Genomic DNA, 72089 nt, shown 5'->3' on the forward strand with positions numbered 1-72089 from the left:
GTGTTTAGTGTCCCTTTAAAATGAGACCTCCCATTTCAAGGAACAATACACAATGGCTTGGCTGGGGGGAGTGTTCATCTTGGTATTAGCTCTGCCCTTCTCTAAGGGTGTCCCTGCATTGCCTCACAAACACGCTACAGATGAAGTTTCTAAAGTAAAAATCTCCATCTAATTACATGTATTTTTTATTGTTTATCCAATCCTTTATTTATTTGTAATGCAAGCTTTCACTCAGCAAATCCCTTCCTAAGTGCACAATGCCCCTTTAAGAATAATGAAACTGAATTTTGAAGGAAACCATGCCACTTTTCCTAGCAAGAATAAATTAGCATTTCATTATTATTATTATTATTTATTTGTATAGCGCAACAAAATTCTGTAGCGCTGGGTACAAAGATAAGGGTATACAGTGACAAGGATTGGTAATTAGATACAAAACCACAACAGACTAAACAAATCTAGTATAGGAAGAAAACGCATTACAATTGGGTTGAGTCCCTTAAATAATAGCTAACATGCTTCAAGATGTCACATGATTACGTCAAAAATAATAATGATTTACTTTGCTAGACAGTTGCCTTAGCATTCTAGATGTGTAAATATGTATTAGACATATATTGATACCTTTTTTATTTTTGCCCCCTAACCATAATAATTTCTGTGTATGTTTTTATGTATGCTTGACTGGATCTGTCTGATATATTTTTCAAAAGAAACTTATATTAGTAAGACTTTAGTAAATCAATGTTAACCATTACATGAAATGCTAGATAAAATGATGCATTAAAAGCAAACGTTAGCTTGAATAATTTGCAGATGCAAAATTTGTGGCCAATTATTGATAATTATTAATGAGTCACTGGCAACCAATGGTTGTGTGTAACAAAGCAGTGTTAGGAATTTCAAAATTAAATTACAGAGAAAAGGGAGAAAATAAATATTGAAAGTTTCCAGCAAAGCTTATTTTCTATGCATAATTAAATCATTTATATTAAAATTGCAAAGTGTTCAACTTCCCTTTAATGTTACAATTAAAGAAACACGTTTTACAATGTTTTTTTTTCTGTACATTTTTTTTCAAATGAATTAAAAGGGATAAATATATTTAATGTTACACTATTATTATTATTATTAATAAAGGAAATACAGAATCCATCATCTATTGGTCTTTAGTTTCATTTCTGTGAAAATAAATGTTAAGAGGATTAGATATTTTTAATAAGTTTAGGTTAACTTTTTATAGAAAAGTTATTAAGCTAATTTAAATTAGCATTTAAGTAAGTTGAAACAGAATAATTTGAATACAGATGAAGCATCCGTAATATTATAGGATGAACTTTGGTTAATGATGTATTGTACAATAAATGAGTCTGTGTCTAAGACCATAGAATTGGCAATGGCCCAAATGAATGAAAAATGTATTTTCACCGTAGCACTGAGAAAGGAAAAAGAAAAACTGGATATGGAATGTGTCTTTTCTAAAACATTGTCCCCTCTTAAAAAAAAATGACTGGGCAACTTCAAAAAGAAAAAAAAAAACAACCTGATGAGAAATAAAAAGATAAAAATTCAGACAAATTCTAGAAAGATCCATTTGCATTTGATTGGTGCGGTTGTGACAGAACCTGTATTAAAGCGCCATGCTACCCAAATGTTGAAACACTTGAAAGTGATGCAGCATAGCTGTAAAAAGCTCACTAGAAAATATCACCTGAACATCTCTATGTAAAAAAGATGGATATTTTACCTCAAAAATTCCTCAGTAGCCACATCCCATTGTAAAGGACTTCTAAGCAGCAAATCAGTATGTCTGTCCCGGGACAGCAGAAGGAGCGAGCTTTCGTGCGCTCTCATTTTATTTCCCTATTCAGTTCAAGGAAGTGTACTATGAAATCTCATGAGAGTTAAGTGCAATCTCACGAGATCACAGTAAAAGAGTTCATGACCTCAGCACTGCTGATGCTGATTGGCTGCAGTTCATTTCTTTTTCTTTTTTTTTTACCTGCAGCTAAACAGCAGCTGAATTATAACTTTTTACACAGAACTTACTCTGCTGAGCTGAGGAGATTATGAGGTAAAATATCTTCCTTTTTTACATAGAGATGCTCAGGTAATATTTTCCTGTCAGCTTTTTACAGTTATACTGCATCCGTTTAAGGTGATTTAGCATATGAGTATTATGTCCCTTTAAGAAGAAGAGACCCTGACACATAAAGAGGTATACAGACTGGTTAAACATTTTAAAAATGTGAAAAAATACATATATTTATATAAGGATTCTGTGATAGAGAACCTTCACTATTGAGACCTCTTGAGTTTGTGGGGAAGGTTTAAAGCATCATAAAGTAGGCTTGGGATCTTAGAATGTTTCCAAAGTACAACAGGTAGAACTTAAAAGATCTATCACATGGGTGCACCAGTATTTTTCTTTCATATCCATACAGGTCCAGCTATGTGTATATTTTCATGCTTATTCCAAAATAAATGCAACAATAACTGTGATCCTTAACCCCTTTGTGACCAGAGCACTTTTCCATTTGTTGACCGTCTGGGACCAAGGCTATTTTTGCATTTCTGCTGTGTTTGTGTTTAGCTATAATTTTCCTCTTACTCATTTACTGTACCCACACATATTATATACCGTTTTTCTCGCCATTAAATGGACTTTCTAAAGCTACCATTATTTTCATCATATCTTATAATTTACTATAAAAAAATATATAAAATATGCTGAAAAAATAAAAAAAACACACACTTTTTCTAACTTTGACCCCCAAAATCTGTTATACATCTACAACCACTAAAAAAAAATCCTATGCTAAATAGTTTCTACATTTTGTCCTGAATGTAGAAATACCCAATGTTTACATGTTCTTTGCTTTTTTGTAAGTTATAGGACAATAAATACAAGTAGCACTTTGCTATTTCCAAACCATTTTTTTTCAAAATTAGCGATAGTTACATTGGAACACTGATATCTGTCAGGAATCCCTAAATATCCCTTAACATGAATATATTTTTTTTTAATAGACAACCAAAAGTATTGATCTAGGCCAATTTTGTTATATTTTATGCCACCATTTCACTGCTAAATGCGACCAAATAAAAAAAAAGTTCACTTTTTCACAAGCTTTAGGTTTCTCAGTGAAATTATTTACAAACAGCTTATGCAATTATGGCATAAATGGTTGTAAATGCTTCTCTGGGATCCCCTTTGTTCAGAAATAGCAGAAATATATGGCTTTGGTATTACTTTATGGTAATTAGAGGGCCGCTGTGCACCACACGTGTATTATGCCCAGCAGTGAAGGAGTTAATTAGGGACCTTGTAGGGAGCGTGTAGGGTTAATTTTAGCTTTAGTGTAGTGTAGTAGACACACCCAAGTATTGATCTAGGCCCATTTTGGTATATTTCATGCCACCATTTCACCGCCAAATGCGATCAAATAAAAAACATTGTTACATTTTTCACAATTTTAGGTTTCTCACTGAAATTATTTACAAACAGCTTGTGCAATTATGGCACAAATGGTTGTAAATGCTTCTCTGGGATCCCCTTTGTTCAGAAATAGCAGACATTAATGACTTTGGCATTGCTTTTTGGTGATTAGAAGGCCGCTAAATGCCGCTGCGCACCACACGTGTATTATGCCCAGAAGACAATGGGTTAATTAGGGATCTTGTAGGGTTAATTTTAGCTTTAGTGTAGTGTAGTAGACAACCAAAAGTATTGATCTAGGCCCCTTTTGGTATATTTCATGCCACCATTTCACCGCCAAATGCGATCAAATAAAAAAAATTGTTCACTTTTTCACAAACTTTTTCACTAACTTTTGGTTTCTCACTGAAATTATTTACAAACAGCTTGTGCAATTAATGGCCAATGGCTTTGGCGTTGCTTTTTAGCTATTAGAAGGCCGTTAAATGCTGCTGCGCACCACACTTGTATTATGCCCAGCAGTGAAGGGGTTAATTATGGAGCTTGCAGGGTTAATTTTAGCTTTAGTGTAGAGATCAGCCTCCCATCTGACACATCAGACCCCCTGATCCCTCCCAAATAGCTCTCTTCCCTCCCCCACCCCACAATTGCCCCCGCCATCTTGAGTACTGACAGAAAGTCTGCCAGTACTAAAATAGAAAGCTTTTTTTAAAATGTATTTATTTTTTTTTTATTTTTTTTTAGAAAATGATTATGTAGCTCTGATGGAACCCCCTAAGCCCCCAACCTCCCTGATCTCCCCCAAACAGCTCTCTAACTCTCCCTCCTCTACCTATGTGCCGCCATCTTGGGTACTGGCAGCTGTCTGCCAGTACCCATTTTGCCCCCCCAATTTTTTTTTTTTTTTTTTAAAAAATGTTCTGTAGTGTAGCAGCCCCCCTTCAAAAACCCTGTCCCTCTCCCCCTCCCAGATCCTATGATCCTTATTTTCCCCCCCTCCCTCTCCCTCCTTCCCATTCATTTTCATTGATGGCAATGGTTGCTGCGGATGTGCGCACACACACGCGCGCCCCCCGCAGCCCCCCCTCACGCTTCCGGCACCCGGGATGCACATTGCACATAAGAGTGGCTCTCTCTGCATCGATTTGTAAAAAATGTTATTGCAGGGTGCCTCAATATCGAGGCATCACTGCAATACCATAAAAGCGTATGGAAGCGATCAGGATTGCTTCCACCACTTTAAAGATCAGAGGACATGCCAGGAACGTCCTTAGTAGTTAAGGGTGTTTTTTTGTAGGACGTTCCTAGCAAGTCCTCGGTTGTTAAGGGGTTAAAGGAACAGTAAAGTCAAAATTGTCATTGTCAAAATTGATTCTGTTAGAGCATGCAATTTTAAGCAACATTCCAATTTACTGCTATTATCTTATCTGCTTTGTTCTCTTAGTATCCTTTGTTTAAAAAGCAACTCTAGTTAGGCTCAGGAGCAGCAATGCACAACTGGGAGCTATTTGCTTCTAGGTGGTTGATTGGTGACATTTGCCTTTTGCTCATTCGATGTATTCAGCTCACTTCTAGAAGTGCATTGCTACTCCTTTAACAGAGCAGAACAAGAAAATTAAGTAAATTTGATAACAAAAGTAAATTGAAAATTTTTATAAAATTGTATACTCTGTCTGAATCATTAAAGAAGAAGTGTGTATGTCATGTCCCTTTTAATATACAATCCCAATTCTGAAAAAGTTGGGACGGTATGGAAAATGCAAAAAACAAACAAAAAGAGTCATTTGAAAATTCAATTTACCCTGTACTATATTAAAAACATATTATCAACACATTATTTTATGTTTTACTTGGTGAATTTGATGTATTTTGAAAATAAGCACTTATTTCAAATTTGATGACTGCAACACATTCCAAAAAAGTTGGGACAGGGGCAATTTAGGACTAATAGCGATGTTGAAATAAGAATGTGATGTGAAACAGGTGAGGCAATTGTGTAATCATAGTATATAAGGTGTCTCTGAAAAAGACCTAGTCGAGGGTCGAGGCTCATCAATCTGCCAACAGATGCGTCAACGAATATTCCAACACTTTGAGGACAACATTCCCCAAAGACAAATTGGTAGGATTTTGGGCATTTCACCTTCTAGAATGCTCAATACAATTAAAAGATTCAAGGAATCCGGTCAAATCTCGGGGCATAAAGGGCAAGGCCGAAAACCACTTCTGAATGCGTGTGATCTCCAATCCCTCAGATGTCACTGTCTCAAAAACCATCATGAGTCTGTAATGGATATCCTGACATGGGCTCTGAAATACTTTGGTAAACCTTTGTCAATAAACACCATTCACCTCTGTATCCACAGGTGCAAGTAAAGGCATCGATCGTGTTGATTTCTGTCTGTGGCCTCAGAGCAGGCGGACGTTATGGAACAGCGGTCTTTAGAAACAAGGGGCATCAAGCTCCGTACGGAGCTTGATAAATATGCCCTTATAATTGGCCTTTGGGTTTTTGGATCCTAAATAAGTTTGCTCTTGGTAATATTACATTTCAGATCCCATTTATTTGCCCAGTTCTTCAGTTTTTTAATATCACTGTTCATTTGATATACCCTTCTGGAACATTAACACATTTTTGTATCATCAGCAAACAAGCAAACATTCCCCTTAAGCCCACTTCCAATATCACTGATAAACATATTAAACAAAACAAGTCCAAGAATTGACCCTTGGGGAACACCACTAGTAACTGACCCCTTATTTGAATGAACTCCATTAATTGAAACCCTCTGCCTTCTATTCTTAAGCCAGCATTCTACCCACTTAACAATCTTAGCATCTACTCCAAGGCAATACATTTTGTGAATAAGTTTGTTGTGAGGGACGGTGTCAAATGCTTTGCTAAAATCTAGATATGCAATATCTACGACTCCTCCCTGGTTTATTAATTTAGTTACATGGCCAAAGAAATCAATTAGAATAGTCTGACATGATCTTCCAGCAGTGAATCCATGCTGTCCTTTGTCTTCTAAGTTGTTTGTCTGAAGGTAAGAAACAAATCTTTCCTTTAAAAGGGTTTCCATTAATTTCCCTGCAATTGAGGTCAAACTAAATCATAAAAAGTGAGCGCTACTGAAAGCTAAATACATAAATATAAAAATAAAATGTCTGCAAATACACAATATAAACGAAGAGTGACCACTCTCAAAAACGATATCATATATCTAAAATTATATTAATCAAAAGCTCTCCCACTGGAATATATCCTTAAATAAAATTGCAGATAATTTAAGGATTTATTCCATTGGGACAACTTTTAATTAGTATCATTTTAGATATATGATATCGTTTTTGAGAGTGCGCACTGTTCGTTTATATTGTATATTTGCAGAATGAAACATTTTATGCAGTATTTATGTATTTAGCTTTTAGAAGCGCTCACTTTTTATGATTTAATTTGTTAACAACTATCTTATCATGAGATAAATAAAGTGTAGCTTGATGTTACATCCATTTAGCAATAACTTCATTATATAATGAAGGTCAAACTGACAGGCCAATAGCAGAATATTCCCTAGCACCATTTTTGTGAAGATTTTCCATTCTTTTGGAGCAACTTGTGTTAATAGTGACTGATTAAATGAATGGAGTAGCTGTCATGGATCAAAGTTCTCTTAGATTCCTTGGATGAATATTATCTGGACCCACAGACTTATTTACTTTTATTTTTGATAAAGCCCTTGAAACCTCCTCCTCTGTAAAATGAAAAGTACTACTCACATTATCATTTAAAGTAACATCCCTTAATAGACGCTTACTATCTTTACAATTTGTTGTAAAGACTGAAAAAAGTAATCATTTAGCTAGTTTGCTATTTGTTTATCTCCATCCACAACTCTATCATCAGTCTTGAGTCGTACTATCCCTTATTTCGTTTTTTTTATTTTCACTGATATTTCTAAAGATGGAGGCCTATATAAAGCCTTTATTCTAAACACATGTTCCCTTCAGTTTCTGTAGTTACCCAAACACTTTCTACATTGACATTTGTTTCTATAATTTCAGTTACTTTATTATTTTTTCTCAAGTACAGAGCCAACCCCCCCACATTTCTTTCCTACAAACAAACAAAATGTAACCAGGTATGACTGTTTCCAATTCATGAGGGTCATTATACCAGTTCTCTGTTGTATCTATCAAATCTAACTTACCTTAAATTGCAGTAAATTCAGGTAATTTATTTACTAAACTGCGAGCATTTGAGCACATTGCACGAAGAACATTTTTGCTTATATATTTCAAAGTCTGTGTTTGTTTTGGTAAACTGTTTTGTCCTGCTTTGGGGGACAAGTGAGTATGTTAACACTGCCTCCCTTCTATAGTATAAATTATATAATGAAGGTATTGCTAAATGGATGTAATGTCAAGCTACACTTTATCTATCTCATGATCAGATAGTGGTTAACAAAGTAAATCATAAAAAGTGAGCACTACTAAAAGCTAAATACATAAATACTGAATAAAATGTTTTATTCTGCAAATATACAATATAAACGAACAGTGAGCACTTTCAAGAACTATATCATATGTCTAAAATTATATTAATTAAAAGCTATCCCAATGGAATATATCCTTAAATTAGCTGCAGTAAATTCGGCTTGGCGCCCTTGGGAGACGGATTTCACGCATGCTAAATGCTAAGAGGTATAGCTGCCTTAGCAGCTAAGAGCGGCGATCGCTTGAAACAAATAAAGGAGTTTTCTACATGAAGTATCTTATACTTCATGAATTAAAGACCCCTTTATTATTTTTTTATTTTTTTTATTTTTTTTATAATAATTTTTATTGAGGTATAATCAAAGGCATACATTGATCATATAGATAGGTTCTTGCAGTGCATATCACATACAGTAAGGTTACAATGATACAAGAATGATAAGATAAAACGTAAAGGAAACGTAAAAATAACAATTTACATAGCATGCAAACATTGGATACATAGCATGCAAACATTTAGAAGCCTTCTAAATAACATCATAGGCCACTCTTGGACCATCACAAACATTAAGATGAAAGAAGGTCTTTGCAAACAAAAGCTCGCTGGTACACCTCGATTTTATATACTTTTATCACAGGCTTATATTAATAGTATGTATAGAAGGTTAAATGCCATAGGAATAATATTGAGAGGATAAAATCCTTTATTTGAAAACAAAAAGGGAGTATAGTACAAAAAAGTATAGTTAGGGTGCAACATAGAAAAGATAAGTCGCATAGTTAGCTCTCCTTAGACAGGAGGTTTATTATAAGGGGGGGGGGGGGAGGTGGTATGTAGCCTAGGAGCTAAGAGGCTCATTATGGGATAAGAAGGAGATAATTAAATAAGTGTGGTAGGCAGCAGATATTAGGTAGAAATGTTTTAACGCCCTAGGGTAATATTCTCAAATGTATAGTTACTGAAACATATTGGTTTCCCAGGGCTAAATAAAGGTGAGTTAGTTATAAAGTAAGCTAATGGTATAGTATTAAGGATATGGCTCGGCATAAAAGGGGATCTAGGAATTATATAGTCATTTAATACCAACTAGGATGGTCTGTAATATGAGTGTGTATATCAAGCTAAAATAAAATAGGGGAGATCAATTATCAGAAGGTAGAGGGTAGAACTTGATGAGGCACACTGGACTTAGGTTTATAAAATTGTATGAAGATGGGGGCTTATTAAAAAGCCAGCTAATCAGACATGGAGTGGATTGGTATGGGAAAAGGGCTGATTGCATATTGAACCGATGCAAAACTCAACAGGCTGAAGCCCATGCTATCTCGATGAATGGAGTTGACGAACGCTATACAGCTCAGTTCTGGCACTATGTGGAGGGAGACTATACAGGATGCAGGTCCAGCCTGCATTAGGAAGCATATTAGAGACTTGGATGAGAGGATACATATGGTGGTGTAAGGTGTTGGTGGTAGACATAAATCTGAAGCTATCTGTAAAATGAAACAAGCAAATATGATAGTTGAAATGAAAGAGTTGCTGTTGTGGAACTAGTTACGCTTGAGGTAGTTGCAAGATAAACCACAAGGGGACCCTAATAGGGGTGAGCTTTACAAGCGTGAAATGAGCCAGCATAGAAATCATGTGCATTTGCTGTTGTGGTGGAACAGTTAAACATACAGTATTGGCAACATGTCTGAGACTTTATCAAAAAATAAAAATACACTACTTATGTAGGGCGATTTGCAATGTAATGTAGAGCGAGAGCTAAAAGCTAGAACTGAGATTCTTCCCCAGAGCCCTGAACCTGAAAAAAAATGGGCACCCACTGCCCCGGCCGCTGGCAGTGACGTGTCCTAATCAGGGACAACTCCAAGGCTCTACAAGCATGACTAATACAATAAGGATACCCTTTACCTAGAAATGCAGTATGATGGCCCCTTTGACTCATTAATATGTGATAGTCAAACTGACTTTCAGAAGTTATGAGCCGCTAAGAGCAGCAGGAGCTCAGACTTAAAAGGTGTGATATGGTGCGAGGCATATTTTAGGGTTGGATAGGTCAAGTATCACATGCTAGGGCGTTAATCAGTATTAGGTTCAGCAAGGGAACACACTCTAGGTATTAGGTAAGCATTTCTAATTAGAACAGAGCCCTTTACAACCATAGTGAAATACATTACATGATGTATAAGACAGTGTATAATACATGTTAATCTAAATGGCACAAAACTGGAGACATCTAAAATGACTAGTCAGTAGAGTACCGTAGAAATTGGCAGAGATAAATTGGTTACACAGCTCTCATCTAAGATGCTTAGAAATTTACCCCAACAAAGCACAAAAAGCACATACATAGGTATTACCTCATTTTGAATTTAAAAGTATCTAAATCAGTATAAGATGTTTAACAAAAAACAAGCACGCTAAACCATGTTGATAGAACAGGGCAAACAGGCAGCTGGGATCGTAAACCTGGGTAATCCAGTTTGTGACTATAAGGAATATCAGTTATCTCTTTCAGTCCCATTAGTAAACCTAATAGCCATGTACTAAACCCTGCAGACAGGGTGGGGGAAAGCAATAAAGGTAACAGCCACAGTAATTAAACAACCACTTCGCTCCAGTAGTCACAAGCAGAGCCGTCAGTATAAAATATGGCTGTGTCCACGTTAGCCAGCAGAAGCCTCTCCCTGTATCTATTAGCGGTTCTCCTGTATTAATATATAATAGATGGTATGCCAGACAGAAGCTATTTTGCAGGACCAGAGGTGATAGAGAACTCCGCAAGTGCCCCTCACCAGCTTTTCATGTCTTATGTCCCATTTCAAAATGCCGCACCACCAGGGTCCCAACTAGCATGGGCAGGTACTGGAATCGGTAAGATAGAATACTCAGGAGGGCTACCTCTCGTGGCAAATTCTATAATTTCGCTGCTGTGCGTATATCCACTCGTTCCTGTACCGACTTCTTGCAGTAGAAGGAGAGCCCTCCTATCCTGACCGCAGGCTGAAAAAACTGTGCACCCCGCAGCTGCAGGTAAATGTGGGGGCAGAGGTCGGAGGACAAAGTGGTCCGGTGCCTCGCCGGTTAGCTCCAGTGCTGGGTATTTGTCCAGGTAGTCGCCCTCCTCCGCCAATGCTGGAATATATGCCGCACAGTGGGCTTTACTTCCATAACGGCAATTGGGCAATTCTCCTCGCGGTGGAGAGTCAAACAGAAAGCACGAGGTCTTGGAGGTTGGTGTTTCAGATCCATTACTCCGCTCCAAGATAGTGTCAGCACTAGGTGGGTTAGAGACAACATGAGTGGGTCTGCTTCCTTCATCACAGTTCCCAAGTAGTGCTGTCTCCATCCTAGTGAAGTGTTCATGCAAGAGCTGTGCCACATCCTCAAACCATCTGCGTAGGGCCTCCATCTCGGCCATAACTCCAAGGGACTCCGGCAGTCTAAAACATCCACTTGAACACTTATTAGGACTCTTGAGTAGTGAAGATCAATAAATCACCTTGTAGGATGAAAACATTTTTTAATCCAAGGGGTGAATAGGTAAGGTTTAAGTCTTATTGGAGCCAGGAGCTCCACTCGTGCACGTCTGGTTCCCTTGGAAGTTGGCTCCGCCCCCCCTATTTTTTATTTTTTTAAATAATTGTTATTGAGGTAGCAATGACATACAAAAACAGGTTCTTACAGTTGTCATGGCAACACACCTCTCAACATACATCGAGTCTCAAGCATCTAATACAGAAGGCATGTCCTAGAGACCGTAAACAGCATTAGATCCTAAACAATAGGGAAATATAACAAGCCATGAGTGGCACCTCTTTTTATATACAAACATTTTAGTTTGGACAACAGAAACAAATAAAAGAAAAAAAGAAATAAGTTAGCAAGTGGTGATCATACGGCCTAACTTTCGTGTAAAGATTCTAAATAGGGAAAGCAGGCCTTTATGTGTCCACAACATACATAGCAGAACATAAAACAATACAATTTAACATAAAAGAAATATTATTATTCACCTGGTTCATAATCTCCATTAGGAGGTTTAAGGAGTTCCTTTAATTACCGCAATAGCATCCAGGTGAGTATAAAGAAGTTCTGAGTAGTAAAAAAAATATATTCCGAAGCGACAGGGAGAGAGAGAGAAAAAAAAGGAAGGGATACGCGAAAGAAGGGGAAACAGTTTGGTAGCTGCGGAAAGGCTGAAGGGGCAGACCACACCTTTTGTCTGCTCTCACCCAATCTTCCCAAGCTACCCAGACCTGGCCATGTAATCCCAATTTACCTATAGCTTTTAGAGAGTATTCTTCCATTGTTCGAATATATTCAATGATGTTCCTAACCGTTCAAAATGAAATCTGGGAAGTTCCCAGCCAGCTTCTCGCTATGGCCAATTTTGTGGCTAAAAAGATAATAATACATAACGTTCTCTCTGGTTGGGTCAGTTTTCCTAGCCCTAGATGGAAGAGGGCCGTGTCTGGTGTCTGTTTGTGGATTAAACCCATTTGGTCAAGTACCGTCGCCACCTGATCCCATACCTTCCTCAATTTGCTGCAACTCCACCAAATGTGGAAGTGAGATCCCCTCTGGCCACATCCTCTCCAGCACTTATTCGACTTTTGGGGGTAACATCTTGTGTAATTGGACTGGGACCCTATGCCAGCGCAACACTAACTTGATAAACAGTTCATATAGCGTGACACAATGTATTGCTGCTCTTGTAAATTGTATGGCTTTTTGCCATTCTAATTCAGTATGCGCCCACCCCATTTCTCTCTCCCACTCCAGGACATGGAACACCCTCACAAACCCTACTGAGTCCAGTAGTATTTGATAATGAATTATCAGGGCTTTACGAAGTGGCTTGCCAGCAAACCACCATTTTTCCCACTTGGTCATTTCTCTAGGTTTGTCTTTCTGGAATCCCCACACCAAAATCATAGAGGCTAGTCGAAAATATTCAAAATGGTGCTTCTTAGGGATATCTACAGTTGACAGACTGGAGGCCTGTGTTGCCAAGCCGCATGGTGAGTATAGATCCTGGATGTGTTTTAAGCCCCATATGGACCACCCCCGAGGGTGCAAGTTTGGTAAGCAGAGCAATAGAGCCCTGACCGAATGAGCAGGGGATGAGTGTGGCGTGACCCGTGCTAAATTTCGGAGCTCCCTCCATGTTTTAATGCAGGCCTTAATAATAGGGTTGTCCACACCCACAAGTGCATCCACGTGCTGTGGGACCCATATGAGATAATCAAAGAGTAAGCCCGCTGGGAGTACTTTTTCAAGCTGTCCCCATCTGGTATCTTCGGGCGGTGTCCCCCAAGCCGCTATATGAGAGAGCATGGCGGCTTTATAGTAAGTACGAACATTAGGGGCTGCCAGACCTCCACTTAGGATAGGTTTTTGCAGCTGCTGCATCGCAAACCGCTGGGGTTTGCCCTGCCAGATAAGTCTGTTTATCACCGATTGGAAGTGATTCAAGGTATAGTTTGGAATGATCAGTGGGATGCACTGAAAGAGGTATGTGGCCTTAGGTAATAGCATCATTTTTACCGACTGGATTCTCCCACTCCATGAAATCTCGAATCTGGACCATTTTGCAGTAAGAGTCTCAAATGCTCTTAAAAGTGGGTCGTAATTGGCATGAATCACTTTTTTGGGTCAGGTGAGAGGATAACCCCCAAGTGTTTCAGCTGGCTTGTAGACCAACTGAATGGGTAGGACTCTTTGAGTTGGGAGAGCTGCACTGAGGGAGGATTTAAGGCCAGAGCCTCCGTTTTTGTGAAGTTAAGCTTATAATAAGATAGATTGCCGAACCTTTCAAGAATCTCGAATACCGCCGGTAAGTCTCAGGTTCTGTGACAAACAGGGTAAGATCACCTGCAAATAATGCAAGTTTCTGTAAAGTGTCATGCATCAATAATCCTTGTACTTCATTCGACTGTCTGATCATAACTGCCAAAGGCTCGATGATAAGTACAAAAAGGAGGGGGAACAGCGGGCACCCCTGTCTGGTTCCATTCATGATATCAAAGGGTTTGGAGCAGAATCCCTTACCTCTAACCCTAGCCGAGGGATTAGAGTACAGAGCCATGATGGCTCTGATAAGATGGACTGGGAACCTCAGAAGCTCTTAAGACCTCCTCCATATACTCCCACCGTACCCTGTCAAACGCTTTTTCTGCGTCTAGTGACAGGGCAACTCGTGGGAGCCCCAGGGAAGCAGATTCGGTAAGTATGTCTAGCAATCGGTGCGTGTTGTTCGAGCCTTGCCAACCATGGACGAAGCCCACCTGGTCTAGATGGACTAGAGAGGGGAGGACCCTGCTCATCCTGTTAGCCAATATTTTAGAATACATCTTAATATCCACATTTATCAGGGATATAGGCCTATAACTTTCGCAGCTACTTGGGCCTTACCCAGTTTGGGGATGGTCACTATCTCTGCCTCCAAATATTCCTTGGAGAAGTGCCCCATCTGAAAGGCTGAATAAAAAACAGAGACCAAGGTGGGACTAAGTTCTGCTGAGAGCTTCCTATAAAAAATGGAGAAGCCATCAGGCCCCGGGGCTTTATTCAGCTTCAGCTCCTTGATCCCCTAAATTACCTCTGCAATATTAATCGGGGCAGATAATAGTTACTCTGCCTCAGTGGAGACTTTAGGTAAGTTAAGATCCTGTAAGACCTTTGTTATGTCCTCCCTAGGGAGAGTCTGCCGTTGTTCCGAGAACGATATTTGGTAGAGTCTGCTGTAGTAGTCCACAAAAGCTTCTCCAATATCCCTAGGGGAGTAACATCTCCCCACCCCTTTTTGGATATAGGCTATTCTACTCATTAACATTTTCTGGCGTAGCCTATTCGCTAACAGGTGATCTGCCTTATTGCCACTATGATAGAACTTCATTTTTAAGTACTTAAGGTTCGTCTGGGCTTGTTCGATTTCTAGGATTCAAGACTTTATAGACTGCCACTCCTCAATATCTGAAAGGGAGGTACTGGCCCCGGCCCGCTCCCTAACCGAGACCAGCCTGCTGTATAGTTGTGCCAGTGTCTCACCTCTTCATTTTCTGTTCTGGGACTCCTTTTTTATAAGGATTCCTCTCATATAGGCCTTTAAAGCTGACCAAACTGTGTATATCGAAGTTTCCCCGTTTACGTTGATCCTTAGGAAATCGAGAACTTCCCTGGACCACTCGGGCATAAGGACATCTTGGATCAGATGTTCTGGCATATGCCATCCCCTGGACCCCTCTTGGGCAATCGTTGGGTCAAGACTGACAACCACCGCATCATGGTCTTACCACATGCATGGCACTATAGTAGAACCTTGAACCATCTGCATCGCCCAAGGGTCACAGAAGACATAGTCCAGCCCGTGCGGGGCTGAGTAAAAAGTATGGTCGCAAGCATCTGGGTGCAGGGTCCTCCAAATATCATGCAAATCGTATTGGGCTGTCAATTTTCTAAATCTCTGAGATATAAAATCCCTGTATTTATCCCCTGTATGCGTAGCATTCCCCCTCCTATCTCCCTTGGGGTCCGAAATCATGCTAAGACCGCCAGCTAGGAGGATGTGGCCCTGTTTTACTTTATCCACAGTCAGGAGTAGTTTCCTAAGGAAGCTAGCTTGGTTAGTATTGGGCAAATAGGCTGCAACTAGAGTATACATTACACAATTTAGGCGGCACACACATATCACATATCGGCCTGTCGAGTCACAGTCAGTATATATGGGTTCATATGCTATTTGGAAATTGTAGAAAGTGGATGAAATTGTAATTGGGTATCGTGGTGTTTTAAATCTAGAGGCTCCATCGTCAGTCCAGTGGGTCTCCGGAAGGAAAGCCAAATCAATATGTTGGGTATGGAGGTACCTTAGCAATAAGCTCCTTTTTGTCTGAGAATTGAGGCCCTTAGTGTTTAAAGTACAGAGTTTCATGGCGGGAATGTAGAATAGGATGGGTGGGAAAGAAGAGAGAAAAAAAGGGGGGGGGGAGTGGGGATTAAAATAACGGGGACTTGTTAGAGGAGACTGAGTGGGTTACAATTATGGAAAATCAAAAGACCCCGTCGCCTCGGCATGGTAGAGACTTCCTAACTCTGCCAAAAGTATGTGGAGTGCTCTGTAGTCCCCTAACCACAAGTTGTATGCTGGGGTAGGTGGAGCTAGCCATAGTCCCAACCCCCCCAAACAAAGTGAGTTCAATAGAACATAAATAGTTAGATAACATCATTAGAACATATATATGCATTTGGGAATAACTGTAAACCAAACTCAGCATCAACATACCTATTTAAATACACAGAAAGTTCAAGCCTAATCACAGTGGTAAGGTGTGAAGGCAGCTATCATATAATGTCAATCGGTGCATCCCTTCTTTGTGTCCCCACCCGCCCACAACCCGACACTCCTTTTCTCAAATGCTACGGCACCCAAACTGACACAAGGAGGCAGGTATCAAATTATTGTCACATCGTGGGCGGGTGCAAACACAACCCCCCCCCTGCAATACCTGGAAAGAAAAACAAAGTAGGGGAACCAAACCCAGTTATGATCAAAACATGCATGAGAACACTTAAACGTATTTTGTAAACACAGGTCTTAATTAGATCCCCGCCTGGCAAAGCACCTCTGGTCTCACTGCCGGTGGGGTCTGTGACCCTTGGTCCAGCCAGAAAGGCTGCTTTACCTCTAATAATACTCGATTGCCAGATGGGGGCATGTGTCCCCTCCCCACCCGCAACGGGATAAGATACAGGCAAGTTAAGTACATATGTGAAACATAATCATTGTACAAGGGGACACTTTAATCTTATTGTGAATGTGAATTCTAATTTCTGATGTCCCCCTCCGGCAATCTATCCCCTCTTTCACATTTGGCAGGGGCTGTGACTCTTATTCCAGCCAGGGAGGCCGTTCTTTCTCTGGTTGCACCCTATTGCCAGACTGGAACCCAGAATCCCTCACATAATTGTAGTGAAGGTTTAAACATTTAGGTTAAGTGCACAAATACAACTGTAAACATTTTGACTTACAGGGGGGCCATGGGACATCCAGCCCATTAGCCGTCCCATCCCCAAACCTCTTGTGGTGAACCTGATGGTATACGGCTTCTAGAGTCAGTGGATCAGGCATTTAACTGTGGGCCCCCCGGATTCCATTCTGGGGCGTTTACCCTTAAATCAGGATTCCCCCTAGGTGGGTGGGCAGGGACATTGGGATCATTAGGAGGCCTCCTTGGGGAGGCCGGGGGGACCGGATCCTGGTGGTCCAGATGCCATGTCCTCAAGGGGTGTCAGAATAGTATGTTGTGCTCCATCTTTCGTGACTATCAGTTTAGTCAGGAACCCTCATCTGCACCTGATCTGGTCGTCTCTCAGGGTTCTGGTGACCTCTGAGAAGCTCCTCCTCTGTGCCAGGGTATAAGAGGAAATGTCCGGGAACAGGGAAACATCCCTAAATTGCCCATTGAGTTGTGGAGAGCGCAGCATAGCCCTCATCAGTTTGTCCTTGTAGGTTTACTAGTGTAAGCATGCTATAGTGTCTCTGGGCTTACCAGGAGGGAGGTTCCTAGATCTTGCTGTTCTATGAATCTGGTCTATTCTGCTAGTGTCGCCAGAAGCTGGGCCCAGGATGGATTGGAATAGGTGCTGAGCATACTCTTCTAGATCTTGTGGGAGAACAGACTCGGGGATCCCCCTCAACCTTACGTTATTTCGCCTGGATCTGTCTTCCCGACCCAGTGTGTTTGCCCGACCCAGTTAGCATGGTCCACCATGAGGTCCTCCTGCTTCCTTTCTATGATGTCGGTATGTTCGCTGATAGAAGAAATATCTTATCATAGGTCTTCAAAAGATCTCTTCAGCTTATCAAATTGCCTTGTAAGGGTCTGATTTTGGTTTTCAAACATGCGTTGAATGGAGTCAAGCGGTAGAGCAGGGGCATCCCCCTTACTTCTGCCGGGAGTACTCAAGCTAGAGAGCCTACTGTCCAGGTGATCGTTAGGTAGGTCTGATGTGAGAGATTGCTCATCTTCAGATCTAGCATTATCTCTGTTCCCACGATGATAAAAATGGTCAATCACTGTCTGCCTAGGCCCGGAGATACCTCTCTGTTTTTTCCTTGCTTGTTGAGACATGTTGGTTGTCAATGCCGCTATTAGTATATCAGGTATATTGGTCAATACTTAGATGTTATCCTCTTGAAATGGAAGGGGGGGGGGGGGATATGCAGGACCCTTTAAACTGACATTAGGTTAGAAATTGAGCCTAGGGTATGCAAATTTGTAGATATCCTGTGGAGGGTCTTCCCTAGGGGAGTGTCTCACATATCTACTGTGAACTAATGTGCATTAAAGTGTACACTCCGCCTTCCTGACCCACACCTGAGAAATCACTTATCAAGTGGCCCTCTCCTGGGGAGGTTGTCACCATAGGACGATGTGGGGAAAAGGAATGGGGATATGACCCGCCAACCGTAACTCAGTGGGAAAGGGAGGAGAGAGCACCGTGCAAACCTAGGGAAGTAATGGAAAGTTAAGCAGTGTTAAATGGTAGCCCCTCAAATTCATATATACAGTAAACAAACAGGAAGTGAAAGAATGAAATTGCAACTGTACACAAAAATGACACTACACTTTGAGAAAATTGCTCAAAGATACCTCAGCTGTCGCAGCAGCTATTGCCATATATGGAATGATCCTGTAGTGGTAATATTAAGACCCTGGCAGTTATAAGTGAAAATTGATAGTGAAGCTTATTCAAAAAGAGTCACTCTTGTAGACTCCCAAAGGGACCCCGCAAAGCCCCCAGGTAGGGTTATGTATACTGAGGGACCACCCAGGCCCTGTAAATAAAGAAAGTCAATACTCCTTACAGAGCCCCAGGTCACCCAGAGGAGGGGTAGCAATTAGTCCTGCAGCAAAGGGTACACAGTTCCTGTAGTGCAGTTCTAGGTTTAGGTGGAACTGGGACAAGGACTGTAACCCAACTTTTAAATATGGGTGGGTCTCAGGCAGCCCCTCCAGCAACCCCCACTGTCACAACTATGGTTTGTATTATGCTGCTAGAACATGTAAGTAAGGACAATCAGTGTTAATAAGCCCTAAATAGGGGAACATGGGTAGCAGCATATGAGAGGTCTCACCGAAGTCCACCAGGATGTAAGCACCTCTGAATTCCACAGCCACTGCAGGCCCAAGAGATGTTCACCAGGCCGCTCTGGAAGGTGAGCTGTCACCCTGCTTTTCTGGCTGGGGAGTTAGTGCCCAGCAGTGACGATGATTCCCTAGATGCAGGGAGGCAGGCAAGGGCTCTAGACAGGAGGTAGGACCGGGATTACCCCACCGATGTTGGCCACGTGAGCCTTGGTAGCGCTATCCACACTATGTGCTATGTATAGGGGCAGATGACAGCAGTTGTCTTTATTTGTGAAGCCTCACTGATGTAAGGATGTGCGTAAATAAAGTAGCAGAGCACCCTCTGACGTCAGAGCACAAAGTTTTATATTGTACAGTTTCCACATGGTTAGCGAGTTATACTGCATCAGGGATCCTGCACTTGAGTGACTGAGTGGTAATGGAAGTGTTAGGACTCCCCTTTGAGTAGTTAATTAGTTTAAACAGAGCGTTTATATGGAGGAGCTCTATGAAATGGCAACTGGTTTGTACGGCAGTTGGCTCTGCCCCCCCTATATATTCCTATTTACGAGGACTTTCCTCCTCCACCTCTTATTACTCAGTCTGTTTGCTGGCCCCCACTGTGTTTTAAAGTTCTTTTTTTTCCTCTTTCCTCCTTCTTTTCTTTCCCTCTGTGTTTTGTGTCCTCTGTATGCAGCGTATCTTACAGCTGTGCTGCGTAGTGGGGCAGTAAGAAGGCAGATTTTCGTGCCAAAATTTATGATGAGTTGCTAAAGTGTCCCCAGTAGTAGATGGGGATGATGGAGAGATCTTACCCCCTGTAGCTCTGAATCTGTGCACCCTGTGTTCTCTGTGGGGTCTGTGGCTTGGTCGCACTGTGCTACTGCCTCCCAACCTCCGTCTGATAGTTGCGGCCTCCCAGACCTCTCCGCAGTGTGCAGTGTCCTCGCTGCCTACAGTGCTGTCTGGTAACCGGTGCCGGTGCTGTGCTTGCCTTTCTCCTCCCCTGAAGCTTTCCTCTACTCTGTATCCTCTCGGGACCCTCTCACCTGCTCTTGATGACAAAGCGGGCCTTCCTGTTTACTAATCTGCTCTCCGCAGCTTGTCACAGGGTTTGGAAATACTTGTTCCCAATATTTAGAGCTTCCAGATAGCGTTTTTATTAATTATTTGCTCGCCAGTGCTCCAGAGCTCTACGCTCCCACAACCTCTTCATCCAGCAGTTAGCTCCGCCCCCCCTTTATTTGTTTTTAATAGTCAATCCTAGCATTTAACAAACTCTAGGGTTGACTTTTACTTTAAGCAAAATGCTCTTATGGACATTTTTTTATGACATTTATGTCCATTTAGTGATTTTTATCTCACACATTCACACTACTTTTTTTTAAGGTTTAAGAATGAAGGAAAGTAAGCTTCTGCAAATGTATTACGGTCCATGTGTGCTCTCTTTTTAAGTTATTGTCATGGATGAGATGCAGATGTAATTCTGCCTTTTTTTGCAGTGAATATTGACACATCAATAAGTGTGATTTAAATTTGCCACAAATATGTTAACAATAAGATTCTGTACATGTAATTTGCTCCAGTTATATATGTAGAGGCACGAGTACTCATTTGCTATAATGAGTTCAAGATGTGGGTAACTGCGCATAAGGGTCTGTTAAACCATGCTACTTTTTTTTTGTATTAAAAAACATAAATAAAGTTAGTTATTTAAAAAAAAAAAAAAATCCTGGGTGCTACCAAAAAGAGTAGTTATGACAGGGGTCACTGGATTCAGGGGTACCTAGACCTGGAACAACAGTTCCCTCTAAGGTGTAAATGTTACAATTTATTGCTTGGGGAAGTACTACAGATCACAATTTCTTGCTTATGATAATTTACCTCACTCTTGCACTGTTTTCTTTTTAAGGAACTCTCAGCTAGATTACAAGTTGTGCATTATGACCCAAATTGTAGCGTTATGGCCCATAACACATAAATTTCCATAACGCAGCCATTACAAGTTTGAAAAAACCTTCATAGCGCAACAAAAATCCCCATCTATGCGCAAATGCATAACGCTTTCCAAGACTAGTAGTTATTGATATATTGCAACCAAAAACCTTCACTAATCACTTCAAAAATATTTACACTCATACAAACACTGTACAATAAATTATTTTTTAACAAAATATAATTTTTTTTTTATAACAGATAAAAGATACGAGATCATTTTACATTGACTCACATAGACATACATGAACATACACTAATTTAGCTATATATCTGTACAAATGTCATCACAAACACATTCAGACAAGACAAAGTCCAAGCACATCAATTCTTTGCTTGATTTTTGTAAACACCTGTGATTGGTGTGTCCACCGGAATAAATATAACACCTTAGCTCATTGGCCCTCTATACTTTAAGCAATCTTTGCTCTGTACAATAATAGGGAATCATCTGTATTGTATTATTGCAAGTCAACAGTTCGATAGAGGAAAAGATAAATTTCGTCTTACCCCCACTTTGCTGGGTCTCAATGCTGAGTGTGTGTTCTTCCCGTCTGTGAATAGAGGTCGGTCCACAGGAGCTGTATAAGCTCTGGTGCCTTGCTCCCTCCTCGATCCCTCTATTGGCGACTTGGAAACAATCAGCAATCACACTATATTTTGGTATGCATAAATGAGTGCCCCGTCTTTACATCCATATCGGCCCACAGGAACCGTTTACCTATTTGGTCTTGCTCCCTCCTCAATCTTTTATGTGACGGTTTCTGCTGCTTACACTTTGTTCTTTTCTTTTCTTTCCTCGGTCGGTTGCCGCAAATGCCTTTCGGTGTTTGCCGGTTACACACCCTTTGCTTTCCCACAGGCTCTGAATTCACAGTTAACCACTGTCTGTGCTCTCTCGAAAATGCCCCAAACTCGGTATACAAACAAAGTTCAATGAGGAGCACCAGGCAGATTTACTTGGAATAAAACTTAGCTTTTATTTGGCTCATTCGCCTGATTAAAACTGTATCGATAAATTAACATGTAAACAGATAGTTCAGCATTCCTCTTGCTTACGCGTTTCGGCAATAGCCATAGTCATAGCATGAGAAATTTACAAACACAGTACTCATTTAAAATCCCCACCATATTCTGATTGGATCTAAAACTGATATGCTGACTCTCTGATTGGATACTTATCTCTGTTCTCTCCTCCCTTCTGTCTACAGACTCAGGTGTGTTGATCGGCTTAACTGCTTGAATGTATGAGTGTTATATGAGAACACATTGCTCACAATATTTCATACATTGTATGTTCTTCCTTTTATTTTTATAATTTCTAGTAGCCTGCATTTTTGTATCTTATTTGTTGCAAAATGACCCTACACTTTTGATTATGGTCCGTAATATATTCGATAGTATTTTGCGCATAAAATAAAATATAATATATTATTTTCTTGAAAAATTTTTTATTGAATTTTTTTTTATGGACTTTGGTAATGTGTCTACTTTCCTTCTCATTCCAAAATGAACTGTATCTGCTATGATATTAATTTTAATTATTTATTATCACTGATTGCATTGCGCTCTCAAATTAGTCTTATTACTTGAGATATGTCATTTCCCAATCTCCATATGAAAAAAGCTTTGGGGAGGAAGTGCATTTATAGATATGCATACATATATGTGTGTGTATGGCTTTGCTCTTTTGACCAACATACACTTAATGGAACTTGTGTAAATATCAACATGTACATCTAGCTAATACACCCTGAATGTAATATTTTATTTTATTTTATCTTTGTTGGTAGCAATTAGTTTATTTTAGATAAATTTTATTTCTTTGTTCAATTGTGTTAGGCTTAGTATAAATCCCATGATTTGATATTTTATACTTCATTAAAAAGTTTTCTTAGTTCTGCCAAAAATTAATTAAGTCATATTCAGTGTTTAGGCCTCACGGACAGATCACAGGACAGATCTTTAACCACAGAATGTGTCTAAACTGTAGAGAGAGTAATGTGGTATACTTATTGACTTGTATTTTATGTGACCTGCAATATGTAGGGCTCACATCCAGGGAGGTACGCGAAAGAATCAGGGAACATGTCTCGAGTATATCTGCTATATACATGGGGGTCGATCCGATAAAAATCGTCCCCGCAAAAGTCGGCAACGCCAATATTTGCACGGGTTTGGTATCCTATATACGGCATAACTTAGAAGTTACGCGCGTATATTTCTGCCGTCGCCCGTAGTTTTTTGGGCCATAGGCAGGTATACCAAACCCGCGCAGTTTGGTATCCAATATACAGCGTAAGGACTTACGTGGCGAAAATGGAGAAATCTTACTCCATTTTCACCTCGCCACAAAAAGCAGCCGTAAGAAGCCTTACGCTGACTATTGGAGCCCCGTAACTCTCTAAACTAGCTGCTAAATAAACCTAACACCTAACGCATGCGTAATGTCTATCTAACTGTCAACCGCGATCTGCTAAATAAAACCTAACACCTAACGCATGCGCAATGTCTATCTAGCTGTCAACCGCGATCTGCTAAATAAAACCTAACACCTAACGCATGCGCAATGTCTATCTACCTGTCAACCGCGATCCCCCGCCGCAATAGCTAATAAAGTATTTAACCCCTAAACCGCCGCCATCTACATAAACTAACCCCCTACTGTGAGCACCTAAAACCGCCGCCATCTACCTCATCTATCCCCTAATCTGACCCCTTACACCGCCGCCAGCTATATTAATATTATTAACCCCTAATCTAATATCCATAAAGTAATAAACTCTATTACCAGCCCTTAAAAGGGCCTTTTGCGGGGCAAGTTAACAGCTCTTTTGCCCTATAACCTGCCCTCCCTACACTGCCGCACCTATATTAATGGTATTAACCCCTAATATAAGCCCCTTACACCGCCGCCATCTATATTAAAATTATTAACCCCTAATTTAATCTACCTACCCTGCCGCCAGCTATATTATCTATATTAACCCTAAGTATATTATAGTTAATATAGTTATTACATTATATATATTAACTATATTAACCCTAATTATATTAGGGTTAATATAGTTAATATAGTTACTATAGTATTTATATTAACTATATTAACTCTATCTAACCCTAACACCCCTAACTAAATTCTTATTAAATAAATCTAATTTATATTATAAACTAAAATATTCCTATTTAAATCTAAATACTTACCTATAAAATAAACCCTAAGATAGCTACAATATAATTAATAATTACATTGTAGCTATTTTAGGGTTTATATTTATTTTACAGGTAAATTGTTAATTATTTTAACTAGGTATAATAGCTATTAAATAGTTATTACCTATTTAATAGCTACCTAGTTAAAATAATTACCCAATTACCTGTAAAATAAATCCTAACCTAAGTTACAAATACACCTACACTATCAATAAATTAAATAAACTACAAATATCTATCTAAAAATACAATTAAACTAAACTAAACTAAATTACCAAAAAAAGCAAACACTAAATTACAAAAAATAAAAAAAGATTACAAGATTTTTAAGCTAATTACACCTATTCTAAGCCCCCTAATAAAATAATAAACCCCCAAAATAAAAAAAATTCCCTACCCTATTCTAAATTAAAAATAGTTCAAAGCTCTTTTACTTTACCAGCCCTTAAAATGGCCTTTTGTGGGGGCATGCCCCAAAGAAAACTGCTCTTTTGCCTGAAAAAAAACCCACAATACCACCCCCCAACATTACAACCCACCACCCACATACCCCTAATCTAACCCAAACCCCCCTTAAATAAACCTAACACTACCCCCCTGAAGATCTCACTACCTTGTATTCACCCCGACCGGGCAGAACTCTTCATCCGATCCGGGCGATGTCCAATCAAGCGGCAAAGAAGAATTCTTCATCCCAGCGATGTCTTTCTCCAAGCGGCAGCAAAGTCTTCTTCCATCGGGCAGCATCTTCAATCTTCATTCTTCGCTCCTCCAACGCGGAGCATCCATCCCGGCCGACGACTGAACGACGAATGAGGTACCTTTAAATGACGTCATCCAAGATGGCGTCCGTCGAATTCCGATTGGCTGATAGGATTCTATCAGCCAATCGGAATTAAGGTAGAAAAATCTGAACTTGAATCTGATTGGCTGATTCAATCAGCCAATCAGATTTTTCTACCTTAATTCCGATTGGCTGATAGAATCCTATCAGCCAATCAGAATTCGACGGACGCCATCTTGGATGACGTCATTTAAAGGTACCTCATTAGGTGTTCAGTCGTCGGCCGGGATGGATGCTCCGCGTTGGAGGAGCGAAGAATGAAGATTGAAGATGCCGCTTGATGGAAGATGCTGCCCGATGGAAGAAGACTTTGCTGCCGCTTGGAGAAAGACATTGCTGGGATGAAGAATTCTTCTTTGCCGCTTGATTGGACATCTCCCGGATCGGATGAAGATTTCTGCCCGGCGGGGTGAATACAAGGTAGGGAGATCTTCAGGGGGGTAGTGTTAGGTTTATTTAAGGGGGGTTTGGGTTAGATTAGGGGTATGTGGGTGGTGGGTTGTAATGTTGGGGGGTGGTATTGTGTTTTTTTTTCAGGCAAAAGAGCAGTTTTCTTTGGGGCATGCCCCCACAAAAGGCCCTCTTAAGGGCTGGTAAGGTAAAAGAGCTTTGAACTATTTTTAATTTAGAATAGGGTAGGGAATTTTTGTTGTTTTGGGGGTTTATTATTTTATTAGGGGGCTTAGAATAGGTTTAATTAGTTTAAAAATCTTGTAATCTTTTTTTTATTTTTTGTAATTTAGTGTTTGTTTTTTTGGTAATTTAGTTTAGTTTAGTTTAATTGTATTTTTAGATAGATATTTGTAGTTTATTTAATTTATTGATAGTGTAGGTGTATTTGTAACTTAGGTTAGGATTTATTTTACAGGTAATTGGGTAATTATTTTAACTAGGTAGCTATTAAATAGGTAATAACTATTTAATAGCTATTATACCTAGTTAAAATAATTAACAATTTACCTGTAAAATAAATATAAACCCTAACATAGCTACAGTGTAATTATTAATTATATTGTAGCTATCTTAGGGTTTATTTTATAGGTAAGTATTTAGATTTAAATAGGAATATTTTAATTAATAATATTAATATTAGATTTATTTTAATAAGAGTTTAGTTAGGATGTTAGAGTTAGATAAGGTTATTATACTTAATATATATATAATATAATAACGATATTAACTATATTAACCCTAATATAATTAGGGTTAATATAGTTAATATATATAATATAATAACTATATTAACTATATTAACCCTAATATAATTAGGGTTAATATAGCTGGCGGCGGTGTAGGGGGATTAGATTAGGGGTTAATACATTTATTATAGGTGGCCGCGGTGTAGGGGGATGTAGATTAGGGGTTAATGTGTTTAATATAGGTGGCGGCGGTGTAGGGGGATTAGATTAGGGGTTAATACATTTATTATAGGTAGCCGCGGTGTAGGGGGATGTAGATTGTAGGCAAAAGAGCAGTTTACTTTGTGACAAAGCCCCGCCAAAAGCCCTTTTAAGGGCTGGCAAAAGAGCTGAATTCTTTGGGGCATGCCCCGCAACAAGCCCTTTTAAGGGCTGGCAAAAGAGCTGTTACTTTGGGGCAATGCCACACAAAAAGCCCTTTTCAGGGCTATTTGTAGGGTTAGACTTAGGTTTAGTGGTAGGGATAGTTTAGTATTTTAGGGGTTAAATAATTTAATATAGATGGCGGTGGGGTAGGGGGATTAGATTAGGGGTTAATAATTTTAAAAAAGATAGCGGCAGGGTATGGGCTCACTTTAGGGGGTAGGTAAGGTATATGGCGGCGGTGTTAGATGCTCACTTTAGGGGGTTATAGATTTAATATAGCTGGCGGCGGTTTAGGGGTTAATAACTTTATTAGGTAGCGGCGGGCTCCGGGAGTGGTGGTTTAGGGGTTAATACATATTTTATTGTTAGGATAGTGAGGGGGGATAGCGGATAGAGGGTTAGACGTGTTGGGCTGTGTTAGGGAGGCGTGTTAGACAGTGCGGGTGATTTAGACTTTAGTCAGGTTTTGTAGGTGCCGGCAGTTTCTAACGTGGTGCAAGTCACTGGGAACGACAGAAATTTGTACTTGCGCAGATTTCCGGACATCGCTGGTTTATCCGACTTACGGCACGTTAGCATCTGACGGCGCCGTATATGGGATAGCTCGAGTTGCGAGCTGAAACTGCGGGCGACGCGGGTTCCCTCGCTTGCGCCGCAAACTACGATCTATATCGGATCGCGCCCATGGTGCTCCCAGGTACACCAGTGAGGAAAGTGTGGCACTGGTCTACGCCATCCAGGTGTTTTATCCGCAGCTTTATGGGGCTCGGAGGAGGATGACGACTGGGGCAGTAAAAGATGCCATCTGGGCGTTTGTTGCTCTATCAGTTAATAGGGTGTCAGACATTCTGAGTACACCCTTGCAAATGTGTAGGAGATTCGGAGATATGAGGTTCCATCTGCGGAAGAAAGTCCACCTCATGAGGGATTGGACTCGTGCCCATCGGAGAGGTGAGGATCCGGGCCCACCCCCAAAGAAACTAGTCCTTCTTGAACATGAGGAGACTTTATGCATGCTCCCCAATCTCAGTTTCCCCTCCGCATTTGCAAGCACGCGGTCCTTGCTCCCCTCCCAGCCCCCAGCTGATGCCATGAGACTCCCGACCCAGAGGCCAGTGCCCCTCAAATCGGTGACCTGGGAGCAAGCAGGACAGAGGCTGAACCAGGTAAAGATCAGAATTCATATAATATTTTAATATTTGAGTATACATTTAAGCAATGTGTATACATTCATATATCAAACATATCTCACATATACAACAGACGTTAACTAAGATGATATACATATAAATTTAGATTTGTCAAACATCATATAGGAAGAAGAGAGTAAAACGGTAGTGCGCATCCATGAACTCCCTATCCTTCGCCATTTTATCAATTGCATATCGATTACTACATAACTTTAAAATATTATTTAGCATCATTAAATATTCAAAACAATTATATTAGAAAATCGTTATAAACACAATTGATAAGATATTAAAAACAGATCTAAAATATAATCATCACACTATTAGATCCAAAGAAATTAATAATCACGGATACGCAATTACGCTTTCAATTATTGCGCAATGCTCATCGATAAATTAATTGCGCAGATATGTGAACATAAGTTTGCTGTTACAGTGGCATTACTTTAGACATGTTGGTCAAATGTATACATTAATTTGTATAAATGTTAAAAATACAGTATCATGAGTTTCAAGAGTTAAAAATACAATTACCTATACTATGAATCTAAAGTTAAAAAATGACAGATAAATGTTTAACAATTTATATCAATGCAAGAATACATAAAATGACTCAAAGACAGTCAACAACAGAAATTATTTTTTAATTAAATAAACATTATCCTTTTATTTTTAAATCCAGTTTGATTGATAAAATAACATTTATATAAAATAATTTTAAACTCTGATTAGCTTGTATCTAAGCCATTGCAGACTGACCCCTCATTAATTCATTTTTGACAGGCTTGCATTTAGCCAATCAGTGCCCTCTCCTTTGTAAATCCATGGGCATGGTCACAATGTTATCTGAATGACACACATGAACTTATGCCCTCTAGATTTTGAAAATTGCAAAATGCATTTAACTAATCTTGCCATTTCAAGGATATTGATAATTGCATATGACCAGAATTACTTTTAGATTTAAAGGTTGGATTCTGAATAAAATGTCCCTTTAACATAAGAGGCACACTTCATATTATAAGAAAATAACATGTGAAACTACCTAGGATTATGATAAAAGTCATGATAGCAACATAAATACAAAAGAAAATTAAATCTAAAGATATTTCAAGTTAAATATATAAATCAAAATAAGGATTGGAATACAAATATTATATTATTTGATTCACTGGCCATTTAACACATGGGGTCATTGATTCAACCATCTAGTTTGATAGTGCCTTGATAAATGGATCAAACTGAGTTTTAAAACCTTGAATTTAATATAAATTATAAATCATTCAGAAACATATATAACATTTTCAGAATAGTTGTTAAGTTATCACTTTATGACAAATCCACACTAGGAACTCATCTCTGCTCATTTATACATACATTTTACAAAACAATGGACTCACATGCATATTTAAGAATATGTTTTACCATGTCAAAATAAAAAATATATCTGATTGATCGTGTCAAAGTTATGATTTCTACTAATGAGATTCAATCTTGATTTAATATTTTACAGATATGGATGTTGGTGCTGGACCCTCAACCTCTGGTATGTCTCATTATACTTTACTATTGGCTTACACAGTTGTACATAACGTTGCAGAATATATTCAGATTGATCTATATGAACATGGATCCTATAATTAAATGTAAAGTGTATTTAAAATGAAAAATGAATTATTCGGATATATAATTCCATATTCCATTGAATAATGAAATTCAATAATTTGGTTCAGTATCTCTTTAATACAACATTATTGTGTGTACTTGAGCACCAGTAACACATGTTTGAAATATTAGATTTTAATGTGTGATGTTATATGTGTGACGGAGGAGAATGTGGTTCCCTTGGGATCTGATGGTACATCAAAAATATTTATTCCAACATGTATATAACGTGTATTTTAGTGAAAATAATTATTTTTATACAAATACAGTCTACACCTTGCTTCTGTTAAAAAATATTATCATTTTTTTTAATAAAATACACTACTGATCCCCTTATAATATCATGCAGCAGGAACATTGAAATGTAATATTTTATTTTTTTAGGAATAAATTGACATGGGTGACATCATGATGTCACATGCATATTACATCCAATCCCACAATAATCATATTATTATAGTACAGACTGCCATTGCTATTCATCTGAGGGCCTAGATGCAGACCATCTCGTGATGTCATCAGTAGTCTGAGATTGTCAGCCATTTCTAAGTATACATAAAACATAATCATGTTGAAATTCCTTGCCTTAAAGGGACACTAAACCCCAAAAATGTCTTTCATGATTAAGGTAGAGAATACAATTTTAAATAACTTTCCAAGTTACTTCTATTATCTAATTAGCTTCATTCTTTAGATAATCTTTGTTGAAGAAATAGAAATGCACATGGGTTAGCCAATCACACGAGGCATCTATGTACTTCTACCAATTAGCAGCTATTGAGCATATCTAGATATGCTACCCAGCAAAGAATATCAAGAGAATGAAGCAAATTAGATAATAGAAGTAAATTAGAAAGTTGTTTAAAATTGCATGCTCTCACTAAATCATGAAAGAAAAAATGTGGGTTTCATGCCCCTTTAATTTCATTGTGCATGATCTGTAAAGTGTGCACTAGAATTTTTGTGTCATGACATTCTACTTTATAGTATATTCCTTTAAGAGCCGAATCAATGATTGCATTCCACCTGTATAAATAGCCAGATTACCTTTCCTCAGTGCTTGGTAATTCTGCCCATATGAAGAACCCAGCCTCTCTACAGCTTTCTACGCTTTGTTCATGTTTACTAGGATACTTTGCAGAGTTTATTCCTGCTGGAGTTTCTAACTTAAGCTTACAGATTTTCCCCGCTCCTAAGACCGCCTCTCTACAGCGTTGACGTCACATGCCACCGAGTGAATCAGCCACAGCTGTCTGTAAGCCGGATTTCAGCTGCATCCTTCAACGGATCATTTCATTCAGCTTCTAACAAATGGTGACATCTCGCTTAAGCTAAACTGTAAGATTCCACCTGTTTGTATCCAAAGCTTATGTCGTCTGCATAAACACTCCTCTTTTCCGGACACTCTGTTTTAGGCTTAATGCTCATACCTCTAGCTAATAACGTAAGCTCACTAAGCCTTCAATTTTGTCCTGCATCTCATAACCTCATTGTTAAATTTGAATCTAAAGCACTATTTATCATTTAATTACAAAATGAATATTAGGTACTGCTCATAACTATTTTGTGCTATTTTGACTATCCTGTTCTCAAACTTTAAACTTGTGCAAGTTACTCTCAATTTCAATATTACAATATACTTGTTTTTTCGCCTGCAATTGCTATTCTCATTGGGAAAGATATCTGGTCACACTGCTGAGCAACTTCACATCTATGTGCCAGCCATAGTGTGTACTAAAACATTTTACCATATATTGTTCTAGGAGTTATACTGCTCTTTATTGAGAAATCTAGTATTAGTCCAGCTGCCCCCAACTAGAATATATTTCCCAATTAGCAAGGTTTCTACTACACAAATTATAATCAGAGATATTGGAATAATCCTGAGGTATCTTGTCTGCAGCTGTGGTTCATACTGAATTAATTTATAGACATGACTTTTGTAGGACAATCTATTCTTACAGAACCTTACATTTTGTATATTCCTCTCAAGTTTCATTTTAACATGATTTATGTGTAGACTGTCTATTTCACTAAGACAAACATTAATATTTCTATTAAATAAAGTTTTCAAGTCTAAATGTGTATATTAATATTGGGTTGACATACATTTTGTCATCAGTGATTACCTTGTTTCAAAGCATATGTAGAGTGCACATTAATATTTGTTCATATGACACACTTCCATATTATCCAATTAGTGAACTCTCATAAATCAATCCACAGGCATATGTCTAAAAGTACTCTATGTTGTGCACATTAAATATTGCACTCTAGATGTGATCCAATGCCAAGTACATTACATAAGATATATATGGCTTTTCAATATCAAATGCATCCATGTGTACTGATATATATATAATCAAAAAGAGAAATGTAATATTGTAAATTAATAAAGATGAACACATAATATGGACTTTGCAACATATGCTTATCAATGTATGGATCAAACGTTCAAGAAAAGTACCAGTGAGCAAATATGAGAGTTTGAAGGAAATTTTTAAACAGATTCTAAATTATACTTTCTTCAAATCAATTAAGACCTTTAAACAAAGTCATTATTGTTACCTTGTCAAATTTTGGAGAAAATAAAAATAATTACATATTTCAAATAATGAGAATTATTAATTTGAAATGTAAATAATATATTTTTATATAATATATGTATTTTAATAATTGTATTATATATTTCAGATGGGCGATCCACTTCTGGGCATCACCCTGCCACACCTTCCCCTCCTCCCCCCTCTGCCCCCCTCGCTGCTGTTCCCGTCATTCCCATCCTGACCCTTACAAAGCTGTCCCACCTGTCGTTTGCCGCTCTCCCCGTCATACCCAACCTCAGCCACTTGCTCATGTCCGTCCTTCCCCTCATTCCCCTGCCTCACCTGTGCCTGCCCCACCTTTGCCTGCCCCACCTTTCCAGGAGCCACCTGTCCAGGCCCCACCTTCCTCAGCTAGCCCTGCCCCACCTTGCCCCATCCATCCTCCCCGCCAACCCCTTTTTTATGTTCCTCCCCTTCCTTTGCCTGTATATCCTCTTCTCCTTCCCAGCCACAGATGTAAGTATCATTCAAAATAAACATTAGACCATACATTCTTAAATACCGAAATGTAATTTTAATGTAAATTTAATGTAATTTTAATTCAAATTTTTATTTTGAAAACTTTATTTCTGATATAAATCTAACTGCTTCATATATTTACATTCTTGAAAATTATCATCAACATGTTTATTAAAAAATATGATATTGGATAGATTTAATTTTTACTTCTGTTCTGTCATTTATATTAAATATAAATGTAATATTTTGTTTTAGGTTGTGACTCAGCATGGTTGATGCTAGAGGCTCTAGCCATATTGGAGAGCACCATGCTGAGTTGCCATCAGCGGCTGTGAATGATGCAGGATTCCATGGTTCTGCAACTGCAGTTTAATGAGATTGCTTAATCGCATGAGCCGTATTGAGGCAAGGCTGCAAGCTGCAGCTGGAGAACCTCAGGCAGAGGAATGTGAGGAGGATGCCCCAGAGAGTGGAGAGTCCGGAGATGCCCCAAGGGAGCAGGAATAACTCCTCCGTCTATATTGTTTTTTTATGTTTTATTTGTTGCCTGTTGACTATGTTTATATATTGTTATATGCTTAATTTGTTCAGTTTTGTGCACCATTGCACTATGTCACCTTGTCATATGGCTCCAAAGGAGCTGTGTTGGCCTTTGTTTGCCCTTGTCAACTCCCTGAAAGGACTGTGATGCACTATGTCACCTTGTCAGATGGCTCCAAAGGAGCTGTGTTGGCCTTTGTTTGCCCTTGTCAACTCCCTGAAAGGACTGTGATGCACTATGTCACCTTCTAATATGGCTCCAAAGGTGCTGTGTTGGCCTTTGTTTGCCCTTGTCAACAACTGAAAGGACTGTGATGCACTATGTCACCTTGTCATATGGCTCCAAAGGAGCTGTGTTGGCCTTTGTTTGCCCTTGTCAACTCCCTGAAAGGACTGTGATGCACTATGTCACCTTGTCATATGGCTCCAAAGGTGCTGTGTTGGCCTTTGTTTGCCCTTGTCAACAACTGAATATTTCGACTGATGGCTGTCTCGTGCAAGAAACAAATGAAGTCAATGGGTTGTTGATCTCAAATATATTTTGAGGCAAATGATAATCCATTTATGTTCTGCGATGAATATACTACATCTTGTTTAATATGTTTGTCAACAATATTTTCTCATTAACAAATAATTTATGTCTTGTGTTTAATTGTATACATTGTAATTTCCGAAACATGTGCATTATGGAAATTATGCAGAATACCCAATTCTATACAGTCATCTGTCTGCAGGCCTCTCCAGCCCTGGTCACATTACACACAACAGGTGCAGCCAGCAAGTTCTTGATAAAGGTCTTTGTGAAACCGAAATGCGTCGACTGGTAAGCTTATTTTCATTTTTATATTTTATCTAAAACAATCTACACAATTGCACCTTTCTTTTACAGAAGGATTGCTCAAGAAACTACATATATCCGCCAAGAAGACTACATTTGATTTACATACAGTTCTTTTGGGGCATTGACAACAACATACAACATTGAAGCTGTACATTAGCCTTTTCACCAATATACTTTTAAGGATTTTTTAAAAGAAACACATATCTTTTAACAGGATCAAGTAACATTGATATTGGTTATCTGACTTTCACTATCCAAAGGCCTCACTTAATTCCACAGATGTTTTGATTTGGACACTTCACCAATATTTTTTATCTTTTATTTTTTCAACATAATATATATTTTTAATTTTTTCATATTTTTTCACATATTTTTCAATCATCTTGTCACCATTTTTTCACTATTTTTCATTTCACCATTTTTTAACACAAGAAGCTTTTATCAGGTTTCCCACTCATTGAGCCTCATCTGTTTATATATTTTTATACTGCATTACTTTATACTGTGTTAAACACATAGTTAAAGCAATCACTGTTTGCTTAAATTGCGCAATTTATTAGACTTAGTAACAGATTATACTTAGATGCATGATTACACTAAGTAATTATTACTTATAAGGAGACCAGATAAGATTGACAACGATTGGTCACATATTCATTGTATTTATCACTATTGTACAATCCAAGGATCATTTGTCACTGAAGTTTATATACTTAAGTATTCAATTGTGGTTATACTATACTGCTGCAATATATTGTATACTGTATTATATCACATTTATCTTATATGTTTAAATTCATCCATGGTTTTAAATTGAATATGTGTGAAGTGGTGCATGGTGCGAGGGGCAGCTGCAACAGCCTCTGGAATCAATATGTACTCTTAGTAACACCAGCGCCAGTTTCTTGAATATAAATGTTTTATTGAGGTTACATTAAAAGCAGCAACGTTTCGTGGTGAACCCACTTAGTCATGCTAATTGTATCACACTGTTCACACAACTTATACCTTTCTTTGGCGCCAACTGGCTTCATTTTGGGAAGTGTCACACCCCCTAGTGGTTACTAAATACAATGTATATACAAAATTTAAAAACAAATGTATCTGACTAAACATATTAAGAATGGCAACAATAAACATATGTATAGCTTTCTCATAATTACATATACATACTTAGATTGTGTATTAATTATCATGGTATTACCTCTCTAGTTTTGATTTTTTGTTTCAATAATATCTCAAAAATGTTAAACACATGGGTAAAATACCTTACTCATTAAATACCTTTTATGTCAAGCTTTTTTTTCCCTTTTTTTTCACAGTTTACAATTACACTTAAAAGCAATGATTCTAATGTTATTACAATGGATTTGAGAGTTATACTTTAGGAGTAACAATTAAGGTCAAAGTCCCTATTTAATCCTTTGGGAATTAGTGTATCCAATTGATAAATCCACCTCATCTCTTGTTGTTGGAGGATTTTCTCTCTATTTGTCCCATTACGTTGAATAGGGATATGTTGTATGATTTGCCAGCGAAGTTGGCTTATGCTATGACCCTTCTCTAGAAAATGTTTGGACAGAGGTGCTTCCAAATTTTTCTTCCTTATATTTGATCTGTGTTGACTTAGTCTGTCTTTCACTTTTTGTGTGGTCTCTCCTAAGTAATACATGGAACACGGGCATTTTATAAGATAGACTACATAGCTAGTGTCACAAGTATAGAACCCCTTAATGTCATAGCGTCTGCCATTATGTGGATGATAAAAATTTGGGCCCTTTATGACTGAGTTACAACTGACACATCCTAAGCAGGGATAACAGCCATTTCTCTTACTACTCATGTATGTTTGTGTATCCTTTCTTTCAGAACCAATGTCACTTCTTATGAGATGGTCCCGGATATTCTTTACCCTCCTATATGCCATTAAAGGGTAATCCCTGAATTGCTCAATCCGCGGATTACAATCTCTAAGTATGTGCCAGTGCTTTTTTATTGCTTTTGCTACAATTTGGCTATGTGAGCTGTGTTGTGACACGAATACTAGTCTGTCATGTTTGTTTATTTTTTCTTGTGGTGCCCTAGGTGTAGTAATATCCTTGATTGTTTGACTCGACAATTGTGGGGGGTAACCTCTCTGTTTAAATTTGTTAGACATTTCCAACAGCCTTTTATTCTTAACCTCTGGTGTACTTACTATTCTTTGTACCCTTAGTAATTGGCTCTTGGGTAATGAGTTAATAAGGCCTTTTGGGTGGAAGCTGTTATATTCTAACAAGGTGTTCCTGTCAGTCTCTTTTGAAAAGATGTCTATGTCAAGTCTGTTATGTCCCTTAGTAATCTTAGTGTCTAGAAATGTTATACACTCCTCACTATATGTCAAAGAAAATTGCAAACCTCTTACTATAGTGTTAAGCTCCCTTGTGAACTCTTCTAGTTCTCCAATGCTGCCCCACCACACGCCAAACACATCATCTATGTAGCGCCACCATATCGATCCGTGTTGTATAAACAGATGATTTCCATATACCTGGGGCTCCTCAAACTCATTCATGTATAAATTGGCGTATGATGGGGCAACATTGGAGCCCATTGCTGTCCCCCTTACTTGTATGAACCAATCATCTTGAAAAAGAAAAAAATTCCAGTATAATACAAGACGCAGCAAATTCTCCAAAACACAACTTTGTGCATGTGAATAACCTCCACTAACCATAAGTACTTTCCTTATAATAGCAATTCCTGTTTCATGGCTAATGGACGTATATAAACTTTTAACATCCATTGTATAAAGTATATATCTATCAGACTGCAATTCTAAAGATTTTATTATCTAAGAAGTGTCCAGTATCCTTCAGGTAACTGGCCATTTTAACCACTTCTGGTTGCAGCAATCTGTCTAGGTAAATTGCTATATTGGTATATACTGAACCTACGCAAGATACAATAGGCCTGCCTGGTGGTCTAGTGGGGTCTTTGTGAATTTTTGGGACCGTATAAAATATGGGTATTTTGGGATCCTCTACCTGTAAATAATCAGCTAACTTTTTGTCAATTATTTGCTGATTTTCTGCTTGTTTCAATATGTGGTTGATTTCTTTTTGTATCACACTCAAGGGGTTATTAGGTATCTTTCTATAAGTGGAGGTGTCACCGAGCTGTTCTCTGATTTCATTAACATAATAATGTTTGTCCATAACTACAGTGGCACCTCCCTTATCCGCCCCCTTGAGTATGATATTTTTATCACTTTTTAGGCTTTTTAATGCCTGATGGTCCTGTTTGTGAAATTTAATAGACTTAAATCTTTGATTACTTTGTCTTTTTATTTTGTTTTTTAGTAATGCAATTTCAAAATCAACCAACCTAGTGAACGGGCTTAGGCTATGATTAGATAGGTTAGGGTTAAAATTACTTTTCTTTCTGAGTCCCAAACTATCCAACTTTAACATATTGTTTCCCAAATGTTTCTCCTTGTTATTAATGGTAATATCGTGCATCTCATTAAACCAAATTTTTAACTTTACATTTCTGTAAAACTTATGTAAATCTTTGGTAAGTTCAAAAAAGTTTAAGTCCTGATAGGAGGCCAAGGGGAGCAGCGGAAATCACAACGGAAGTTGCAGAAAAAGTAATCCAGGAACAGGACACTGTGATAAATATTTCACAGCATACATCATACAACATATCCCTATTCAACGTAATGGGACAAAGAGAGAAAATCCTCCAACAACAAGAGATGAAGTGGATTTATCAATTGGATACACTAATTCCCAAAGGGTTAAATAGGGACTTTGACCTTAATTGTTACTCCTAAAGTATAACTCTCAAATCCATTGTAATAACATTAGAATCATTGCTTTTAAGTGTAATTGTAAACTGTGAAAAAAAAAGGGAAAAAAAAGTTTGACATAAAAGGTATTTAATGAGTAAGGTATTTTACCCATGTGTTTAACATTTTTGAGATATTATTGAAACAAAAAATCAAAACTAGAGAGGTAATACCATGATAATTAATACACAATCTAAGTATGTATATGAAATTATGAGAAAGCTATACATATGTTTATTGTTGCCATTCTTAATATGTTTAGTCAGATACATTTGTTTTTAAATTTTGTATATACATTGTATTTAGTAACCACTAGGGGGTGTGACACTTCCCAAAATGAAGCCAGTTGGCGCCAAAGAAAGGTATAAGTTGTGTGAACAGTGTGATACAATTAGCATGACTAAGTGGGTTCACCACGAAACGTTGCTGCTTTTAATGTAACCTCAATAAAACATTTATATTCAAGAAACTGGTGCTGGTGTTACTAAGAGTACATTTTGAATATATATCGCCGCCTAGTGTCTTTTTCAATCATCAGGGTCTCAGTGTGTCTATTCCAGGGTTAATTTCACCTGTATTTATAAATAAATGTATGTATGTATAATTTTAAGTACTGGGTGTATTCTAGGCATCCACATAATAAAGGCCCATGGAGCTCTGTAAAATATATTTAAACTGAGCTTTTGTAGATTTTAAGTCAATTAGGGCTAAATTACAAATGGCACGCTAACTGTAGCACCCAAGTGATATGGGGTATTTTGTGGGTGTTTAGGCACTACGGGAAAAGCATGTGTATTATGAGTTGAAAGTAAACACTTTTGCTTAAGCTCAAATGAATTTAACACACATCAGAGCTCTGTAACAAAAAAAGTTGCACAAAACACATCAAAAATATGTTTCATAGTACAGTTAAGGCTGTCTCATAAAAATAATTAAAGAAATGTCTTTAAAAAGTAATAAGGGCTCAAAGATATTAAGTTCCAGGTGTTAGAAAAAAAAAAATTCAAAGGGCTTTAAAGGGACATTAAACCCAATTTTTTTTCTTTCATGATTAAGATAGAGAAAACAATTTTAAACAACATTCCAATTTATTTCTATTATCTAATTTGCTTAATTCTTTAGATATCCTTTGTTGAAGAAATAGCAATGCACATGGGTGAATCAATCACACGAAGTATCTTTGTGCAGCCACCAATCAGAAGCTACTGAGCCTATCAAAAGAATGAAGCAAATTATATAATAGAAGCAAATTAGAACATTGTTTAAAATGACATGCTCTTTCTTAAACATGAAAGAAAAAAATTTGGCTTCAGGTCCCTTTTACATAGAGATACATACATGTACACATGTCTAAAGATGATATGTGTGATGTATAGATGTGTGCACATATGTATCTATGTGTTTTACTGTATATGTACTGTACATATTTCACATTCCAGTGTTCTTCACTTACAGGATAATGTCCTTTTTATTGGAAATACATATTTCTATATATATATATATATATATATATATATATATATATATATATATATATATATATATATATATATATACCTATACCTATATACTGTATATATTCCTATAGATATATAGGTAAAGATATGTATTTAACATGAACAGTATTATATATATATATATATATATATATACAGTATATATATATATATATATATATATATATATACACACACAGTATATATAAATATATATTTAATAATAAAAAGTACATGATTTTCTATGTGAGGAATATAGGAATGTAACATATGGTGTAACATGCGTAATGCAATTTAGGAATTGCTACCTTCAATGCTCGTTATTGAAATATTACATATAAAATATAAAAAAAAGTAATAACAATTGTTTAAAAGTATTATACATACTGCAAAATATTCTAAATAATCCGTAGAAAATATCTATATTCTTTACAGTATGTATAATTTGTAATAATTTGTATTAAAATGTTTTAATATTTTATATTTAATATTTCAACAAAGCGCATTGAAGATAGCAATAGTTCATGTGCACTAACCCAACAGCGTTAGTCCTATGTTCTTCACATAGAAAATAATGTACTTTTTAAATTAAATATATATTTCTATACATATCTGATAATGTTCATGTAAAATACATATCTATATAGGAATAGATATATAGGTATATATATATATATATATATAAATATGTATTTACAATAAAAAGTACATTGTTCTGTAGGTTAACAACAATGGAATGTGACATTTTCATACCTCCTGTCAGGTTATTCACGTTGTTGCGCGAGTAAAGGTGTTATTTTTTTTTTCAGTTTGTTCTCTCTATTGACTTCTACGGGGAGAAGAAGTTAACACAGTAGCAATAATTTGTTCGTTTGCATCATGTTTCGCTCGCACAAAAACTTTTTACTTTCAACTTGTAATACGCATGCTACCTGACATGCCCAAAAAGCCTCCATCTAGCAAAGTTCACACTGGAGTGGGAGCACTAAATTGCGCCCCGCCCATAATCTAGCCATTAATGAGCATTACTCAGAGCGTTGCACATTATTTTAATGTTACTGTCACTTTAAGGTTTTGAGGATTGTGGTTTTGGGCTAGAGTTAGAGTAAGCTATTTAAGTTAAAGGGACAGTCAAGTCCAAAAAAAAAACTTTCATGATTTAAACAGGGGATGCAATTTTAAACAACTTTCCAATTTACGTTTATCACCAATTTTGCTTTGTTCTCTTGGTATCCTTAGTTGAAAGCTAAACCTAGGAGGTTCATATGCTAATTTCTTAGACCTTGAAGATTGCCTCTAATCTGAATGCATTTTGACCACTAGAGGGCATTAGTTCATGTATTTCATATAGATAATATTGAGCTCATGCATGTGAAGTTACCCTGGAGTGAGCACTGATTGGCTAAAATGGAAGTCTGTCAAAAGAACTGAAATAAGGGGGCAGTTTGCAGAGGCATAGATACAAGGTAATCACAGAGGTAAAAAGTGTATTTCTATAACAGTGTTGGTTATGCAAAACTGGGGAAAGGGTAATAAAGGGATTATCTTTCTTTTTAAAAAACAAAAATTCTGGTGTTCACTGTCCCTTTAAGAATAGAAGTAACCCTTTGGCTGCAGTTCATTATTATGTTTCACTGATGATGATTTGAAGGCAATGAAAATGTTGCCCACAGTGAGATTTTTTAAAGTAATTTTTCATGGTCGAATGAACATAATTATTAATAATTATGTTTACAAGTAATGGAATATCTTGTATATGTCTTTATTATTGATTGATATAACATTTTAAAGGGACACTGAACCCAATTTTTTTCTTTCGTGATCCAGATAGAGTATACAATTTTAAGCAACTTTCTAATTTACTTCTATTATCAATTATTCTTCATTCTCTTGCTATCTTTATTTGAAAAATAAGGCATCTAAGTTTTTTTGGGGGTTCAGAACTCTGGATAGCACTTTTTTATTGGTGGATGAGTTTATCCACCAATCAGCAAGGACAACCCAGGTTGTTCACCAAAAATGGGCCGGCATCTAAACATACATTCTTGCATTTCAAATAAAGATACCAAGAGAATGAAGAAAATTTGATAATAGGAGTAAATTAGAAAGTTGCTTAAAATGTCATGCTCTATCTGAATCACAAAAGAAAACATTTGGATTCAGTGTCCCTTTAAGTTAAAGAAATATTTTTTATATAAATAAATGTATTACATGCAGCTGGGAGCATAACCATCTTTAAAAAAGAATTGAAATACAGATTTAATGGTTATATAATATTAACCTACAAAAAAAAAATGCTTCATTGATTTCTCTGACACAACATATTAACATGCCGATGCAAATATGACTGTCATATTCATTTTTAAAAGAAAGTCCAAACAGGAACTATTGTATAGAGGAAAATACAAAAAAAGTGCAAAGGGATTGCAAAAGACACCTGATAATTAAGTCCAAATCAAAACAACATCTGGTAAATTGTTTCCTGATCCTCATATAATGCTCGGCTTACATATGGTGTAATTTTTTGGCATGCACATTCCAAATTGCTGGCAAATAATAGAAAAATGCATACAATTTCCAACAGCTTGCTTCAGTTTTTATGTGAATGTAAAGCAGTACATCACTGTGGCTGAATGGGGTTGAATTTAGTATTTTTTTATCAAAATATTATTTATGTATATTTTGCCAGAATTTGCTCACATACAGTTTCAAAATATATATTTTCCTGCAAACACAAATAGGGATTTAACAAATATTTATTAATATAACGTAATTAGCCACAAACTCTGTTCTTCATTATAATTTTTTTCCCCAAATATTTAAAGGGACAGTAAACACCAGAATTTTTGTTGTTTAAAAAGGTAGATAATCCCTATATTACACATTCCCCAATTTTGCATAACCAACACAGTTATAATAATATATTTTTTACCTCTGTGATTACTTTGTATCTATGCCTCTGCGAACTGCCCCCTTATTTCAGTTCTTTTGACAGACTTGCATTTTTAGCCAATCAGTGCTTTCCTTCGAGGAAATTAGCACATGAACATCCTAGATTTAGCTTTCAACTAAGAATACCAAGAGAACAAAACAAAATTGGTAATAAAAGTAAATTTGAAAGTTGTTTAAAATTAAATGCCCTATTTAAATCATGAAAGATTTTTTTTTACTTTACTGTCCCTTTAATTGTATACACATAGGTTTGCATCAAGCTCTTATGTGTTTTGTATTTCACTTTTTTCTGCAGTTTAACTGCATTAATGGACCTTAGATGCATTGAATCAGAGGAGACTTGTCAATATGGGCAGCATGGGTTTTGCCCAACCATTTTAAAAGCTACACACATAGTTTCTGCCACCTTGTCATTTGTGTTACATCATTTATATTCATATCCATATAGGTTATTAATATGTTTAGGTAAATAAACACTAAAAAAAAATTCAGACAGCAGTGGAGGTTTGTCCATAGAGTTATGCAATTATGGTAAATACTTCACTTGTTTTCTCTCCCTTCCTTGGTTTGTTTAGTGTTGTAAGGAGCTCCCTCTAATGGTTCAGTGCATGAAGGGCTCTTTGGTTAATATCCCCACCTGTGTTGTGGTTGCACTGCTATATATAATAGTGTAAAACCTGCCTGACACTGGGCATGTGCTAAATGAGCTATTTATTATATTGGGTGGGGGCAGCCCTTACATATTTAGCACCATTCATAAAATTACTTAATGATGTCAAAATACTAAATGATGATGATTCAGCTACAAAAAGACAGAAACACAGTCTAACTCTGTTCTCTGTTAGCTTTCACAAGCAGTGAAATCTTTGATTTGATCAAGCTTTATCAAGTGTAATACAAGGGGGTATACGGAGGCTGCCCATAATCACCTGGTATGCTTGTGTGTTTTTAACACAGTTTTGGAAATTCCACCACATACTGTAACATTTTACTTTTCTGGGGATTACTTTAACTTGTAATCTTTCTAACACAGGATACCCCTTCCAGCTTTTTTCTTTTTAGGTGTTTCAGCAACAGCCCTGAGCAAATTTATGGAACTTGAGTGATCTGTTACAGAGAGTTCTGTCTGCATTGTATATTGTTAAATTATTTACAGCTACAACAAAGCACAGATCAGTAAGTCATTGCTGACAGTGTTGGTATGCAGCCATTCACTAAATTGAAGGGATATGAAGAGATCTTCCTTGGTTTGGGTAAGGGAAGTATGAAGATAAGGAGGACTGGACTATTGTTTTACTATGTCTAACACAAGCTCTATAATGCTTTTTGCTCCACTGTACCATTATAGCTTAGAAATTACTGTAAGAGATGCATGCTTGTAAATTGTGCTGCAACGTTTTGCCTCCAGTGTATTCTACATGAACAGTTTAGATTTATAGGGTTTTAGTCTGACGTTTCATGTACCGCATTAATATTGTGTTCATTGTAAAGGGAATAATAATAGTAAAGGGCAGTTAAAAAAGTCTGTTTTTATGTTTGTTTTTATAATTTCCTATCTCCACTCTCTCTAGATTTATATCAACATCAGTCATCTTTGTTAGAGTGGGACAATAAGAGGAAAAAAATGAGGATGAGGGTGCATGAATTGGAAAAGGGAACAGTGAATAACCATCAAGCAGGGTTAATAGGAAAAAGTGAGAGATGGGACAAGGAATATGGGAAGGTAAATAAAGTAGGGGGAGAGAGATAGAAAGTAGCCTTTCCTTCAGCCTCTCTTTTTGTTTGGTTAAAGGCCAAAGAGGTGGGGTTAGGGAATTGTCAGGAGTGAAGTTTTATGCCCAAACAAACTTAAAAGTCGCCAGTTACCACTGCATTGAGTTTTTTTAAAATTCTTCTTTAGACCTTAAATTATAATAAAATATAGATATTTACTGTTGTATAGAAAAAGGGGTGTTTTTATAATATATTACAGTGTTTAGTTTTTGGGCAAATAAATCATGCCTGCACAAACATACATTTCCTGTATGTATAAACAGCTTTATATTATTTTTTTTCCATGCAAAAAGAGTATTTTTAACATGTTTAAACAGTACTTTTTCACATACATAATATTTTTTTCAGTTAAAGGGACAGTCTACTCCAAAATTGTTATTGTTTAAAAAGATAGAAAATCCCTGTATTACCCATTCCCTAGTTTTGTACAGCCAGCATAGTTATATTAACCCCTTAATGACCGGACCATTTTTCAATTTTCTTACCCTTAATGACAATGGCTATTTTTACATTTCTGCAGTGTTTGTGTTTAGCTGTAATTTTCCTCTTACTCATTTACTGTACCCACACACATTATATACCGTTTTTCTCGCCATTAAATGGAATTTCTAAAGATACCATTATTTTCATCATATCTTATAATTTACTATAAAAAAAATATATAAAATATGAGGAAAAAATTGAAAAAAACACACTTTTTCTAACTTTGACCCCCAAAATCTGTTACACATCTACAACCACCAAAAAACACCCATTGTAAATAGTTTCTAAATTTTGTCCTGAGTTTAGAAATACCTAATGTTTACATGTTCTTTGCTTTTTTTCCAAGTTATAGGGCAATAAATACAAGTAGCACTTTGCTATTTCCAAACCACTTTTTTTCAAAATTAGCGCTAGTTACATTGGAACACTGATATCTGTCTGGAATCCCTGAATATCCCTTGACATTTATATATTTTTTTTTAGTAGACATCCCAAAGTATTGATCTAGGCCCATTTTGGTATATTTCATGCCACCATTTCACTGCCAAATGCGATCAAATAAAATAAATTGTTTACTTTTTCACAAATTTTTTCACAAACTTTAGGTTTCTCGCTGAATTTATTTACAAACAACTTATGCAATTATGGCATACATGGTTGTAAATACCTTTCTGGGCTCCCCTTTGTTCAGAAATAGCAGACATATATGGCTTTGGCGTTGCTTTTTGGTAATTAGAAAGCCGCTAAATGCCGCTGTACACCACGTGTGTATTATGCCCAGCAGTGAAGGGGTTAATTAGGTAGCTTGTAGGGAGCTTTTAGGTTTAATTTTAGTGTAGTGTAGTGTAGTAGACAACCCAAATTATTGATCTAGGCCCATTTTGGTATATTTCATGCCACCATTTCACCGCCAAATACGATCAAATAAAAAAAAGACTATTAAATTTATCAGAATTTTAGGTTTCTCACTGAAATTATTTACAAACAACTTGTGCTATTATGGCACAAATGGTTGTAAATACTTCTCTAGGATCCCCTTTGTTCAGAAATAGCAGACATATATGGCTTTGGCGTTGCTTTTTGGTAATAATAAGGCTGTTAAATGCTGCTGCGCAGCACACTTGTAATATGCCCAGCAGTTAGGTGTTAATTAGGTAGCTTGTAGGGTTAATTTTTAGCTCTATTGTAGAGATCAGCCTCCCACCTGACACATCCCACCCCCTGATCCCCCCTGACCCCCCTCAAACAGCTCTCTTCCCTCCCCCACCTCACAATTGTCACCGCCATCTTAAGTACTGGCAGAAAGTCTGCCAGTACTGAAATAAAACGCTTTTTTTTTTTTTTTATACTGTCTGCAGTGATGGATCCCCCCTTACCCCACAACCTCCCTGATCCCCCCATACATTTCTCAAACACTCCCCTGGACCCCCTCTACATATATGCCTCCATCTTGGGTACTGGCAGCTGTCTGCCAGTACCCAATTTGCCCCCCAAATTTGGTTTTTTTTTTTAACTTTTTTATGTAAAGCATTTGTTTTCTGTAGTGTAGCTGGCCCCCCTCAACAATCTACATCCCTCCCCCTCCCAGATCCCTTACTAAAATACAGAGATCAGCATTCATCTGTATTGTTTTTTTGTTTTTTTATGCACCAGCCCACAATCGCCGACAAGATCGGTAAGAGAGGCAATATATTACAACGGCAAACAGTGCCGATGGAAGCTGCTCCCACCCACCAACGTGAACAAATGTTTAGCCATCAATGGCCGATGCAGAGAGGGCCACAGAGTGGCCCTTTCTGCATCGGTGGGTAATATAGGGGATTGCAGTGATGTCTCAATATTGAGACATCACTACAATCCCTTGTAAGCAGCTGGAAGCGATCATGATCGCTCCCAGCACTTCAAAAGGCAGAGGACGTACCAGGTACGTCAATTGTCACTAAGGGGAGTTTTTCCTATGACGTACCTGGTACGTCCTCTGTCATTAAGGGGTTAATATACATTTTACCTCTGTGATTACCTTGTATCTAAGCCTCTTCTGACAGCCCCCTTATTTTTTATCTATTGACTTTCATTTTAGCCAGTTAGTGCAATGTCATGCATAACTCCACGGGAGACAGCACAATATTATCGAATGGCACACATGAATTAGCAGCCTCTTGATGTGAAAAGCTAATAAAAAAGCATGTGATAAGAGGCTGTCTGTAGTGGCTTAAAAACAGGCAGAAATTTAGAGGTTTAAAGGTTAAGTATATTAATATAACAGTGTTGGTTGTACAAAGCTGGGGAATGGGTAGTAAAGATGTTTATCTGGTGTTATTGGTGTTTTATATATTTATATATATATATATATATATATATATATATATATACACATACCGTCATGGCCAAAAATATTGGCACCCCTGTATTTTTGTCAGATAATGCACCACTTCGCCCAGAAAATTAGAAAATTATTGCAATTACAAATGTTTAGGCATTCTCATGTTTATTTCTTTTGTTTATATTGGTATGACACATAAACATAGAAGAAAAAAAAAGCCAAACCTCTTTTCTCTAAAATCCTCATTTCTTTTTCTGAAAACAGTAGAATGATGGGCTTTACCGAAAAGCTGTAATTTTGTTTTGTCTGTCCACAGCACTTTCTCCCAAAAGGATTTTGGCTTCCTCAGGTAAGTTTTTGCAAACTCCAATCTTTTTATGTTTCTGTGTCAGCAGTGGGGTCCTCTTGGCTCTCCTACCATAGAATCCCTTTTCATTCAGATAGCGGCATATAGTGCATGCTGACACATTTGTACCCTGTGCCTGATGGTCAGCTTGAATTTGTCTGGAAGTTGATCAAGGTTTTTTTATCCACCATTCGAACAATCCTTTGTTGCAATCTTTGATCAATTTTTCTCTTTCGTCCATGCCCAGGGAGATTAGCTACAGTGCCATGGGCTGTAAACTTCTTGACAATGTTGCGCACAGTGGACACAGGAACATTAAGATCTCTGGAGATGGACTTGTAACCTGAAGATTGTCCATGCTTTTCCAAAACTTTTTTTTCCCTCAAATCCTCAGATAATTCTTTGCTGCTCTTTCGCATGCTCAGTGTGGCACACAGAGACACACAACAGAAAGGTTGAGTCAAATTTTCACCATTTTAACTGGTTGCTGGTGTGATTTCTATATTGTCAGTACCTGTTAATTGATACAGGTGAGTTTAATTACAAATTACAGGAGCATCACAAACTTGGAATGCAATTATTTCTTACAAGTTTGAAAAGGTGCCAATAATTTTCTCCAGTCCATTTTTGGAGTTTTGCTTGGAATGTGTCAGATTTGGCATTTTTCTCTCCACTTTTTTGTGTCATACCAGTACAAACAAAAGAAATAAACATGATAATGCCTACACATTTGTAATTGCAACAATTATTATCTGACAGAAATAGAGCGGTGCCAATATTTTTGGCAATGACTGTGTATAAATATATATATATATATATAAAGGTAAAAGTTAAATTCAGCCACTACAGTCTTCTTTAAAAAATTGAAAAACTTTATTTTATAACGTCATTAAAAAGCTACAAACAGCATAAGGCAGGAAAATCTGTCTGACATATTTCAGCCGTGTAGCCTTAATCATAGACACTCCATTGGTTTAAAACAATTTAAAATATATACCTGTTGCTGTTATTCTATTGGGTAGCCACTAATCATGTGACTAGGCAAGGGTGCATTAAACAATTAACCTATGCTTATCCAGTTTGCATTAACAATAGGATACATTAGTACAGCAGTCAATAATACTTTTGTTCATTATTAAATACATATATCACTCCATCATTAGAACATATTGTTATACACATAGTAAAGTGATACAATTATTGACAAAAAAGACAATAGCGCTACTTCATATAATTTATCCATCTAATACAGTCTTGTAAATCTCTGACATATAATATGATATAAGATGGTGCATCTGTCTAATATTTAGAATAGGACTGTGTATATTAAAGACATGAGGTCACTTGTTTAATTCCAATTTTTTTCATTTACCGGTAAATATATCATACCTAATTTTTTGAATAATAATAATAATATTACTACAGCCTATTAGACACATAGACACATATATGATATACTTTGTTACATACGACTATCTGAGTTGACTGTTCTATAGTCAATTATGTATTAGATACAATTTAATGTATTGGTATGAATATTAAACTCCGCAATCTCATACTCCACACGTTTATTAACTGCAATTCTTCCTTATGATTAAAAAGATAAACTTCACATTTCCATATTCATATATCTAAACTAACCATATAATCAATACCTATGTTAGAGCTATGCTTTCTTGATATAAATTTTTGTATGGTACATAATGTATAATTAGTATAATATATGAAATATAAAAATGAGAATGTCACAGCTGGGACCAACGATATTTGATTAAGATCTTATTGGTGGGCAAAATAAGGTGTGTATATAACCATTTTGACCAAGATTGTTGGCCTATATCCACTTGATCCTAAGATTCATGTTGTTATTTAGATGCAAGAAGCCCTGTATTTCTCTCAATATTAGCCTATTGTCACTATTCCCAAAAATTTATGACATCATAGATTGAATTATAGCCATTTGGAATACGAGTGGCCAGGGAGAAAATCCAAAACGCCTCTCTTTTTTTCTCTCTTTTAAGCAATAGTTTATTAAGGTCACTACCTCTTTTTTGGTTTCTTTATTTTTTCGATAATCATCCATTTAAAAGTTAAATTGGAACTCGCATGTTCTGAGATAAAATGCTTTGCCAATTCCGAGCGTGCATCAGATCGCTTGATGTCTGAGAGATGTAGTCGGATTCTCTCCCTGGCCTCCCAAGATATACACCCAACATATTGTTTATCTGAACAACTGCACCATACCATATAAATGATATATTTTGCTCTGCAGTTTACACAACTTTCCAATTTGTACTGTTTATTTGTCACATTCGATTTAAAGGTATCTCCTTTCTGTATGAAGCTGCAAGGAATGCAGGGACCAAAGCCACATCTAAACACCCCCTTCCCCAGTGTCCAGCAGTACAAGGATGGGGTATTCAGGGTGATCCCGAGGGAGCGGCGGCCCTTCCAGGTTGTTGTTGGAAAGCCCCTGGCCCCCAGCTACTTCGGTTCAAAAGGCACCATGATCCAAGGCTGGGGGTCAGGGTTATGGCCTTTCCAATGTACACCGGGCAGCCCATTGTAAGAGGGGGTAATGATGGGGGGTCCGAAACCCCCTGTTCCTGAGAGAGCTCTACCCTGTAAATCACCCCACCTCTGGTTCTACCCAGAGGTAGTAATTACCCAGAGAGCGGAGCTCTGAGACAAAGGACAGCTGGAGCGACCTGGGAGGAAGAGGCCCGGGGATCCGAGCTGATGTGGCCGGCTGGCGGTTCCATCGGGCAGGCCATCCGAAGGTCTTTTGAATAGGGATCAGAAACACTGGTGCCCAATGGAGCTCACCTCCGGCAATTGGCCCACCTCTTGTCCTCCCCACAGGTACCAATACCCAAAAGAGCAGAGCTCTGGGGCAAGGGGCCTTCGAAGCAGCTGGAGGTAAAGTGTCCCGGAGGGTGCTGGGTTGGTGGCCAGCCAGTAGTTCCAGGAGCCCGGTCAGCCAGAGAGGGATAGGTTGGTAAGAGACCAACTCTTTCAAGATCAGGTGGACCAATGAAAACAAGGGAAACCAAAGCTCTGGGAGATTGCAGTTGCTCTGAGGAGCCCAAACCCACTAAGAAACAACAGGGGGGGGTAGAGGTAGGAGTTTAACCCCTGCAGCTCGGTATCCGTGACAGGTAGTATATGGAAATCGGAATTATTGGTTCTTTTACTAGCAAATAATCATGGGTATTAAAAACAATGTGGCCCAACTCCAGTCCATCGTCTATAAGGGACCTCAAAGGTAGGGTCACCTGAAAGAGATCTGAAATCCTCATGGTTATTTAACTAATGCAATATTTCTTTCTTATAGGATAATCTATCTCACACCACTATACTTCCTCCCTTGTCCGCTGTTTTAATCACCAACTGTTCATTGTTCTTAAATGATTCCAACACCTATCTCTCATTTTTTTGTGAGGTTGAGAGGGACTTCACTAGATTTTTGTGATAATACCACCAGATCTGCTTCTATCCTTCTCTGAAAATTAAGAAGAATATCTCCTCTTGACTGAACAGGATAGAAATAGAAACTATATAGAAATAGATACAGTATACTTAATTGATATTAATGAAACATGAACACAAACATAAAACATGAAACACAAACAACCTATTTAATTGAAATCATTTTTATTGATTTTACAGTAATTAACCAACATGACATCAGGGAGAATTGAACATACATCTCGGAACAAGAACAATCATATACAATAGTGCCTATATATCACATTTATATAAAACTCTTCAACACTACCTAGTAGTGGAACCTCAGACACTTGAAAATCGAGATTTACTACTTTCAAATGGTATATTTTTGACTGGCCTGAAAAGTTGCATCCTCTCTTATTTCCAAAGATATATTTATATCAGCATCCTACCTTCCAAACCGTCCACCCCTCCCTCTGCCTTTAAAAAAAAAAAAAAAACTAGATACCCCAACTAACCCCCCCTCCCCCCCCACCAGGTATTTCCAATAACTCCCCAAAGAGGTGAATAGTATCTACTATTGTGTTTCTAAAGTTGCTACTGATAGCTTCTTTATTTAGTCATTCCAACATCGAGTAAAACGAAATTGTAATCGTCCCCTCCTACTTACTCCCGTCCTCCCCAAAGCCGTCCGAACTCCTAAAAGTCCTTTCCAAACTTTTCCAAGTGTCCTTGCCCATCAAACAACCTATTTAAAGGGACAGGACACCCCAACATTTTCTTTCATGATTTGGATAGAACATATTATTTTTAAACAACTTTCCAATTTACTTCTATTATCAAATTTGCTTCATTCTCTTGTTATCGTTTGCTGAAGGAACAGCATTGCACTACTGGCAGCTAGCTGAACACATCTAGTTAGCCAATCACAAGAGACCAATGTGTGCAGGCACAAATCAGCAGCTAGCTCTGAGTAGTGTAGGATATATGCATTTTGTTTTTCAACAAGGGATACCAAGAGATCGAAGCACATTTGAAAATATAAGTGAATTTAAAAGTGACTTAAAATAAAATGCTCGATCTGAATCATGTAAGTTTAATTTTTACTTTTCTATCCCTTTAACCCCTTAATGACCACAGCACTTTTCCATTTTCTGTCCGTTTGGGACCAAGGCTATTTTTACATTTCTGTGGTGTTTGTGTTTAGCTGTAATTTTCCTCTTACTCATTTACTGTACCCACACATATTATATACCGTTTTTCTCGCCATTAAATGGACTTTCTAAAGATACCATTATTTTCATCATATCTTATAATTTACTATAAAAAAAATTATAAAATATGAGGAAAAAATTGAAAAAAACACACTTTTTCTAACTTTGACTCCCAAAATCTGTTACACATCTACAACCACCAAAAAACACCCATGCTAAATAGTTTCTAAATTTTGTCCTGAGTTTAGAAATACCCAATGTTTACATGTTCTTTGCTTTTTTTGTAAGTTATAGGGCCATAAATACAAGTAGCACTTTGCTATTTCCAAACCATTATTTTTCAAAATTAGCGCTAGTTACATTAGAACACTGATATCTTTCAGGAATCTCTGAATATCCATTGACATGTATATATTTTTTTTTAGTAGACATCCCAAAGTATTCATCTAGGCCCATTTTGGTATATTTCATGCCACCATTTCACCGCCAAATGCGATTAAATACAAAAAATCGTTCACTTTTTTACTAATTTTTTTCACAAACTTTTGGTTTCTTACTGAAATTATTTACTAACAGCTTGTGCAATTATGGCTTAATTGGTTGTAAATTCTTCTCTGGGATCCCCTTTGTTCAGAAATAGCAGACATATATGGCTTTGGCGTTGCTTTTTAGTAATTAGAAGGCTGCTAAATGCCACTGCGCACTACACGTGTATTATGCCCAGCAGTGAAGGGGTTAATTATGGAGCATGTAGGGAGCTTTTAGGTATAATTTTAGCTTTAGTGTAGTGTAGTAGACAACCCCAAGTATTGATCTAGGCCAATTTTGGTATATTTCATGCCACCATTTCACCGCCAAATGCGATCAAATGAAAAAAAACGTTAAATTTTTCACAATTTTAGGTTTCTCACTGAAATCATTTACAAACAGCTTGTACAATTATGCCTCAAATGGTTGTAAATGCTTCTCTGGGATCCCCTTTGTTCAGAAATAGCAGACATATATGGCTTTGGCGTTGCTTTTTGGTAATTAGAAGGCCGCCAAATGCTGCTGCATTTCACACGTGTATTATGGCTAGCAGTAAAGGGGTTAATTATGTAGCTTGTAGGGAGCTTGCAAGGTTAATTTTAGCTTTAGTGTAGAGCTCAGCCTCCCACCTGAAACATGAGACCCCCTGATCCCTCCCAAACAGCTCACTTCCCTCCCCCACCCCACAATTGTACCCGCCATCTTAAGTACTGGCAGAAACTCTGCCAGTACTAAAATAAAAGCTATATTTGGGCTTTTTTTGTGTTTTTTTTAGCATATTTACATATGCTGCTGTGTAGGATCCCCCCTTAGCCCCCAACCTCACTGATCCCCCACTAAACAGCTCTCTAACCCTCCCCCTCTGCCTTAATGGGCGCCATCTTGGGTACTGGCAGCTGTCTGCCAGTACCCAGTTTAGTAAAAAAGTTGCCTTTTTTTTACAAAAAATTCCCTTTTCTGTAGTGTAGCTTCCCGCCCCCCAAGACCAACCCCCCACCCCTTCCAGATCCCTTAGCTGTTAATTTAAACTTTCAAAACTTTTTTTGTTGCTGCTTATTACATCTTTATTTTTCTGCAGTGTAGCGGTTCCCTCCCGCTCCCGCCCCGAGCACGCGCCCGCCCGCCGCCCCCGTGCACGCTCGCGTGCTCCCGTGCGCGCTCCCGACTGACCCGCCCTCGATCCCGCCCCCCTTCCCTCTACTCTGTACATCGATGGCCGCCCACCCGCCTCCCAGGCTTGCTCCCACCCACCAACGATACCTGCCACCGATGTCCGGTGCAGAGAGGGCCACAGAGTGGCTCTCTCTGCATCGGATGGCCATGGGGGGTTATTGCAGGATGCCTCGATATCGAGGCATCACTGCAATAACCGGAAAGCAGCTGGAAGCGAGCAGGATCGCTTCCAGCTGCTTTCCAGACCAAGGACGTACGTCACACGTCCTCGGTCATTAACTGTCTTTTTTTTGAGGACGTGTGGCGTACGTCCTTGGTCATTAAGGGGTTAAATAAGCATCCTTATAGATTGGTTTTCTGGTTAAATCCAAGCTAAAAAACACACTAATTATTAAATTCTTACATTACCTATTTCAAAGAAAGAGGATTTTATTACAAGGTCAGAGACTCCTATTTTGCATAACCTTTTCCTTTACTGCTCATACAGCACTTTAACGAATAAATATAATGTAAAGGAAAAAACCATTACAGATAAAGAAAAAAACATAAACCAATGAGAACATAGTTTGAATGGACAGTTATAAAATAATCCAATGAGAACAGTCCAAATGACCATAAACAGTCTGACAGTGTGCCAATCTTCCTGTTTTCTCTTTGCTGCTCAGAGAGACAAGTTAAGCATTCAGTGCTCCATTTCTGTTTTATAATATTAAAAATGTTTATTATTGTTATTACTTTCATTTTATTCTACTGTATGTCATTTTAATTTAATTATTATTTGCCTGTTAATTGTTTTACATTAGTTCATTTGTTTATCTATTCGTTTTTCTCTCTTATTTTCTGTTTTATTTTTGTTGGCTACTTTATTTTGTGTCCCTACCTATCTGTTTTCTATTTCAGCCGTTTTTAGAGTGTTTCCTATGTTTTTTCATACATTTTCTAGCCCCTCCGTTTTTCCTGTGCACTTCTATTGCAGTAGCCATCTTAGTTTCTCTTCTTCCTTCTTCTTCCTTCTTTGTCCCGCCCCATCTTGCTGTGACATCATTTCCCGCCCTTTTACCCGCCTTCTTTCAAATCCTGCAGCTCTGTCAGTCTCTCAGGAGTCCATCACAGCTGCTATCTGTCAAAGAAAATTTGGTTACATCGTTTTTTCTGCCTCTGCTGCATATGCAACATTTGCTGCTTACTTCTGTATAGGCTTAAATTAATCATTTGTTTTTACTCTGCTGGCTGTTGGAAATGGAGTTGTTTTAAAACAAAGCTGTTTTTTGGTGTTAGTGTTTTATCAGACAATTTATAAAACATATTCGCTTAGATTTGGAGTTCTGCATTAGCCTTAAAAAGCAGCGTTAAGGGGTCCTAACGCTGCTTTTTAACGCCCGCTGGTATTGCGAGTCAGGCAGGAAAGGGTCTACCGCCCAATTTTTTTCAGCGACTCGAGGCTACTGCAAATCCCCTTACGTCAATTGCGTATCCTATCTTTTCTATGGGATTTGCCTAATGCCGGTATTACGATTGCTGGAAGAAGTGAGCGGTAGATCCTCTACCGCCAAGACTCCAACCGCATATAAAAGTCAGTAGTTAAGAGTTTTATGGGCTAACGCAGAAACATAAAGCTCTTAACTACAGTGCTATAAAGTACACTAACACCCATAAACTACCTATGAACCCCTAAACCGAGGCCCCCCCACATCGCAAACCCTATAATAAAATTTTTTAACCCCTAATCTGCCGACCGGACACCGCAGCCACCTACATTATAGCTATGAACCCCTTATCTGCTGTCCCTAACATCGCTGACACCTATATTATATTTATTAACCCCTAATCTGCCCCCCCAACGTCGCCGCCACCTACCTACTCTTATTAACCCATAACATCATCGCCGCCACTATAATAAATGTATTAACCCCTAAACCGCCGAAACCCCGCCTCGCAAACACTAAAATAAATGTTATTAACCCGTAATCTGCCCTCTCTAACATCGCCGCCACCTACCTACAATTATTAACCCCTAATCTGCCGCCCCCAACGTCGCTGCTACTATAATAAAGTTATTAACCCCTAAACCTAAGTCTAACCCTAACACCCCCCTAAGTTAAATATAATTTAAATAAAACGAACTAAAATTACTATCATTAAATAAATTAATCCTATTTAAAACTAAATACTTACCTATAAAATAAACTCTAATATAACTACAATATAATGAATAGTTACATTGTAGCTATTTTAGGGTTTATATTTATTTTACAGGCAACTTTGTATTTATTTTAACTAGGTACAATAGCTATTAAATAGTTTTTAACTATTTAATAGCTACCTAGTTAAAATAATTACAAAATTACCTGTAAAATAAATCCTAACAAATACACCTAACACTACACTATCAATAAATTAATTAAATAAATTAACTACAATTATCTAAACTAAAATACAATTCAATAAACTAAACTATAATACAAAAAAACAAACACTAAATTGCAAAAAATAAAAAAAATGTTACAAGAATTTTAATCTAATTACACCTAATCTAAGCCCCCTAATGAAATAAAAAAGCCCCCCAAAATTATAAAATTCCCTACCCTAAACTAAATTACAAAGTAATCAGCTCTTTTTTGCGGAGCATTGCCCCAAAGTAATCAGCTCTTTTACCTGTAAAAAAAAATACAACCCCCCCCCAACATTGCAACCCACCACCCACACACCCCTACTCTAAAACCCACCCGATCCCCCCTTAAAGAAACCTAACACTACCCCCCTGAAGATCACCCTACCTTGAGTCGTCTTCAGCCAGCTGGCCAACGATGGGACATAAGAGGACATCCGGACCGGCAGAAGTCTTCATCCTATCCGGGCAGAAGAGGACATCCGGACCGGCAGACATCTTCATCCAGGCGGCATCTTCTATCTTCATCCTTCCGGAGCGGAGCCATCTTCTATCCAGCCGACGCGGAGCCATCCTCTTCTTCCAACGAACTAACGACGAATGAAGGTTCCTTTAAATTACGTCATCCAAGATGGCGTCCCTCGAATTCCGATTGGCTGATAGGATTCTATCAGCCAATTGGAATTAAGGTAGGAAAAATCTGATTGGTTGATTTAATAAGCCAATCAGATTGAAGTTCAATCCAATTGGCTGATTGGATGAGCCAATAGAATTGACCTCTCATTCTATTGGCTCATCCAATCAGCCAATCGGGGTGTGTGGGTGGTGGGTTGTAATGTTGGGGGGATTGTTTTTTTTTTTACAGGTAAAAGAGCTGATTACTTTGGGGCAATGCCCCGCAAAAAGCCATTTTAAGGGCTGGTAAAAGAGCTGATTACTTTGTAATTTAGTTTAGGGTAGGGAATTTTATTATTTTGGGGGGCTTTTTTATTTTATTATGGGGCCTAAATTAGGTGTAATTAGATTAAAATTCTTGTAATATTTTTTTATTTTTTGTAATTTAGTGTTTGTTTTTTTGTATTATAGTTTAGTTTATTGAATTGTATTTTAGTTTAGATAATTGTAGTTAATTTATTTAATTAATTTATTGATAGTGTAGTGTTAGGTGTATTTGTAACTTAGGTTAGGATTTATTTTACAGGTAATTTTGTAATTATTTTAACTAGGTAGCTATTAAATAGTTAATAACTATTTAATAGCTATTGTACCTAGTTAAAATAAATACAAAGTTGCCTGTAAAAAAAATATAAATCCTAAAATAGCTACAATGTAACTATTTAGTAAATATTAGTTATATTGTAGCTATATTAGGGTTTATTTTATAGGTAAGTATTTAGTTTTAAATAGGAATAATTTATTTAATTTATAGTAAATTTATTTTGTTTTATTTAAATTATATTTAACTTAGGGGGTGTTAGGGTTAGGGTTAGACTTAGGTTTAGGGGTTAATAACTTTATTATAGTAGCGGCGACGTTGGAGGCGGCAGATTAGGAGTTAATAATTGTAGGTAGGTGGCGGCGATGTTAGGGAGGGCAGATTAGGGGTTAATAAAATTTATTATAGTGTTTGCGAGGCGGGATTTCTGCGGTTTAGGGGTTAATACATTTATTATAGTGGCGGCGATGTCCGGTCGGCAGATTAGGAGTTAATAAGTGTAGGTAGGTGGCGGCGACGTTGGGGGGAGACATATTAGGGGTTAATAAATATAATATAGGTGTCGGCGATGTTAGAGACAGCAGATTAGGCGTTCATAGGGATAATGTAGGTTGCGGCGGTGTCCGGAGCGGCAGATTAGGGGTTAATAATTATAATGTAGGTGTCAGCGATAGCGGGGGCGTCAGATTAGGGGTTAATAAGTGTAAGGTTAGGGGTGTTTAGACTCGGGGTTCATGTTAGGGTGTTAGGTGTAGCCAATCAGATTCAAGTTCAAACCGATTGGCTGATCCAATCAGCCAATCAGATTGAGCTTGCATTCTATTGGCTGATCGGAACAGCCAATAGAATGCAAGCTCAATCTGATTGGCTGAGGATGGATCCGCGAGCTCAATCTGATTGGGCGTCGGTTGAAGAGGATGGATCCGCGTCGGCTGGGAAGAAGATGGCTCCGCTCCGCATGGATGAAGATAGAAGATGCTGCTTGGATGAAGATGTCTGCCGGTCCGGATGTCCTCTTCTGCCTGGATAGGATGAAGACTTCTGCCGGTCTGGATGTCCTCTTCTGCCCCATCGGATGAAGACTTCGGCCCGGCTGGGTGAAGAAGACTCAAGGTAGGGAGATCTTCAGGGGGGTAGTGTTAGGTATGTGGATGGTGGGTTTTAATGTTGGGGGGGGTTGTATTTTTTTTAACAGGCAAAAGAGCTGATTACTTTGGGGCATGCCCCGCCAAAAGTAAAAGAGCTGCTTACTTTGTAATGTAGAATAGGGTAGGGACTTTTATTATTTTTTTTATTTTTTTTTAATTTTATTAAGGGGCTTAGATTAGGTGTAATTAGTTTAAAATTCTTGTAATATTTTTTTATTTTCTGTAATTTAGTGGTTTTTTTTGTAATTTCGTTTAGTTTATTTAATTGTATTTAATTGTAGGTATTTGTAGGTAATTTATTTAATTAATTTAATGATAGTGTAGTGTTAGGTTTAATTGTAACTTAGGTTAGGATTTATTTTACAGGTAATTTTGTAATTATTTTAACTAGGTAGCTATTAAATAGTTAATAACTATTTAATAGCTATTGTACCTAGTTAAAATAAATACAAAGTTGCCTGTAAAATAAATATAAATCCTAAAATAGCTACAATGTAATTATTCGTTATATTGTAGCTATATTAGGGATTATTTTACAGGTACGCATTTAGTTTTAAATAGGAATACTTTAGTTAATAAGAGTTAATTTATTTTGTTAGATTAAAATTATATTTAACTTAGGGGGGTGTTAGGGTTAGGGTTAGACTTAGCTTTAGGGGTTAATACATTTATTATAGTAGCGGCGAGGTCCGGTCGGCAGATTAGAGGTTAATACTTGAAGTTAGGTGGCGGCGACGTTGGGGGGGCAGATTAGGGGTTAATAAATATTATGTAGGTGTCGGCGATGTTGGGGGCAGCAGATTAGGGGTTCATAGGGATAATGTAGGTGGCGGCGGTGTCCGGAGCGATAGATTAGGGGTTAATTGTGTAATGCAGGTGTCAGCGATAGCGGGGTCGGCAGATTAGGGGTTAATAAGTGTAAGGTTAGGGGTGTTTAGACTCGGGGTTCATGTTAGGGTGTTAGGTGCAGACTTAGAAAGTGTTTCCCCATAGGAAACAATGGGGCTGCGTTGGGAGCTTAACGCTGCTTTTTTGCAGGTGTTAGGTTTTTTTTCAGCCCAAACTGCCCCATTGTTTCCTATGGGGGAATCGTGCACGAGCACGTTTTGCCAGCTTACCGCTACCGTAAACAACGCTGGTATTGAGGGTTGAAGTGGCGGTTAATTCGGCTCAACGCTCCCTTTTTGGAGCCTAACGCAGCCCTTCAGACAACTCTAAATACCAGCGTTGTTTGGAAGCAGCGGTAGGAAAAAAAGCTGCGTTAGCTACGCGGGTCTTTACCGACAAAACTCTAAATCTAGCCGTAAGTATAATTTGAAGCTCAATGCCCTCGCCAAGAATTTCCCCATAATACCCATATCACCCCAAATTTATTGGACACAAAAATGTTAATTTAAGAAAAGGCTCTGATAGATTTTTAAAGTCTTGTCAGGACAAGCTATTAGATGTTTTAGGTCCTGTGGCTAAATTATTAGAATTATTCGAAGAGTCCATTTCTAACAATACCTTCTTAGACCCTTATGTATCTAGGGAATGGCTACAAAAGGCTATTTATATTTTAGGTGATGCCAACACAGCCATTGCCTCAAAGAGGAGATGATTAATTCTTAGGTGTATTGACACTAACATTACAGACTTTGCTTCCACTGAAATGGGTCCTCAAGCTGATGGTTTGCTTTTTGGAGACTCTGGTCTTAAATAATTAAGCTCATATGTTAGCAATTTTAACTCCTTAAATAAAATTAAATCCTACACCAAAAAGATTTTCAACCAGTTCCTACAGCCTCAGAGAATTTTTGGAAGGGCTGGGAAAGAAAGAGACCACTTTTCCCTCCAATTCAAAGTCTCATTTACAAAACTTTGTTTCCCAAAATTCCTCATTTACCGGTTTCTTCCCATCAAGATCAAGATATCAACCATCCAGAAATTTCCGATCATATCTAAACAAATCATCTAGAAGACCCTTCCAAAGTAAGTTTTCTCACCTCTTCTTTCACACATTTTTCCATCAAAGAATCGGGGGCAGACTAGCTCTTTTTCTGTCAGAGTGGCAAAAAATTACAGCAGATCCTTGGGTTTTATAAGCAGTTTCTGGCCTTTCTCTAGACTTTATTCACCTTCCTTTCCAGGAATTCTTTCCCATACCAATAAAGTTTTCAAAAGAAGACCAAAATCTTCTAGATATAGAAATCTCGGATCTAGTTTCAAAATAAGCCATAGAAATTGTTTACTCCAAAGAAAATTCTTTCATAAGCAATATTTTTCTAGTGAAAAAGAAAGAAGTTTCTTTCCGTTAACGGCTAATGTAAAGTTTTTATGACTCAAAACACAACTAGGATGATTTTCAATACTGCCCAGTAAGGACTCACTTCCATTGAGCCGTTAAAAATGGAGCCGTAAGCTACCGAAGCGGCCGACAGCTAAAAGAAATTTACGGCTCCAATTTTGCACCAGGTTTCCATTCAAAAGAATCTATATATCTATCTATATATCTAGATATAGATATAAATCAGCAAAGTAAGGGAGTCACTCACAGGGTCTTGTAGTGAAGAACAAAGTCTTTAGTGACGTTTCGGGGTTGCCCCCGTTTTTAAAATAGGTGAAATGTCAATAAAGACTTTGTTCTTCACTACAAGACCCCGTGAGTGACTCCCTTACTTTGCTGATTTGTATTACACATAGGGGCCTAGTTATCAAGCCGTCAACCTCAAATACGCTGGAATTCCGCAGCGTATTTGTGGCGAGGCTGATACGCCTTAGTTATCAAAGGCTCGAGACCGGCAAAAGTAGAATTTTGTGACGTAAGCATCGATCCGCCGGACTCAGTCCGACACAGATCGATTCTTACGTCACTCCAGATGTTCCGCACACAAGTGCGGCACATTCTCACTACTTTTGCTAGTTATCAAAAAACTAGCAGGTACGCTCGGCACTTTTACGGCCCAGCGTACCTGGTTTTCAATCCGCCACCCCTGGAGGCGGCGGATCCCATAGGAATCAATGGGAGTCTGACCATAGCGAAAGTACAAGTTCGCTGCTGACAGACATCCCATTGATTTCTATGGGAGCTGTCTACACCTAACACCCTAACATGTACCCCGAGTCTAAACACCCCTAATCTGTCCCCCCTACACCGCCGCAACTAAATAAAGTTATTACCCCCTAAACCGCCGCTCCCGGAGCCCACCGCAAGCTACTCTATACATATTAACCCCTAAACCGCCGCTCCCGGAGCCCACCGCAACTATAATAAATGTATTAACCCCTAATCTGCCCCCCCTACACCGTCGCCACCTATAATAAATTTATTAACCCCTAATCTGCCCCCCCTACACCGTCACCACCTATAATAAATTTATTAACCCCTATCCTGCCCCCCACTACGCCGCCGCCACTGTAATAAAATTATTAACCCCTAAACCTAAGTCTAACCCTAACCCTAACGCCCCCCTAACTTAAATATTAATTAAATAAATCTAAATAAATTAACTCTTATTAACTAAATGAATCCTATTTAAAACTAAATACTTACCTTTGAAATAAACCCTAATATAGCTACAATATAAATAATAATTATATTCTAGCTATCTTAAGATTTATATTTATTTTACAGGTACCTTTCAATTTATTTTAACCATGTACAATAACTATTAAATAGTTATTAACTATTTAATAGCTTACCTAGCTAAAATAAAGAGAAATGTACCTGTAAAATAAATCCTAACCTAAGTTACAATTACACCTAACACTACACTATACTTTAATAAAGTATTCCTATTTAAAACTAAATACTTACCTGTAAAATAAATCCTAAGATAGCTACAATATAATTAATAATTATATTATAGCTATCTTAGGATTAATATTTATTTTACAGCTAACTTTGTATTTATTTTAGCTAGTTAGAATAGTTATTAAATAGTTATTAACTATTTAATAACTACCTAGCTAAAAGAAATACAAAATTACCTGTAAAATAAATCCTAACTTAAGTTACAATTAAACCTAATATTACACTATCATTAAATTAATTAAATAAACTACCTACAAATAACTACAATTTAATAGAATTACATAAACTAACTAAAGTACAAAAAATAAAAAAATCTAAGTTACAAAAAATAAAAAAATAAGTTACAAACATGTTAAAAATATTACAACAATTTTAAGCTACTTACACCTAATCTAAGCCCCCTAATAAAATAACAAACCCCCCCAAAATAAAAAAATGCCCTACCCTATTCTAAATTAAATAAAGTTCAAAGCTCTTTTACCTTACCAGCCCTTAAAAGGACCATTTGTGGGGGCATGCCCCAAAGAAAACAGCTCTTTTGCCTGTAAAAGAAAAATACAACCCCCCCCAACATTAAAACCCACCACCCACATACCCCTAATCTAACCCAAACCCCCCTTACAAAAACCTAACACTAATCCCCTGAAGATCATCCTACCTTGTCTTCACTCAGCTGAGCAGCTATGGAACCGAAGTGGACATCTGGAGCGGAAGAAGTTAATCCTCCAAGCGGCGCTGAAGAAAAGTCTTCGATCCGGCTGATGTCATCTTCAAAGAGGCGCTGAAGAGGTCTTCTATCCGGGCGAAGTCATCTTCCAAGCCGGGTCTTGAATCTTCCTTCCGCCGACGCGGAACCTCCTTCTTCACCGACGGACTATGACGAATGACGGCTCCTTTAAGAGACGTCATCCAAGATGGCGTCCCCTCAATTCCGATTGGCTGATAGGATTCTATCAGCCAATCGGAATTAAGGTAGGAAAATTCTGATTGGCTGATGGAATCAGCCAATCAGATTCAAGTTCAATCCGATTGGCTGATCCAATCAGCCAATCAGATTGAGCTCGTATTCTATTGGCTGATCGGAACAGCCAATAGAATGCGAACTCAATGTGATTGGCTGATTCCATCAGCCAATCAGAATTTTCCTACCTTAATTCCGATTGGCTGATAGAATCCTATCAGCCAATCGGAATTGAAGGGACGCCATCTTGGATGACGTCCCTTAAAGGAGCCTTCATTCGTCGTAGTCCGTCTGTGAAGAAGGAGGTTCCGCGTCGGCGGAAGGAAGATTCAAGACCCGGCTTGGAAGATGACATCGCCCGGATAGAAGACCTCTTCAGCGCCTCTTTGAAGATGACATCGGCCGGATCGAAGACTTTTCTTCAGCGCCGCCTGGATGATGACTTCATCGGATGGAAGATTTCTTCAGCGCCGCTTGGAGGATTAACTTCTTCCGCTCCGGATGTCCACTTCGGTTCCATCGCTGCTCGGCTGAGTGAAGACAAGGTAGGATGATCTTCAGGGGATTAGTGTTAGGTTTTTGTAAGGGGGTTTTGGGTTAGATTAGGGGTATGTGGGTGGTGGGTTTTAATGTTGGGGGGGGGTTGTATTTTTCTTTTACAGGCAAAAGAGCTGTTTTCTTTGGGGCATGCCCCCACAAATGGCCCTTTTAAGGGCTGGTAAGGTAAAAGAGCTTTGAACTTTATTTAATTTAGAATAGGGTAGGGCATTTTTTTATTTTGGGGGGGTTTGTTATTTTATTAGGGGGCTTAGATTAGGTGTAAGTAGCTTAAAATTGTTGTAATATTTTTAACATGTTTGTAACTTATTTTTTTTATTTTTTGTAACTTAGCTTTTTTATTTTTTGTACTTTAGTTAGTTTATGTAATTGTATTAAATTGTAGTTATTTGTAGGTAGTTTATTTAATTAATTTAATGATAGTGTAGTATTAGGTTTAATTGTAACTTAAGTTAGGATTTATTTTACAGGTGATTTTGTATTTCTTTTAGCTAGGTAGTTATTAAATAGTTAATAACTATTTAATAACTATTCTAACTAGCTAAAATAAATACAAAGTTACCTGTAAAATAAATATTAATCCTAAAATAGCTATAATATAATTATTAATTATATTGTAGCTATCTTAGGATTTATTTTACAGGTAAGTATTTAGTTTTAAATAGGAATAATTTATTAAAGTATAGTGTAGTGTTAGGTGTAATTGTAACTTAGGTTAGGATTTATGTTACAGGTACATTTCTCTTTATTTTAGCTAGGTAAGCTCTTAAACAGTTAATAACTATTTAATAGCTATTGTACCTGGTTAAAATAAATTGAAAGGTACCTGTAAAATAAAAATAAATCCTAAAATAGCTAGAATATAATTATTATTTATATTGTAGCTATATTAGGGTTTATTTTAAAGGTAAGTATTTAGTTTTAAATAGGATTCATTTAGTTAATAAGAGTTAATTTATTTAGATTTATTTAATTAATATTTAAGTTAGGGGGGCGTTAGGGTTAGGGTTAGACTTAGGTTTAGGGGTTAATAATTTTATTACAGTGGCGGCGGTATAGTGGGGGGCAGATTAGGGGTTAATAAATTTATTATAGGTGGCGACGGTGTAAGGGGGGCAGATTAGGGGTTATTAAATCTATTATAGGTGGCGACGGTGTAGGGGGGGCAGGATAGGGGTTAATAGGTTTAATATAGGTTGCGGCGGGTTCAGGGAGCGGCGGTTTAGGGGTTAAACTATTTATTTAGTTGTGGAGAGGTGCGGGATCAGCAGGATAGGGGTTAATAACTTTATAATAGAGGGCGACGGTGTAGGGGGGGCAGGATAGGGGTTACTAGGCATTATGTAGGTGGCAGCGGTGTCCGGGAGCGGCGGTTTAGGGGTTAATACATTTATAAGAGTTGCGGCAGGGTCTAGGAGCGGCGGTTTAGGGGTTAATACATTTATAAGAGTTGCGGCAGGGTCTAGGAGCGGCGGTTTAGGGGTTAATACATTTATAAGAGTTGCGGCAGGGTCTAGGAGCGGCGGTTTAGGGGTTAATACATTTATAAGAGTTGCTGCAGGGTCTAGGAGTGGTGGTTTAGGGGTTAGTAACTTTATTGAGTTGCGGGAGGCTCCGGGGGCGCCGGTATAGGGGGTAGAACAGTGTAGTTTAGTGTGAGTGCTTAGTGACAGGCTAGCAATAAAGCTGGGAAAAAGCCGAAGGGCAGCGAGATCGGATGAGTGATAACTGTCACAGTCCGCTGCTCATCGCCCCGCTGCTTTTTGACAGCTTTATTTGATAACTTAGGCGTATTTTTTCAGGTCCGCGGCGGCGATGTGAGGCAAGCTTAGGCGGGCGTATTGGGCCGGCGAAGCCAGAAAAGTAGACGGCTTGATAACTACCCCCCTTAGAGTGCACCCGGGGCACCACGGGCCGGTTTTGGGCCTTTGTAATTTACCAGGAGTGCTTCTACCATCCTCCTTTGCTAGATATAGATATATATATCTATATCTATCTATCTATCTATCTATCTATCTATATACTGTATATATATATATATATATATATATTTGATTTTCAAAGGTTATATGTTTTATCAGATTAATTAATTATAACAATTTATGTTTCAGAATTGGAACATGAGTATGAGTCCTCAACAAGACCAGAGGCCAGTGATGTTCCGGAATACAGTGAGGAGGAATGGGGGGGATGTTATTGAAGCTGGATACTCCTATCTGTTTGAAGGGGATGAGCAACAGCCACTGGCCTATGAGGTTGAAAATGTTCCTGCCACATCCCAATATTCATCTGTGAGGTCATATCATCAGATGCATCCTCCACCACCACAGCATCATCAGATGCATCCTTCACACCACAGTATCATCAGATGCATCCTCCACCACCACAGCATCAGCAGATGCATCCCCCATCACCACAGCATCTGCAGATTCATCCTCCACCGCAGCATCTGTACTATATGCCACCTCAACAGCAGATCCAGAACCCTCCCATGGCACAACAAATGCCGACGCCACAATCACAACAACAATTACCACCACCACCCACCAATGTCTGTCCTCAATTGGATATTGAGCCACCCTCACAGTCCCCAAGACTGAGTGACGACAACCCCACACAGAGCCAGGAATATGTGCCAGAGACACCTCTGGAGCCACAAGTCCTCCCCATGAAATCCAATATTCCTGCATAGTCCCAGCAAGATGCTCTACTGAGGCTCATTCACAGGGAGCGTAGACTGACCAGGCTCCATCAGCAGCATGATTTCAGAAGGCTACAGAGCCAGATGGACATACATAATGCCTCGCTCGTACACATGGTAGAGGCAGTGGAGAGGCTCGCAGATAAGCCACAAACTCCCTTCTCACTTGCATCCTCCTTCATCTCCCTGCAGGACCCTGAATCACATGTTTTAGCCTCCCAGTCAGCTCGTGTGCGTCGCACAAGACACTACACTTCCACTCCAAGTACCTCTCCTCCAAAGCCCTAATCCTGCCACAGGCATTAATAAATATTTTTCTTTTTAATTTATTTACAGATATATAATATCTATTTTTTTGTATGAAGCACTTTTTAAAGTGTGATTTCCATCTCATAAATATGCATATTTTTTTAATCTCAATTTTTTTTTATTCATTTTTATTTCACATGATGTCAACTAATATGCAGGTGTACATTGTTAATAAATGCATGTGTACTTCTATCAAGAATATTATGCCATTTAAGAATACTTGAGGATACGTGTCTGAAATCAATACAGTATATGCTATCTAACAACGTGGCATGTGTAAATGTGATGATTAATATTCATATATTAATATATATGTTTGCTCCTTCAGATGAAGCTAATAAGGGTTATCCAGTTGTAGAAGAGTTGAAAAGTAAATACTCCTTCCTTTTGATATGGCCAAATACCTTGCATTCATGCTTATAGTCATGTGTGGAATGTAATATCTGAAACCTATACCTATCATGACTAATGCACTCCTTTTTGTCAAGAATATTATTAAATATTTAGACTAATTAGAGAAATGCATATGTATGATATTTAAGCACCGATGTATGCGCAACAAATATGTGATTGCTATGATATAAAGGTGATTAATACATTTTAATTGACATCATATGAACAGACACAGACTCTTCCTGGGACCAATGCACAATGCACTTTTAAATTGTTTCAATAACTCCATGTTAAAGACAATACTTAAAAAGACAATACTTCATATCTCTTGAAGTATGTACTATTTAGCACTTATGTATTTTGGTTGATATTAGAAATATTGCAAATTTATTCTCTGCTTTATCGGAAATGATATTACATATATCTTATAAATATTAGTACTATGCCACATTATGCTTTAATGTGTCATCGTGTTTGTATTGAATAAATATGTTCAATGATTTTCACATTGAAAATTACATATGAATGAGGGTAAATCTGTAATAATAAAACTCATCTTAAGATAAACAAATTATTTCCTTTGACTTATTTTTCTGTATTATTTTCAGGCAACCATGCCATTCAAGTGTGCAATCTCAGATGTATTGATAATCTATGTTTATTTTAAGGATTATATTATACTAGTGGGAAAGCCTGCCCAGAGGGCAGTCTATTGTGGTGACGTAACCACCGAACCCTCCTGCCATTTTCGGAAATACAGTCTATTGTGGTGACAGGCAGGGTGGTGAAAGAATGCATCCAGGTAGATAGAGCCATTGTATTGCCCTTTTAATTAAATTTTTAAATTTGTTTAATTATCACTTTCTCGTTGCTGCTTTGCTCTTTATGAGTATTACCTCTGCCATTGTGTTTATATGAGAGTTGAATCCCAGCATTGATTGTGACCCCCACATTCTCTGAGAAAAAGGAATATCTCTGGACTCCCTATTGGACACTACCTCTGCCACTGTGCTTATATATGAGTTGATTTCCATCACTGATTGTTACCCCACATTCTCTGAGGCAAAGGAATATCTCTGGACTCCCTATTGGTGGGACGAAGATACCTTCATTTTACCAGGTTGCCTAAGAGTCTGCCGGATGACTACTTTGGTTCCGGCTTGCCTGTATCGCACATTTGTGCCTTCTACCACGTGAGTAGGAATTCATTGTACCTAATTTTTCTGGTTACCTGCCTGATCTGCACCATGTGGAGCCCTCTACTTTTATATTTTAGATCTATCTATTTTGTGTCGTGGCGTAACATATTAGAGGAGCTGCCTGAAGTCAAAGATTCATTGTGTTTGGATACGTTTTTAATCAGGACACCACTCTATATTATTATTATTTCTGGACTGACGTTATCACTCCTTATATTTATATTCATATTTATACTACTCCTTATATTTATATTTATATTCTTATTGCTCACTATATTGACCTGTGCTGCTTGTGAATTGTTAGGTCAGTTTAGGTATATGCATCCTACAGTTTCCTAATTGATATGTAACATATTGTCATATATTTTTATATTTTTTCATTTTCGATATTTGTTATCTATGTATACTTCAGTACAGATTCCTATCTAAATCTGTTAAACACTTGTTTTACAATTGTCAAAGGTATACTATATAATTTTTATATTCTTAAAAGAATACTATACCATTTCTATATTTATATATACAGGGAGTGCAGAATTATTAGGCAAGTTGTATTTTTGAGGATTAATTTTATTATTGAACAACAACCATGTTCTCAATGAACCCAAAACACTCATTAATATCAAAGCTGAATAGTTTTGGAAGTAGTTTTTAGTTTGTTTTTAGTTATAGCTATTTTAGGGGGATATCTGTGTGTGCAGGTGACTATTACTGTGCATAATTATTAGGCAACTTAACAAAAAACAAATATATACCCATTTCAATTATTTATTTTTACTAGTGAAACCAATATAACATCTCAACATTCACAAATATACATTTCTGACATTCAAAAACAAAACAAAAACAAATCAGTGACCAATATAGCCACCTTTCTTTGCAAGCACACTCAAAAGCCTGCCATCCATGGATTCTGTCAGTGTTTTGATCTGTTCACCATCAACATTGCGTGCAGCAGCAACCACAGCCTCCCAGACACTGTTCAGAGAGGTGTACTGTTTTCCCTCCTTGTAAATCTCACATTTGATGATGGACCACAGGTTCTCAATGGGGTTCAGAGCAGGTGAACAAGGAGGCCATGTCATTAGATTTTCTTCTTTTATACCCTTTCTTGCCAGCCACGCTGTGGAGTACTTGGACGCGTGTGATGGAGCATTGTCCTGCATGAAAATCATGTTTTTCTTGAAGGATGCAGACTTCTTCCTGTACCACTGCTTGAAGAAGGTGTCTTCCAGAAACTGGCAGTAGGACTGGGAGTTGAGCTTGACTCCATCCTCAACCCAAAAAGGCCCCACAAGCTCATCTTTGATGATACCAGCCCAAACCAGTACTCCACCTCCACCTTGCTGGCGTCTGAGTCGGACTGGAGCTCTCTGCCCTTTACCAATCCAGCCACGGGCCCATCCATCTGGCCCATCAAGACTCACTCTCATTTCATCAGTCCATAAAACCTTAGAAAAATCAGTCTTGAGATATTTCTAGGCCCAGTCTTGACGTTTCAGCTTGTGTGTCTTGTTCAGTGGTGGTCGTCTTTCAGCCTTTCTTACCTTGGCCATGTCTCTGAGTATTGCACACCTTGTGCTTTTGGGCACTCCAGTGATGTTGCAGCTCTGAAATATGGCCAAACTGGTGGCAAGTGGCATCTTGGCAGCTGCACGCTTGACTTTTCTCAGTTCATGGGCAGTTATTTTGCGCCTTGATTGTTCGATGATCACGCTTCAGAAGCTTTGCAATTTTAAGAGTGCTGCATCCCTCTGCAAGATATCTCACTATTTTTTACTTTTCTGAGCCTGTCAAGTCCTTCTTTTGACCCATTTTGCCAAAGGAAAGGAAGTTGCCTAATAATTATGCACACCTGATATAGGGTGTTGATGTCATTAGACCACACCCCTTCTCATTAAGGAGATGCACATCACCTAATATGCTTAATTGGTAGTAGGCTTTCGAGCCTATACAGCTTGGAGTAAGACAACATGCATAAAGAGGATGATGTGGTCAAAATACTAATTTGCCTAATAATTCTGCACTCCCTGTATATATATATTGGTATATATTCCACTAGATAACACATCTACTGTTGGTGCCTCTTGGCCAAAGATATACTGCTCTTGCTGTCTTTGCTTGCTGTGTATTTGTATGTACAGTATATCCAGGTAGATTCTTTCACCACCATTTTTGCTCTCTCTCCCACCTCTCTTTTGCTCTCTCTCCCCCTCTCTTTTGCTCTCTCCCTCCTCTCTTGCTCTCTCTCCCCCTCTATTTTGCGCTCTCTCCCCTCTCTTTTTCACTCTCTCCCCCTCTCTTTTGCACTCTCTCCCCCTCTCTTGTGCGCTCTCTCTCTCCCCCCTCTCTTTTGATCTCTCTCTCTCCACCCTCTCTTTTGCTCTCTCTCTTCCCCCTCTATTTTGCGCTCTCTCTCTCCCCCATCTCTTTTGCTCTCTCTCTCCACCCTGTCTTTTGCTCTCTCTCTCCCCCCTCTCTTTTGCTCTCTCTCTCCCCCTCTCTTTTGCTCTCTCTCCCACCTCTCTTTTGCTCTCTCTCTTTTCCCCCTCTCTTTTGCTCTCTCTCCCCTCTCTTTTGCTCTCTCTCTCCCCCCTCTGTTTTGCGCTCTTCCCCCTCTCTTTTGCTCTCTCTCACCCTTCTCTTTTGCTCTCTCTCCCCCCTCTCTTTTGCTCTCTCTCCCCCTCTCTTTTGCTCTCTCCCCTCTCTTTTGCGCTCTCTCCCCCTCTCTTTTGCTCTCTCCCCCCTCTCTTTTGCTCTCTCTCTCTTCCCCTCTCTTTTGCTCTCTCCCCCCTCTCTTTTGCACTCTCCCTCCTCTGTTTTGCGCTTTCCCCCTCTCTTTTGCTCTCTCTCCCCTCTCTTTTGCTTTCTCTCCTCCTTCTCTTTTGCTCTCCCCCCCTCTATTTTGCTCTCTCCACTCTCTTTTGCTCTCTCCCCCTCTCTTTTGCTGCCTCTCTCCCCCTCTCTATTGCACTCTCTCCCCCTCTCTTTTGCTCTCTCCTCCCACTCTTTTGCTCTCTCACGCCTCTCTTTTGCTCTATCTCTCTCCCCCTCTCTTTTACTTTCTCTCCCCCTCTCTTTTGCGCTCTCTCCACTCTCTATTGCTATCTCTCCCCCTCTCTTTTGAGCGCTCTTTCTCACCTTCTCTTTTGATTGCTTTTTCTCTCCCCACTCTTTTTTGCTCTCATCCTTCCCCCTTCTATTTTTCTCTCTCTCCCACCTCTCTTTTGCTCTCTCTCCCCCTCTATTTTGCTCTCTCTCTCCCTCTATTTTGCACTCTCTCCCTCTCTTTTGCTCTCTCTCTCCCCTCTCTTTTGCACTCTCTCTCTCCCCCCTCTTTTGCTCTCTCTCTCCCCCACTCTCTTTTGCTCTCTCTCTCTCTCTCTCTCTCTCTCTCTCTCTTCCCTCTCTCTTTTGCTCTCTCTCTCCCCCTCTCTTGGCCAAAGATATACTGCTCTTGCTGTCTTTGCTTGCTGTGTATTTGTATATACAGTATATCCAGGTAGATTCTTTCACCACCATTTTTGCTCTCTCTCCCACCTCTCTTTTGCTCTCTCTCCCCCTCTCTTTTGCTCTCTCCCTCCTCTCTTGCTCTCTCTCCCCCTCTATTTTGCGCTCTCTCCCCTCTCTTTTTCACTCTCTCCCCCTCTCTTTTGCACTCTCTCCCCTCTCTTGTGCGCTCTCTCTCTCCCCCCTCTCTTTTGATCTCTCTCTCTCCACCCTCTCTTTTGCTCTCTCTCTTCCCCCTCTATTTTGCGCTCTCTCTCTCCCCCATCTCTTTTGCTCTCTCTCTCCACCCTGTCTTTTGCTCTCTCTCTCCCCCCTCTCTTTTGCTCTCTCTCTCCCCCTCTCTTTT

Source organism: Bombina bombina, chromosome 2 (genome assembly GCF_027579735.1).
Source record: "Bombina bombina isolate aBomBom1 chromosome 2, aBomBom1.pri, whole genome shotgun sequence".
Taxonomy (NCBI): Eukaryota; Metazoa; Chordata; class Amphibia; order Anura; family Bombinatoridae; genus Bombina; species Bombina bombina.